We start from the raw sequence: 72,089 nt of genomic DNA on the forward strand, positions 1-72,089 counted from the left end.
TATTATATAATATAAACTTAACATATTTTTTAATATCTATAAAATATTTTTTCCTTGTCTTTTTGGTAGTCTGGTGATAAAGTATGCTTTTATGCAACAAAAAAAAAAAAAAAAAAAAAAAAAAAAAAAAAAAAAAGACCAAGTTTATGTCTGTAACAACTTAATCCTACTGATTACGGGATTTAAATCCTCTTAGGGAAAAAAATATATAAATATAACCTTCTCACTTTGCCAAAATATTAAATGTGTTAGAAATGGAACTAGAAGCATTTTTTGACACATTTACAACATGCAGATAAACTTTCATCATTTTTCCTACTTAAAAGTTGCATGTAAGAAATAGAGTACTTGGAGACTATTAGGTATCTGGTAATCAGGTGATCTTAAAAGCTTCTGGAATTATGGAACCTAGGCCAGCTGACTATAAGTAACAGGACTAGTGTACACTATATACACTAATATACTACAGGATATTACCAGCCCAAATACAGAAGACAGGCTCCACAAGTTAAATTTTAATTCATATAAACTTAATTACATATTGTTTCATATTTGATTAACAAAATCAGGCAAAAATAAAGTGAAAACATTTATTATTTTCAGAATAATATTTCTGCTGTTTGCTATAAATACAGCAACTTCCTTTAAATATGACTCATTCAAGGGAAGCACAGAGACTGCCTTTAAAATATTAACCATGGTGGCATATAATTTTTCTTGGTTTGAAGGACTGTGTTCCTTCTAAAAAAAGAATGTTATAAATTTAGAAAAACACTCTATTGACTTAAGAAAAGGATGACATAAAGAGTATGTTGTTGACTCACTGTCAGCTACATCTAGAGACTAATCAACATATTTCCATGGAGAACGTCTCGTGCTTGCAGTTTACAATCAATAAGGAGGAGGACAGAAGTGATAATATATGACACTTTCTGCTTACATATTCATTTTGTATCCTAATATACCTCTGAGACAAGTTACAAATAGTTTAAAGCAGAAATACTAAAGGAAGAGATTTCTTTTTCCATCACAGGTCATGGAAAAAAGTAATATACATGAAATCTAAGTAACTGACACTTGCCTTAGTACCAAATTCTGAAAGATTTTTTAATATTTGACTGTGTGACTAGATTTTGTAGCATGTCAATCATTACATAGATGTGCTCATTTTGTTGTATTTACGAGCAACATTTGGTGAAGCACTTGGCAGTGACTACAGACCACTGGAATCCTTCTGTTTCTGCATCCTCAGGCTTGTTCTTAACAGAGAAACAAAACAGGAAGGCACACACAAGAAGCTGGAAGAGTAATATGAAGGCCAAACAGCTGATCATGAGAAACACATCCTTAAGACCAATGTCTATAGCAATAGATTCCATTTAATTTCTTTCTTTATTTTATGCAATCCTTTTCATCCTTAAGTTAAAATATGGGTTTGTTTTGGTATTTTTCTTTTTCTAGTATGTGCTTTCAATGTCTTAAAATCTGAACCAAGCTCAGCTTATGCTCTGACAGCTAAGATACTTCTAGTGCCATGCTCTACCCACTGCCAGAAAGCTCTCCCAAAAACTGCTCCAGAGGAGCTGAGAGTGCTAATACCACCCTAGCAGATTTCATGGCAAGGAGAAAAAGCCTCATGCACCATCCTAACATGTGGTATGCAGGAATATCACTTTTGAAGATCATCACTGTTATTCCTGCCTAGTTGAAGCATCAAGAGAAGATGTTTTTGCTACCACTGTATCACATTTCTTTTAACAAGCTGATAAAAAATGTGACCACTTAAATGGGGTGTGAGAGGTGGGATGCACAGATAAGATTACTGGCATCCCAAACAAATATATGTAACTCAAACCCCCAACACATTTTATTTGGTGTGATTCAGAGTAGTATGATTGTGATGCATAGCATTAAAAACATTGTTAAATTGCTCAATGCAATTCATATTTGCAAAAAGTGCATTTTAAACTTTACAACAATAAAAATCCCTATCCATAAAAACTCAAAATGCCTTAGCAAGTTACAGTAACTGCCTCCCTGAAGGGGGCTAGAGAGGAGAAAGGATGTGCCGGTCTCAAAGAAAAAGTGGCAAGTCTTAAAGTCCAGCAGGAATACTCAACGAAGGAATCTGGCACATAGACAAGGCCTGTAGTTGAGGTAGATTTACTCCTTTTAAAGGCATTCTTTTCAATGACCTAGCTCTAGAGCTTTGGGAAACATTGTTCTGATCTAAAACTTGATTAGCATACAATCACTTTTATCTAAGACAGTAATGCTGGGTTTGTTTACCCAAACTGCAGATTAACAAGGTCAAAGATGCAGAGACACTATATACTATGAATGTAGATCTTACCAAGGTGAAATCTTTCAAGTCTCACCTGTCAAAGCAACATTGTACAAATGTGACTAAACCGCTTTCAGAGCCAAGACACACCTCAAAGAAGTGCAGCTTCACAGCTGCTGCCTCCAGAGGCCCACATCAACAGTGGATGATGGTTTGCCAGGCTGGTGTCTGGCCCTCATGAGGACTGCAGGTTACACTCTGACCAGTCCATCACAGCTTAGCTATGGGTGTGTTCATCGTGTACATGCCACCTGAAGGGACTCAGCTTGGGCTTGGCACTCCCTGGAGGATGACCTAGTTCCATTCCTGGGAATTTGAACATTACTTACCACAAATCTTTGGAAATGGCATGATGAGTGCTGGGATACAGATGAGAGCCACAGAAGCTACATTGGAACATCTGGGAGCAAAAAATGCAAAAACAGAACATTTAAAAATATGAAAGGTAGGCCAAAAATTCAGGACAAATTAAACTGCTTTTTCAGAAGTGATTTCAATTTTTTCCCCTTTGCATTGCTTGTGCTGTTTTCAGCAACCCAGTAATTTTACTCTCTGAGATAAAGACTGCAAGACAGGGGAAGCCACTGCATCATTTCTCCATTTCAGACCCTATTCCTGAAACAAGCTACACCAATAGAATGTGTGACACAGCGTGAAGTATGCGCTCACTGTATCCAACTGCCTGGAGTGGTATCTGTTGTAGAGAGCAGAGGGCAACGTCTGAAAACTGGAGCTGCTACTTCTGTAGCACCTCTTTTTTGTTCTACACCTGTAAAACCAACTGTCAGGAAGAAAATCTACCAAAAATAAAGGAAAAGAAAGAAGGCAATCAAAGGAACAATTTAAAAAGGACAAAGAAAGAGCTCAGAGGATTAAAGGTAAGTGTCAGGAAGTTATCAATATGAGAAAGTATATAAAATAGATATAGGAAATCAACTGTAATTTTAAAATGTGTGATAACTAATGATGAAACAAAGTACAGAATGAAATTAGTCTGGGGAAAGGAAATCTAATAAGATTGTGGAAACTAGAGAAAAAAAAGAGAATGCAAAATGAGAAAAAAAAGAATCAGAAAACAGTTGCTTCGAAATGACACTGAGTTATAAATATTTTCTAAAAAACTGTGTCAACACACAAATGTAAGCACCACAGTGTGAAATAACTAATTACAAATAGACATAAACTCTAATATCCTTATCCTTGCATTGACTTTCCAGAGCTAAACAACAAAGTAATGAAGTTCTTTGCTTGGTAGGAATAATCCAAACCTTAAGAAATCCTACAAAACATTATACTGTCACAACTTTATTAAAATTAGATTGCATTGCAGAACACAAAAAAATATTTTAAACAGTATCAGTTTAAGCTCCACCAAAAATTTTACTAATTTAAGTTTTATTAGTTTAAGAAAATGGCATATATGTCTAAAAATATATGTTAAAGAAAAATACTTTAATACCTGTTTTCTATGGTTTCTGTAGCATTAAAAATATTTTAAAATGTTTATTCAATAACAGAACATAAAGTTGAAACTGATTCAAATCAAAGTACTTTAAATGCAATGACATATGAACGGTTTTCATTAATTAGAGACATGAAAAAATGATGCATTATTTGTCAGTTTTATGCCAAGAGGACTGTATTCAGGGAATGTAATTTTCACCACTCTGCTTTTACTTGCCATTGTTAGGAACACCAATATACCTAAAGGACAACGTTTTTTCTACATAAATAAGAAATTAAATATGCCTACTCAGTATTTATGACATGATCTTTATTTGAAACAGTTTTCATTATAAATTGATCTGCATATCCAATTTTCTGTCCATTATAGTAACAGTTAAGTCTAAATACTTAGCCTTAATGACCCCTGTAGCAAATTTCAAATTTATCAAAAAAATGGCAGTCTTGAGTACTTAGATATTTGAATGTTAGAACCTTCACCAGAAGCACAGAATAAAGATTCATCAGAGTCTTCCACATAGTTCAGACTTTATCTGCATAATCATGAAAAAACCAACTAAGCAGGACAAAACACTGAAAAAGTAAAATATGCTTAAATCTGCAGATACAATAAAATAACCCCAAACTTGCACAGAATTATGATATTTAGGGGAACTTTAGCCTAGCCCATTGCTTTATGAGGGTGAAATGATGTTCATTGTGCTTCAGTTAGGAAGTGGGTTTTGTTATTTCAATATAATTCAGTTAAGAAATGAAAAAATGTGGGGTTTGAATTCAGCAAGCTTATACAGGGCTTTGATGGACCTGTCACATAATACTTTAGCTTTTTTTGAGACTATTAACTTACCTTCAAATGAAAACAAAAGTTGCCCAAATGATGTACATCTCAAATGTAAAATAATGTAACAATAAGTATCTTTCACATCAAGATACAGAAGTTATATATTGCATCAGAAAATACACACCTTACTTCTTTTTAACAATGGATGGACAGGAGTTAGATTTAGAAACTATAATGCTTGAGTAGAATTTTCTGCTAGGCTTGAATGCTGAAGCTTCTTGTCAGCTCTGAAAGAAGATGGCAGAATGGCCTTCCTAATTGTATGTCCGTGTTCACTGCAAATGAAAAAAATAGTATCAGTTCAAGCATGATAATTTACAGAGGAAAAAAAAAGCTATCTGAAAAATTCTCTTAAAATTGAATGAGCAAAACATAGCCATAACATCTGTCCTGACTGAATACTGATTAAGTGCACCTTGTCTGACAGGTAATAACTACATGCTGCTCAAGCACAAGAATATCTAGGATGTGATGGAAAGAGAAGAAATCAAAACCAGGAAACTCTCACACATACAATAAGCAAGGAATTATATACACTCTTATTACATTTAATTAAGAATTCTTAACAGAAACAAACTTGCAATACTCAAAGCCAGTAAAAATTAGTTTACTGATGCAAGGCATATTTTAATGTAAAAATTAAATTTATGTGTTTATTCTTCCTTCTATTTCTCTTATTCAAGGAGCCATCAGTTAAATAAAAGAGTGGCAATTTGTAGCACTATTTGCATCACTCACTGGCAGGAGACTTATTTCTGAGTCCTAGCCTAACAGAAACTCTCCCTCTTATTATCAATTATCTTCACCTCAGTTGTTGCCATCGACAACCATTGTGTGCTCCCCATATTAACTAATCCTGCCCCCCAACAGAGTAATACTCCTACCAGCTACACTATTATGTCCTTCAATTTTCAGGACTTTTAGTTAGAAATCCTGTTCCACCACTACTCAAACTTTGGCTAAAGCTCAAAACTTTATGCCTCTCAGCTGCATTTCACAAAACACTCTGTGCTTACAACACACCACATTAAATTATCATTGTAAATGTCTATAAGTTATCTAAATTAGTTTTATTATTACATCCACTCTACATCTTCAGGTTTTTCTATCGATTAGCCTGAAAACCTTAAATACTACACCTTTTGCCTGATCGTTTGGTGAATATGAACTTACTGTTCCTGAAGTGTGAATGTCATCCTTTTTCTGATACTGACCTCAGGTGTTTCTCATTCCTTTCCTCAAAGAAAACAGATTAGTCAAGTTGCTACAAGTCCTGACACCTTAATTCTCCCAAATACTCACTGACTCTCCAAATCCCACAAATCCAATTCCTCCTTACCAAATCAAACGAGAGACAATGCCCCAGAAACATCACTTGAGACCAGGGCTCAGAATGACCCAAAATTCTACATTACCTTGGGCTTCGAGTTTGCAGTGGGGCCCAACGCTTCCCTGACTTTCCACTTTTTTATGTCTATTTCCTTCTTCCTTTCCCAAATCCATAGAATCACAGAGTATCCTGAGCTGAAGGGGTTATACATGGATTACCAAAGTTAAACTCCTGGCCCTGCAAAGGACCACACCAAGAATTACACCATGGGCTTGAGAGTGTTGTCTAAACACTTATGTCAGACTTAGTGCCCTAACCACTTCCCTGAGGAGCCTGTGTTAGGTGTCAGCGACCCTCAGGGTGAGGAAACTTTCTCTAATATCCAACCAAAACCTCCACAACATCTTTACGCTCATCCCGCAGGCCCTTCGCTGGTCTCCAGGAGGAAATCAAGGGCTCCCCCTCCACTTCCATGGAAGCTGCTGCGAAGTCTCACCCCAGTCTCTTCAGGCTGAACAAGCCAAGCGACCTCAGCCCTTCTTCATGTGACATCCCCTCTAGATATTTTACCAACAGACCCCCTTTAGACGTTTTCTGACATTTCTAATGATTCCTCTGGGCTTTCCCCGTGATCCCTCTTGCTTCCTGTAGGTTTTCCAACTGTCTGTCAGAGCTTCGACAACACAGCCCGAGGGCCCTTCCCTTGCGAGAGGCCCTACGGAAAGGTCCTGCAGAGCCGCCGCATCCCCTGAGAAAGGCGAGAAGGGAATCCCGGGGAAAGCGGAGCTATGTCGGACGGGCACCGGGGGCACCTTGCGCATGTTTTTAGATCCGGGCCTCCACCGTGACCCCGCCACCCACCCGCTGTGCCACCGCCGCCGCTCCTCCCTTCCGCAGGTCCCGCTGTCCATCCTGGGCGGCCCACGGGACACAAGAGGGCCGGGGACACAGGCCCGGCCCGGGTTCCCGCCCGGCGGGGAGGGGAGGGGAGGGCGAGTGAGGGGGAGGCACCGCGCGCCCTCCGCGACCCCCGGGCGACTGGTGACGAGCGCCGCGAGCGCCGGCCGCCCATTGGCTGTCGCGCGGGGGAGAGCGGCCAATCAGGGCCGGTCGCGGAGCGGCGCAGCGCTCGCCCTCGCCTCGCCCGGCGGCACCGCGCGCGGGGGGCGGGGTCACGTGACGCTCTGTTTACATCCTCTCAGCTGTCGGGCCCCGCCTCCCCCGTCCCGTCCCGGCCCTCGCACCGGCACCGGCACCGGCACCGGCCGCCGAACCGACCCGCGCATCTCCGGCCCGCGGCCGCTCAGCGCCGCCCTCCGCTCGCTCGGCCGTGCGCCCGTGCCCGGCCGGAGCGCTCTCCTGTCTGCAGTTCTCACCCCCCACCCCCCAGGCGGGTCTCGCCGGTGACCGCCCAGGGCAGGGTCTGGGGCCCGCTGCGGAACGTGTGAGTATCCGGCACTGTGGGGGGGTGGGCAGCACTGCGCTCGCCGCGCTGTGCGGCGCGGAGGCCCCGTCGGGCGGCCGGGACGGCTGGGTTGCGACGGGGGAGGGGGAGAACGCGGCTCTCCGGCCCCTGCCCTTCGCCGGCTCCCCAGGCGCTCCGATGCCCATTGTCCGCGGGCCCCGCACGCAGGCGCGGGGGAAGGGGGATGGGGGGGGCGGTTGTTTTCGCGCAGCCGGGACAGGGCGAGGGCTCGCCCTGGGGAGGGACAGGACGGGCTCTGTGCGTACGCCGTTGGCAGCCCCTTCTCCTTCCTCCTCCTCCTTTGCCCGACACTTGTCACCCCTCACGCCGTCTGCGTAATAAATAATCTCTGGCCCAAAAGGGGTTGGTGCAGCTGGCGCGGGCCCGGGCAGCTGTGACAGGACGGGGACAAGAGAGAAGGTTCCAGCCTCGGGATCCCGGCGGGGGAGGTGGTGGTGCAGGCAAGGTGAGGGCAGCGCTGTCCCCCGCTGCGGCTCAGCGCCCTGCCTCCCCCCTGTGACGGCTGTGCGTTTGCTTTCTGCCTTTGAGGAAATGCAGCGAGAAGGGGAGCCTGCGTTTGGGGGGATTTGTTCGTGCTTGGTTTGTTTGGTTTTTTTTCCCTGTCGAGTCTTTACAACCTCAGGGCGGGTGGGGGCTGCGTCTTCTAGGCCGTGGCATTGTTGAGGGGTGCGTGAGCCAACATGTTGTTTTGTTTCCAAAACCCGTGGGCTAATGAAGGGTATTTATCTTCCTGCGAGTGGAGGAGGCGGTGCGGCTGCAGCGGGCGGAAGATACTTTGTTTACATAAATAAAGTGTGTGAAGTGTGCGATAACTTGGCTTTGCCCGCAGAGCCAGGGTGGGTCGGTCGGTGAGCATTCCTGGCCGCAGCCGCCGGGGGAAAAGGAGAAAGCTACCTCTGCCCCTTGCTTTGCCATAAACGCACATTTTGTCTCTGTTTATATTGTGGTCTGTGTTTTGGCTGGGAGAAGAGTAAGGGGAGGAGCAGGAGCTGGCTCCGGGGCTGCCACCTCCTCCCGGCTGTTTTCTTTGTTGTTATCTGCTCGAGGAGGCGTCCTGGGGTCACATCTGCAGCTGAGCTGCGGTCTGCGGTGTTAACGGGATTCCTCTGGGGCCGAAAGCTCGGGCCACCTGCGGTGCATGTGCGGGTCTGTCTGCCCTCCTCCCCCCGCCTCGGCAGTTGTCGGCGGCTCGCTCTGAAGTTGCAGGAAGGGGAAGGGAGGGCAGAGGGGGAAGGAATCTTGGCATTTATTTGATACCCGGTCAGCAGCCTGGGCCTGCTTTGTGAAGCTCTGTCAAAAAAAAAAAAAAAAAACAAAAAAAAAAAAGGCCAAACCCCAACAAAACAACAAAAATGAAAACAAATATCTAAGGTGGAAGGGTGAGGGGGTTTCTGTTTGAAAACAAATTCTTTATGAAAGTACTGAACTGCTCCAGTGTGTGGAAAATGCTTGTGTCCTTGCAGTACTTACCAGTGCCAACTTACTTAGTCTTCTCCTAGGGGGTATTTTTTTTACTCCTGTCAAGTAATAAGTCAAGCACAGTTGAACAGCAGGCTTTAGCAAGAAGGTGAGGTTTTCTCTCATAAAAAGCAGCAAACGTTGAGACATAGACAAAAATACCCAGAATAAGACTAGTCAGCACTTCAGCAAATTAATGAAGGTACCCAATTCCTCTTGACCTTATGACCTCTGTGTTAAAGAGAATGCTTTTTAAGATACAAGACACAAAAAATCCAGTGCTTAGAGTTAGTAAATTACAATAATTTGTGGTGCAAATGTCTTTGCAACCTTAATCCATTATGCTTGCAAATGAATTATAATGTGTGATACACTTTTTTTTTTTTTTTTTTCCCTCAACAGGACTATTACCTTACTCTGGGCAGACAATCTCTGGAAGGAATCAGGCTTGGATAAATGGAGCTGTCTTCTCCAGAACTCCTGCCTGATTTGTTGGGAAAGTTTGAAAAATATTTTGGATGTGTAGGTGGAAAAATGTGTGGCAGATCTATTGGTATTTTAACTGACTTTGGGTGAATAAATATAATGATAGGAATGTTAGAAGTATGTGAGTGAGGTCAGAGAGCCACAATGAGGGCTTTGGAGATGGACACTTAGCCAGATGTTCTTTACAACAGTCAGTGTCTCTCAGAAATGCTAGAAAATACAATTGGATCTTGTTGGGAAGTCTGCAGTGAGGAAAATATAATGCAATTGCAGAAACAGAAAAAAGTATGTAATACTGAACAATCCTGGATGGCCAGATTTTATCACTGTGTCTGTGCAGGGTTAGGTTAGCTCCCTGCATAATCTCTGATCTTCATTCTAGAATTCTTGTAAAAATCTTTCTGCTTCTCTAATTGGCCTTTCCTCTGGATTTTATTCATCTAACCTCTGTCATGTTGTGCTTTAGATGTGTGACTGGCCAGTTTCAATTTTGCAATATTCTATTTATAAATTATGAAATCTTGCCATTTTTATAATCATAATCTTGGCAGTTTGGTGGTTTTTATTGTTTAGTGTTCTGTTTGCCTGTCAGTGACTGCCCCAACCTGCAGCTCCTTTTGAAGAGGCTTCTGCCTAAGAATAGGACCTCAGTTTCCATGCCTGTAAACTTGAAGCACTTTGAGATGGGAAGTGTGTATTCTGAAGCTAAAGGTAGGCTTCTTAGGCATGATACCATGCCTTAGGTGGAAGTCTTAAGGCAAACTTAAAAGACATTAGCACAAAATTCCTACTGCAAGGCATTGTAGTCCATGATTCTTGTTTTTCCCTCCAGAACCAGGTAATAAAATGTCCCCATGCAGTGTCTCAGAAAGGTTTATGTCAGGTGATTCAGAAGTTCCCCAAAACAAATACATTAAAAGCAATTCTGAAATATTAGGCATTAAGGTAATGCTCATGATGGTCTTAGTGCATGGAGAGAAACACCTGAGAATACAGTATGTTTTTTCTGGATGAGAGGTGTTTTTACATATACCTGTTCTTGTCATTTCCTTCTTTGTTCCCATTTTCAGCAGGAATGTCACAGATCTGCTATTCTACCCTGCTGAACTGAAAGTGATGTTCTGTAGCTGATGATTAATTAGTTCTCTGTGTAATAAAAGTGCCTTAAAGTCTCCAGTGCTTGGCACCCTTGAATGCAGACATCATTTAATATAATCTCATTTATTTTACCTACTCAAAATGTGAACTCCTCAAAGCAAAAGTGGGTAGAATGTATGTGCAATTGTGTTTTGCAGATGAATAATCAGGTATGTGACTAGCCTAAGGCACTCCAGGAATCTTCAGGTAGGGTCAGAAGTTGATCTGCATGCTGCATCCTCTTCAACCAACAGGTGTGGATTTTCTGGATGGAGAATTGTTTTGATATATCTGCTTTGCAGAACTGTGTTCACACTGTTCTGCTTCATCATTTATGGAGTTATAGGGACTGAAGTGTGGTAGTTATATCAAATATTATGGGTATAATTACAGGAGAACATCAGGAAATAAATACTGTGCTCCAATTCCTTTGGGACTTATTTGTGTTCTCTGGATGTTAATGAAAGCCTTCAGGCCTCCCTCATGCAGACTCTTAAAGTGGTTTCTGCTGATGTGTTATTTAAGAAATTTGGGCTGGACTTCTGGTTCTTGAAGAAAGGATAGAATTTATAGCAGCTCAGGATGCTGAATATAACTTTTTGCAGAACTGAAAGATAGCTGGCTGGCATTCAGGAGGGTGGTGTTGGTTTTCTGTCCTTTTTGTCCTGGTTTGTCATGCCTACTTCATGTTTCAGAGAAAGTGATGCAGTCTACAGTGCTGTTAACCTCAAGGAACTTGGAATAATTACAGAATGTGTGTGTGTGGATTCTTGCTGAATCTACTTCTGATCAGAACCTTATTGGAAATGTTGGAAGTAAGAAGTAAAAGTAGACTATGAGCAAAGATATGTTTAAAACTGGCAGTTAGTCCAAATAAGCTTATTTTTGGAAAGAAGAAAAGGATTGGAACCTGTAGGATTTGAAATGGGTCTGGAGAACAGCTGTAAGGTCTTTATCACTTGTACATTATGATTACAATTGGTATGAGACATATTTCTCAATTAATTTTATCAGTCCTTTAAATTGAAGCACAAAAGTATAAATTGTCCTTTATTGTGAAGAAAAGACACTGGTTTAGAGGTTATTACAGAACACTTAAAATGAACAAAAAAAGACAAACTCCACAGCCCTAAAAGAGATTAGGAGTCACATCAAGAGTCAGCATGGGAACTCACAGGCTACAGATTCTGGTGTATTCTCCTATGGTGAAGTTCTAGAGTGGGGAATGACTGTGAAACTTTTCTTAGAGGGGCTGCCTTGAGGCAGAATAATACTTGGAGCCTGCTGCTTAGAAAATGCATTTAATGAAGGCTAATTTTGGAGCTCTGGCTTTGTTTTGTTAAGATTTAGTGAAGGAAGGATGCAGAGATGTTGCTTTTGCAAGTGTTGAGTATTGAGCTCTATAAATTGCATGCAATTGGAGATTTTAAGATACTCTAAGTGTTGTTAAGGTGACATAACAGGTGAGGTTTGGAAAGCCTCTCAAGTATTGCGTTTTACTTGATTTTCTCAAAGTAGTATTTGCTCAGCTTACAGTTGTAAAACAAAGTTGGATTTGCTGTATTTCTAAGGTGTAAAAGAGTACAATTTGAATTAATGTTGAAAAACTTGTTCAAAGAAACAATTCAGAATTTGACAACAAAACCTTAAAATCAGGTTTAAAAGGCAACAGGCTTACATCAAGTGGTTTGAGAGCCACATGAAATATTTTTAATCTTGAGTGAAATACATTTATATGGAGGTGCTGCAGGGCATCAGAGTTGTCAGCATGGAGCTGCTAGATACAGGAGGGTTTACTGAAGGTCTACATTATTTGAAATATTAAAAAAAAAAGATGGCAGACAGAATAAATCTGAAGTAGAAGTAGCTGAGCAGTTAGAGAAGAGAGCTCTTGTCTTGGTAGATGACATACATGCTTTACTGGAGATGATGTGTTTAGAGAGACTTGCACAAAGAACACGTGGACGACCAACCAATTCTGTGGCAGTGTAGAGAATGCAAACAGGATCTCTGTTCTGCATGTTTTTAGAACCTGGTGATGGCAGACTGGTTGCAAGTCACTGTCTCCAGGTTTGCTCTTTTGGTCTCGCCTGGCCAATGGTGCCTTTTATCTGGTTGCTTCTCCAGTCCCAACTGTTGGGTTCCTTTCAAAGCAATCCTAAGTCGCACAGAAAGAGCAGCTCCTCTGACTTACTTGCAGAGAAGCAAAGACAGGATGTGGGCAGAAGGGTTTTCTGTTTTATTTAGCACTAATTGTTGCTGTGGCACCGGCCAAGTAGCCAATAGCTAGCATGAGCACCTAAAATAGCACTAGAGGTCTGTGTTTGAGCACTCAAGTCACATCACAAGTAGCAGAAGCTTGATGTTTTTATTACAAAACCTTTTCTTTGCATAATTTCTAAATAGATAAGTCTTATTAAAGCTGTCAGTAATCATAATTATTTCTTCCTTTTTTTTTAACAATTGGCTTGTTAAAGTCTTAAGTGATAGGTGCATATTTCTAATGGCAAATTAAGCAATCTTGAAAACTATTTTCAGGATGAATACTGACAACTTTGTAATACTGGATAATGTTCCTCCAGGAGGCATCTGTCACTGGGAAGAATTTCTTCTTTCCAGCTGATGTCTACAAATGTCTTCTTAGATTTAATGGTAAGAGTTAGAGTCAAATCAGAGTTTTCTAAAATACTAGTTTAAGATGTAGTGAAAGGCAGTATGCAGTAATATTGTAGCACAAAGGGAGTGTGACAATAAAAGCATGTATTGGTACCATTTTCAAGCAAAACAAGTAGAATTTGTTACGAGTTGTCTTCAGGAGTGAAAGGGAGCTGGATTTCAAAGAGATCATCTCAGAGGTGATATCTTAGTTATTTGTTCATATTTTACAAAAAGATAAATCTGCCTCTCCAAAAAGAGATTGCTGTATCAATGTGTAGTTTTTGTAAGTGAAGTGATAGTAATTGGAATTGTTTATAGTAATAACTAGTGAATCACTAGCTAGTGAACAGTCAGCAATTGATATGTCTGTGGCATTCGCTGTCCCAGACGAAAGGCTTGATTCCTATAAGTGGTTGTTTTAACATTGGAAGAAGAATTGGGACTATGTGGTTAGCAGAAAATGAGAAGTGATTACTATTTTTAGAATTTTTTATTTCTATAGCAAGTATTTTTAGCAGATATTTGGGAATTACCATGCAGTTTTCTTGACAAATAAAAGAAAGCCAAGTAATACTATTCAACCCAATCGGGATGACTGTGCTGTTATATCATGGTCTGTATATCAAAGTCAAAAAAAAGAGGTGATTGTGAGAGCTGCTATCCTCTTAATCATGTTTTCAGAACAGTTGTTTTTGCTTGATAGGACTGAAATGAATGCATGTCAGCATTGCTGAAAGACTGAACTCCAGAGCAGTTGCTAAAGGAGATGCATAATTTTGACAAATGGTTGATATTTCTGCAGTGCTAATAAGTAATCAGGAATGCTGTATTTCTACTGGTACATCAGTTTGCCATTACAGGATTTAATTTTTGTTTGAAAATCTTTGCCTGAGACTCAAGAAGTTCTTGTTTATTCTTGTTGCTCTCGTTGGATCCTGGTGGATGGGGTTTTGCTGGCTCTTCTGCTGGGCATGTGATTCTGCTCTTTTATTTGCAAAACTGTTTCCTCTACCCTTTTGAGACTGAACTGCGGTTTTCCTTCCATTCAGTTTAGTCCAGTTTGTTAAGCTTTGCTTTGTTCTTCCTTCAAGAAACTCTAAATTTGACATTATTGAGGTCAGAAGGTCAGTGAAAGTGGAAGGACACAGAAGAGTCAAGCTGCTGAGTTTCTTTGACTTCTGCTGAGCTAACATCTGCAGTATTATAAAATCCCATAGGCCTTAGTCTCTTGTTATTTGCTTCAGTTAATTATGCATTCATCATGACTAAGACTCATTACTGCCAAGTTTCCTGAGATTCTGTGATGTTTTTTGAAGTAATTCAGTTGTCAGAAAAAGTCAGTGTAAAATTTGACTTCTCCATTCTGGCATGCTCTGGATAAACTGGAGTTGTCCATGATATAACTACATCAGGTTGCATGAGTGTAGCAGCCTCTTGTGTTCCATCTGTAAACTACACTTCTGTCAGGTGAAAACCATGTGCTTTGTATGACTGCAAAAACCTGATACAGTAATATTCTAGGAATGATGATTATCTTGAGCTGTGCAAGTGCACAGCTGCTATATAGGCAATGATGAAAGCTTCTCAACTTCCATTTTTTGCTGAAGTATTTGCATAAATATCTTGGAATGGTTACTGGAGCTTTCAGAAATGCTCCAAATCCTTTCCAGACGACATCTGCCATTGTAAGGAAGTTATAACTTTGGAGCAACATTTACAGTAGTACTTGATTCATACATGAAGACAAAGAAAACCAGTAATTCAGAAACATTTTCAAGTTTAAAATGTGCTTATGTACTTTAGCTTGCTTCTAGAGAAGGCCAAGTATTTCTGGTTTTCAGTTGAGGTGTCTGTGGCCTCAGGTGCAGTGAGTTGTGAGGCTAAGCACGTATTCTCAGTAGCAAACAAACACGTATTCAGCATGTATGTATATAATTTGCCACCACACCAACACAGGAGATGGCACTAAGGCAAGCATAAACAGCACCAATGGCCTCATGCTGTTACTCTTTCTGGATGGCCAAGCTGAATTTCTGCAAACCTGTGTGTATATTACGAATCTTTCCAAGGCACTGGATTTAGGCTCTCATTCTACCCTGGAGCTCTTCAGTCTGTTTATGCTCCATTGCCTTTTACACACGTGCACATGCTCAGCTGCCAATCCCAAATACCACAGGTTGTCTAGCAGCTCGCCTTGGGCCCCACTTTGTTCCTCCAGCAGGCAACTCCCTCAGCTGCTTCACTCAGCCAGTGTTCCATCCCAGTTCCAAGGCCACACCACAGGTTTGCTGGCCAGTCCAGGTTGGTACTCTGTGTGATTGCACCTGCACCTACAGAAACCCACGCCCTGCTTTGCTGGCACCAGGGACCCACCAGCCCTTGTAACCTGTGATCTGACTCCATGTCTTGTAGATGCACGTGGGTAGCGAACAGAGGCTCAAGGAAGAGTTGCAGAAAGAGATGAATAGTCTCATAGGATAGGCAGGGCACAGCTGGACGCACATACTCACCTGCAGCCTGCTCACAGGTGACTTGTCCCTCTTGTCACCATAGCTCTGGCTTTCCCAGGCTTGTTTCTACCCTAATCACTGATTTTTTTTTTTTTTTTTTTTTTCCCCACCTCTGGTTCTTCCCCCAAGCACCCCCTTAAAGGACTTGTGCTATCTCCAAGTCCCTTTCCCTGCACTCCGTGGTAACTTTCATAGCTCTGGAAGAGTCACACCTTTGGATCTGAGAAATGCCTTGGAGAGGCACGGTGGTGGTGGGAGTGTGGAGAGAGCTGATGGTAGCCTGGGTCAGGGTATTGCCCCGTGAGTTTCCCCCACTTGTAAGTTCATCTCCGCTCCTTTGTGTGCAGAACAGCTTTCTATCACATAACCCAACAAGGTTAACTTTAATATGTGCGGGCAAATAATTTGTTTAATCATTTGCAATCCCTGTGGAAAATTTAAGGTAGAAGGTACTGACTGGCCACAGAGGCATAAATTAAAGTGGTACTGTTACAAAATCAATACTTTGGAACATTACCTCAAAGTCGGGGGAACAATAAAACATGTGCATGAAGCTTTGTGAAACAGACTTTGATAAGAGTATTAATGCTGTAACCTTTTACATTGTAAACTAAAGTGTTGAAATCTATTTTTCCCCCCCGGATGACTAGTCTTTTTGTTAGAATTTTAATGCAGATTTAGTTCAGACTTTATTCATATGTTTTGAAAGTTTTGATAAATCTTCACTTTCTTTTGGTTAGAACCATGACAGGGAAGTTGATCTTTGTTTTATATAAAGTAAGCATTGAAAATCTTTAAGTAATAGAGATTTATGGACAAAGTCACATCATTTTAGGTTGTACTGTTCATGGAGTTATGGTATGTGTGGAGACTGAGGCAAATTATAGTAGCATCCCTAAAGCCTAAAGCTTTTGGACATGCAGGGTTTGAGGATTAAAAAGAAGTGGATGGATATCCAGTGATTTCTTTGACAAGATAAAACTAACTCAGTGAGCAATTGTTAGTAAACAAGTTACATTTGAAAAAAAAAACAAACAACGTAATTCCAGTGTGATGCTTCTGAAAGATTGCATCAACGAAAGAATTTTGTTTCGTGGTTCCGAGGAAAAGAAGCAGGAAACAGGAGTAGGCTTTCAGGGAAGTACTTTTACAGGGAAGTACTCATTCTTCCCTCTTGAGAATTACAGGACTAAGTAATAAAGTAACTTCTCAAAACATGCTGTTGTATTGTACTGTTTTATGAATCAACCAAAAAAGAATTGGGATTTATTTTTTCCTTAAATTGTATTTATTTAGCATCTCATAAGAAGAGGATGCATAAATGAAAGTTGAGATTCTCAGGCTGTGAAAGTAAACATCATGGTAATAAAGTATTTATTTATTCTGTGATTATTGTGTGCTGTTTTAAAGCTCTTAGATACATTTCTGAAGATCAGAAACAAAAAATTTTAGTGTACTTGGAGGTTGGTAAAGTTGATTGATATCTTTGCTTTTTTATTGGGCCTGTTTTGGGTTTTGCTTTTCTGTTTTTTTTTGTAGAGATTGAAGTAAATGCATACCTCCAAGATGAAGTTTCAAGTGTCAGGAATGCAACTATCTTCTATTTTTACACTTGACCTCATTTCTATTTTCTTTTGCTAAAGGCAACAGGCATATGTTGTTCTGTTGCTGCTGGAAATGAGTTATTTAAATAACTTAAAATGTTTATTTGCAATAAGTTTTTGAACTTTCGTACTGGCTGAAGTAGTGAAAATTTTGTCATGGGCCACATTTTGCCTAGTCAAAGTTATATGAAGTGTGACTTGATCTGCTTAAGAACTATAACTTTTATGGTAAAAGGTTAGGAAAATATGTTTTGGTTCTTGTAAAAAACCCAGTTTGTATTTCAGTATAAAAGAGAATTTTCCCTTCCCATTCCCCAGTTGTTAACTGGTTACTCTCTGAAGGTTACTCCCATCATTTTTATGTTCTGGTCACCTGTTCAAAATTATTAACCATGTTCTTTCATTTAGAGACACAAATTTTGTTTTAAAAATGTTGACTGTTTCACTTGTTATATATATATATATATATATATATATATATCAAGGTATCTTAGATGGAAAGTGATCACAATATTGCAATTTGCAGAAATGTTTGTGTCACTCTTATGCCTTTCAGGCTAAACAGAGTTAGATATACCAGAACCAGTTCTTTTTACACATCACTCTACAGCTCTTCTGATTCTTAACATTTGTCTATTATGGCTTATATGAATCTGCTTGAAGTGAATACTCTGTTGAATATCTTTCTACAAAGCTGTGTATTGTGGCAGTGGGTTTTACAGCCTGGTCACTCTGTAGCTCACTAATTTGTGAACTATGTGCACAGACAGCAGTTTCTGATATGCAAAACAGGTGCCTGAGGGAGGCGCAGTGAGTATCAGACATCTGTATATATTAATCATCATCAATCCATACCTCCCACAAAGTCTTTGATATTTTAGGCAGTGAACAAGCTGCTATTACCTGGTACCTCCTGTTTCTCTGGGTCTGTTAGGCCCTTGAGAGAAGCTTTTCAACTTTCCCCTTTCTCCCAGCCAGTCTGTGATAAAGCTCTTTGGCTAGTTTATACTGGACAAACTAAAAATAGTTGTGGCCTGGGAATAGACAGAGCTGTAGGCACACCTCTCAAGAGCTGAGACCTTTACAAAATGTGCTGACTGCCAGGTTCTGTCATGGACACTGGTATTAGAGGAAGGATAGGGGATCTTCTGCATGTTAGACATTGGGTTAAACTGATATCCTTTGCTTAGGAGATCTTTAATGGAAGTTTGAAAGGTCACTAAATCACATTAGGCTCCCCATTGATGAGAGCATTTTGCACAATGTCTTACAGCTAAGCAACAGGAAATGTTTTGGATGTTGTGGGTAGAGAAGCAATATTCATTATTTTGAAGTCTGCAGTTGATGGTGCACTGTATGGTACTCAGAATCAGGGCAGAGCTAGTGTTCATTCAGTCATAAAGGTATACATGTAACCTGTTGAGAGGTAATCATGGATATGCCTCTAGCAATTAATGAGCCTGTGTTTGTAGAAGAAACTGTTCCTAAAGCCTGAGAGGCTCAGCTTTGCAGAAGTTTTTTGGCTGCCTGGGATTTTAAGCAGTAAGGAGAGCCAAGTTAGGATGTCGGGTTAAGCTGCACATTAAAATTTTAGTCCAAGAAGTATGTAGGATTCTTTGCATTACTTTGTAGTAAAATGTAATGAATTTTCAAGACTTTATCAGCATACCTGAGAACAGGTCTGGCATACGGAGCTATGTATAGAAAAGTGTTCTTTCAGCATTCAGTCCTTGGTATGGTAGGAAGAGGGTAGGCAGAATGTCAGATGAGAACAAGTAAAGTACAAGAGACAGCGTAGACTGAGAAAGGAATATCTCCTAGTTCAAAGAAGAGAGAAAAAACAAACACAAAAGCAACTAACAAAATTCTATGTTGTTTTACTGTTTTTTAACTCAATTTTCCTGTGAACTGTCTCAATATTAAAAAAAAAGTTCAGTAGCTACTCAGCAAGTTAGTCCAAAATTATGCCCTTGTGTAGCTACCAAGGTTAAATTTATTTGATCATGTGCTTATATGCTTGTCACTGCTCATACATTTGTGGAGTTCCATAAGTTTCAGACCCTCTTTTGAGAGAAATGCAGTACCGTGTCTGCTGTTCAGCATGTTCAGGTGACTGGAAGTGGAGGAAGAGTGAAAGCAGGCACATACCTGGAATCTTGTGTAAACAGCTGTTGAAAGCTCAAACAGGAAGATCAGGGCTTAGGCTTACATCAGTCTTGACAAACATTTTCTGCCCAAGTAGGTCAATGCAATTCAGGTTAAGTCAATAGTTGTAGCTGTTTACATTCATTTGACTTAACACTAATCCCGTGGTCTATTTTTTGTTCCATTGCTATATTGCAAAGAGCCTTGAAGAATGCTCTGTGGATTGCACTGCATTGGAGAGCTGACTCTACTTGGTTTTGTACTTATTTCTGTTTAACTTGAAGAGCTTCTTGAAGTGACCCACTGAACAGCAGTTTAGGAGTGAATGTTTTAAAGTAAGATTAGTCTAGAATATAAACTTCAAAAATGTGTAGTGTTCTTGACAGAGTTTTCCTTAATGCACCAAGTATCATCATATATCCTGAAAACAACTGGTTTTCTTCTTTCATAGGTGCTTGGAATGACAAAACTAATAGCTGTGGAAGAGAAGGCAGTTCTAGTAGTTGGGTTTCTTAAGCACTTATACTTTTTGCTGCCTTTAGTATCAGTTTAGCAGCGAGGTATAGGTGTAAAAATTTTTAAAAAAAGTTTAGGAAGACTTCATTCCAAAATACCTCTGTGTCCCACATTTTATTCTTAATTCTGTAGTCACCTACTACAGTTACTGCCAGCACATACTTCATATTTTAGCTTTCTCCAATCTTTGCTGGATGAATGTAATATTAGAATTTTCCTTTCAGATCATAATCAATCATACTGTTTGTTTGAAAGCTCCTGCTGAAATCTTAAGCTCAGGTCTGCAGCTTGAAGTTGAATTTCCTTGTGTGAGTCACTATTATAATACTTGGGAGGAAAAGGGCAGCTAAACTGAAAATGGAGTCCTGTGGTTATAGGAGTCATTGGATGGGATGAGGACAGACTAAGTATTATCTTGAGTTCATAACAGCTGCAGGGGTGTCATGTATTGAGTCTGGACAGAAAGTAGGTCTTATAATAGACTGGTAGCCTGGGGAATTTCAAATCTCTGCTGATTAGAGTTGATTTTTGCCATGAGTAAGCCAAAACTATTAACTTGGCTGAAGTGTTTCAGGCCTGTGTGTGCATTCATGGTTAATTCCCTTCTATTGCCAGTCACAGAATATTCCTTTTTGGAGAAACTGAACAGATGAATCCTAATATTAATGTGCAGCTCAGTGGTTTGTTGCTGTCTCCTCCCTCTCACAGGAAAGAGGGAGGATTGACTAAGCAAAGTTGTACTCTGTGACTTGATATTGTACTCCTGATTCAGTGTCATGTTTCTCCAAGCTGTGTTAGTGAAAATAGTTGTGAGGAGGAGACTTCAGATATGGCTGATTCCATTTATTTTTCTATTTTCAATTTAAAACAAAGTAAGGATCAAGTTAGTTGGCTTAAGTAGCTTGTATTTCTGAGTCGTTACCTATAAGGAGTCAGGTTGTGTCAATATTACATGGTACTGAATTTTAAGATACTTGACATCGTATGGATTTAGCAATATCTATGAGGTTTTGTCTCGCAAATTAACTGGATACATTGCTAGCATGGTATTTAAACTGTATTTAAGAGAGTATGCAAGTCCTTAGTGGCCCGGGAAATTAACTTAACGTACAAATATATTTGTGGAAATTCTAAAACATGCAAAACTTGGAAAAAAATTTGGTTAACCTTATACCTCGTTACTAACTTCTCAGCTAAGAGTTTTGCATATCTTATAAAATAGTGAAGAATTAAAATGCACTCAAATTGTCATCACCTCTTAGCCACATAGCCAATGTGATGTCTCACAATTAATGTGAGAATATTAAAAAAAAAACAAACAAAAAAAACCCCAAAATAATAAAAAAACCACTCAGAAATTATTTAAGATGTTTCACTGAGATTGGTTACGAGTTAGGTCAGAAACAGGTCAGAGGTGGTGTTATACAGTAGTGTGCATTGTACAGAAATTGGAAAGTGTGTTACTATTTCATTTTTATTGTGAATATGAGAAACTTCAGAACAGGGTTCCAACTTCTGAAAATAAATTCATGAGTAGTGTGGAAATGAGAAATGAAGATTGTTTTAATTGCAGTGGGTTTTACTAAGTGAATTAACTTTTTTATCAAGACGATATTAAAATTTTAACTCCTACACTATAATTTCTGTTGTCTTCTGTATTCCAGAGATTCCTAAGGTTAAAAGCAATAGCTGTATTTTGTTAATTGTCAAACCTTCATCTTTCTTGTGAAGTTGTTATACTTCACAGTGTAATAGGCAGCAGAATGCTGCTTGCGCTCTTTGTGAGCTGTGTATGTTTCAGTTTTAATATCAGGGAGATTAACAGGATGTTTTCTGGTGAGCATTCAGCTGTGTAGAAAGTTTCATCATAGTATGCTCTGCTGTTTTTATCTGGATTCTGGGTCAGCTGTCACAAGGAAGATTTGGCTAACTTGCCTTTTTTCTCCAGCTGTGCTAAAATGGCTTTTGGGATGTTTTCTTTTGTGTGTTTAAAATAGCTATCATCTCTGCTAGTAGTAGTAGTTTTACTTAATAAGCAGAAGTTTATGAACATAAAATAATTGGAGGAAAGTGAGCTATCAAAAAGTATTTCTTTGCAGCAGAAGAGGCCACTTCTCATGAAAACATCTATCTCTCTCACTTCCTAGGGCATTCTTTGTTTTTGAACAAAAATACTTTCCATTTGAGCAGCATTTTTGCCTACCTGTAGCTGTGAAGTGGAGAGTAGAGCACTGTGGATGACTTAATGAAAGCAAACCCAAACAAGATGCCTAAAAAGCAAACGCCGTCACTGTCATCTACCTAATGTCACCTGCTTCGGATAGGGGCCATGTATCCAGAATGAGATGTAGCCTTGAACTGCACTGCCAGACAGCCACGCTGTTCTGCTGTGTCTCATTCTTGAGAGGAGACTCCATTTCTCTTCTCCTCTATTTCCCTCAATGTTGTGGTGTCGACTGCACCTTTTCTGTTCTTGCCTTTGAGATTTTGTGTTATTATTCAAGCTGAGACACTTGGTGGGTGTCATCAGTAGAAAGTCTTGTGATACTGCAGTAACTTGAGCCATCATATGATGCCGAGAATGCAAAATTGCCAAATACCTAAAATAATTCTGTTTCATGCTGTGAGTGTTGAAAATTAGAAAACTGTTATTTACGTGGAATAGATGCTGTGTGAAAGGAGTGAAGACTCTTGATGGAAATGCTGAAGCTCTAGGTTTTCCCATCCCCGGGCTCTGCATGTTTGCTGGTGCACTGCTGATGGCTAGCCGAGTTCTCCATCTGCTGGTGTGAGGTGGTAGATGCACCCCGTAGGAAGAGCTGAAAGCAGCATTCCCATTTCTCAAATGTAGCAGCTGAAATAAGTCTTTAGGAAACTCAGTTCTTATTTTTGTGGTTTTAGTTAAATTTATTTATGAACGTATCTCAAGATAATAAACATTTTAGTATGAAAGAAGGCCAAAACTATTGCTTTGTTCACTGTAGATTATTTAACTTAAGTATCATCATTTGATTCATTGAACTTTCAGGTGTAGTGCAAGTGCAGACAAACAAGTAGGGCTGAAATATTTTTATAAACTTTTAAAAACTTTTATAAACCTTTTATAAACTTTTTATAAACTGTACTCTCTCAGGATTTGTGTTATCTAAGTTGTCCTGTAGTTTTTTCACAAGTAGAAAGAAATATTCCCATGCAGTTGGACACACACTAAGGTGTTCAGAAGTCTGGTTTTTCTACTTTAATCAAATAATAATTACATGCAGTGACTTATTACCTCTTTTCACTCCTGAGTGTTAGCGGGAATTGGTTTTGCTTCAGAGGGAAGCACACAGCTGAATGGTGAACAGCCATCGTTTAGCCTCTGTTTTACCAGAGCTTTAACAGCCCTGAACATTCCACCCCCCTCCCCAGTAAACTGCCTCCAGTTTATATGCTGGTCATAATGCCCTGTGCTATGGAATAACCCTTTGGCCAGTTCAGGTCAGCTGTCCTGGCCATGCTCCCTCCTGGCTTCTTGTGTGTCTGCACACTGCAGAGTGAAGGAAATGAAAAAGTCCTTGGCTTAGGTTAAACACTACTGAACAACAACTAGAATTTCAGTGTGTTATCAGTGTTATTATGATACTCACTCTGTACTCTGTTCACCTAGAAATGGTATGTTAAACTTCTGTTTTCCGGTCTCCTAGTCTTCTGTTGCTATTTTACTGGTAATTAATGCAACATTAAAAATGTTAGCATCTGGATTTTGAGTTTAGTAATTCATAATGAAATAACTGTAGATAAAATACAGATCTGAAGGAATTTTTTTGAAGTTAATATGACTTATTGCAGTGTTCTGTATAGTACTTACGAGCTGTTAAAAATTTCTAGGTACTTAAGGACTTTTTATTCCTCCGGTGAATATGGCAGGCATTAGGAAGCACTCAGATACTTTCTGGGCTTTCCTGTTTTGATTACAGAAGAGACCAGTGTGCCATTGTATCTGCACTAATATTTAGTTTTGTCTCAAAAGTAAACCATCTGAAAAGCATCTCCTGGACATCATCCCTTACTGGGACTTGTTTCTCCCCATGGGGTGATCTTAGACCATGGAAACCAATTTTCTTTCAAAATTAGCTAAGTTGGTACACGCTTCAGCTGCTATTGGACACTTAGTTCTCAGGATGGGACTAGAACTTACCCAAGGGCAGCTGCTGTCCCATCCATGTCCCCTCAAATATATAAGCATGAATTGTTCTTAGCACTGTAGTGTTTGCAGTGCCTAGCTAGGAGTGCAGCACAAGGGTTTGCATAATGTAGACAGCCTGTGTTGACATACTAAGACAATGTTTCTCATTTCTGAGTTAAAATCTGAGGGGCAGAATTTTGATTGAATACTAGCTGTCCTGACGCTTAGTTTTACTTCGTAAAATTACCCAGTACTAACAATATTTCATTAGCTGCTAATAATTGTTAATTTCTTTGTCTTTCGAAACTCAAGTTATGTAAATGTATCTGTTTTGCAGGATTAACTTGTGATGTCCTTCTGAACAGCTGAGACTCCATTACATACATATAGTTTTGGGAAAACTCTCCTCCTAATGTATTCTGCAAACTAATTGAATTACCACAGAAGTTCAGCATGGGAGGAGCTGTGAGTGCTGGAGAAGACAACGATGACTTAATTGATAACTTGAAAGAAGCTCAGTACATTCGCACCGAGAGTGTGGAGCAAGCCTTCAGAGCAATTGATCGTGGTGATTATTATCTGGAAGGATACAGGGACAATGCTTACAAAGACTTGGCCTGGAAGCATGGAAATATACACCTGTCAGCACCTTGCATTTATTCTGAAGTCATGGAAGCACTGAAACTTCAGCCTGGATTGTCTTTTTTAAATCTGGGTAGTGGAACCGGATACTTGAGTACAATGGTGGGATTAATATTAGGTAATTATTAATATTAGGCAACCTGAATATTTTTGTTCAAGTACAGTGGGTTTGCATATTTCAAAAGATTATGCAAGCCCTGTAAAACCTTACTATTACTTCTTTAACACTGAAAGTACCATATGTAAGGCTGTCTGTTTGGGATGTGTTGTTAAAATATAGTTTGTTATTTACAAGCAGTTCTCTGATGCTGTAGTTTGGTGACATTTCATAGATGTTTTGGAAGAGGCAGTTTTTCATGCATTCTGTAGAGTAAAATTCTCACTTGAAAGGGAACAATCCTTATTGTTGTTTAAAAGAGAAAGGTAGAGTGGAACAACTTTTTGAAGACTAAAATTTTCATCTGCATTTGCACTCTCTTTGTGCCTTTACTGTAGGTTACTGTTTTGATCTTCAGTTTATGGAGAGGAAAATCTGAATTGTAGAGGCTGATTCTCTTGAAGAAACTTAACTGAGGAAAAAATCTGTGTCTGTATGCAAACGGTTACTTTAAAATAAATTTCATCAGGTTTTAGTGAGAAAATTTTGGGATGTTGACTGATGAGACTTTTTAATTAGGTCCGTTGGTTTTCTAAAGAATTTTACCATACTAGCACTGTGTTTTTTCTTGTTCTCAAATACATTTTCTATATGAAAAAAGATGGAACTAAATATAGTTGCCTAAATTGAATTTTAAAATCTGGAGAGAAAAATGCATTAAATCTGCTCATGCCCAACATATAGATTACAGAGCAAATTCACCAACAACTAATTTTTTTACAAATAATTTTATTGCATAAAACTGCTGTAGTTATTTTAATGTGAATTTATCATAGATACCATATTATATTGACCATATTACATGCAGTTTTTCATTGGTTGCAGAAATCTTGCTGACAGGTAATACACAGATCTTGCTTACGTTTATTTATATACAAAACTAAGGTGTTAAGAGTCGGTTTATTTTCAATTAATTTATTTACTTTCTATCATGAGCTCTTATTTATTGGAAGGAACAAATTATGGCTAAATAGTGCATAAAAACGTCATTTGCTGGTATCTGCAGTATCATTTGTTCTAATAAATACTAATAAATAAGAGATTCCACTGTTTTGTGGAAACAGGAATTATGGTCATTCAGAGGTAAAAATAAGGTAAAGCTGTCTACTCTCTTAGAGGGTTGCTTTTCTCTGTTTGGAGGCGTTTCTAATTGAGAGTAGATATTTTAAATTGCATTGTAATATTTTAAGTTCAGTATTAAAATAATTAGTAAATATTGCATAATTTTTTCTTTAAAATGTTTCTTCAGGGTAGCAACTAATGGTACTTTTTTATTTGTCTTGTGGAAAGCTTTGTTACTTCGTTATTCTTTCTTAACTACTATGTTAAAAAAAAAAAAAAAGAAATTTATATTTATTGCACTTGATTCTGTATATTGCATTTGTATCTCTACTTAACCACGTTTGAGTGGCTGTTCAGTGTTCCTGGGTTTGACCTCTTCGTATCAAGCAGAATTTGTATCCTTCAGAGTAGTGTATGCAGAGTTGAGGGAATTAAACAGGAAAAGACTTGTCTTCTACAAAGGATGAGATTGGCTCTTGAGGAGCACAGTTACCCTACAGTTGTTCCCAGAAAGGCAGCTCAGGTGCTGGTAGTCCTTTGCAGGGCTTGAGCAGCAGCTGCCCAACTACTTAGAGAAGCAGATTTCCCTTGTTTTGGAAACTGTAACCTGTCACCAAAGTCTTAGTGTTGTAATGTGTTTTGAGTTCTAGGCAGAGGCACAGAACATATAAATGCAATTTATGTGCCTTTATTTTCTTACTATACTCCTGATAAAATTAGTTACATATAATAATTCTGCTTTAGTGTTTGTTTTAAACCAGGGAGCAGTTGCTTTAACAAAGAAAAATAAACAGATGTAGTTTTCTGACAAATAAGCCACATTCATTTTTAAAAGCTCACTTTTTTTTTTCAAACCATTTTTAGCATACACTGCAGTGAGGAGCAGAACCATGAGGGTTTTGACAGGAATTGGGTATCTTTCAATTTGACAATGTAGTGAGTAATGCTTCTGCCACATTGGCAGTGTCAAAATGACTAGGTTAAATTATCAAATAATTTGAAACTATGATCACTTCTAAGTATAGCAACATACTAAAAAGAGCGCACACCAATGCACAGAGATTAAATTAACTGTTGCTGGTACTGTTAAAACGTAAATGAAGTTTTGACTAGGTGGTGGAATTGCTGTCTCACTATGCTGAAAGAGGCCAGTTGATTAAGAGAGTGGTGGTGAAGTTGGTTTCACATTTTTAGAATAGCTGACTGCTTACATGTCCAGCTGTGACTTTCCCAGTGAAAGAAGAGAACACGTTTCTCATCTTTCCATTTAAATTACAGATACTGTGGTGTATGATGATGTGGTAGTGTTCTGCATTCATAGTTACAATTTCAGGTTGTCGGATCAACTAACACTTGAAAGATGTTTTAGTTGTTTTCAAAGTTAGGGACTCGAAGGAATGTACATGTGAAGTTTTGGACAGATGATGTTTATGCATTTTTAATTTACTTCAAATTTTGAGATTAAAGGAATTTTGGTTAGTTTTTAGATAAAGAAAACATACCTTGAATGCTGCTATGTGCTGTAGAGCTGTTAGAAACATCATAGGCTATTATGGTGCAAGAGAATATTAGGCAAACAGCTGGAAAGGGGTTGCCTGTGCCAATGGTTTTCTTAAAGTGATGAATAATAAAATGAATTTACAGTAAAAATGAATGTCAGCAGGAGGTAAATGTTATCACAAGTTCTAAGAACATCCCTTGGATGATAGCTAGCTCTTGCCTATAAGCACTGCCAGTGGTAACCTAGTGGATAGCTTTTATTTCATCCAGCAGAAAATGTTCTAAATTATGTTAAGAGATGCAGTTATTGATCAGGTTAATGGTACAAAGCTATATGCTATATTTTTGTTGCAGTAAAACAAAACCTCTCTTATCTGTGTCCTAGAAAAGACAAATACAATTCTGTTTCACTGGAGTAACATCATGGAATTAAATATTTAGGAAAGATTTAGAATGCAGTAGAGGATATAAATATAAGTTTTGTCTAATCTTATCGATGTTTACTTTCCCTGTTCCCCTTCGCTCTCTCTTTTCCAATTCTATGCTCCAATGACTAAAGACCCTGGGCTATGAGTGCATGTTAAATTTAGAATCCTTACGGCAAATGCGACTGTCTGATTTAGATTCCTTCCTGATATGGATAATCCTCATAATACTGTCTCATGATTTCTTCTTGTTCCTGAAATATAGCATTAACTTTTGACACACAATTTGACTTGAAATTATTCTTGGGTTTGATCACAGGAAGGCAATACAGTTGTGATGGGATTGTGATGACTGAACATGATGTATGGGCAATTTCACTGTTTTAGGTGGAAATTAATTATTATTAATAACTGAATCAGGAACAAATTTCAGATTTTGCAACCTGCAAAATAGAAGAGCATATGTGGCTAAGGGATATAATCCCCAATCTCTAAATTGTCAAAAGATAAAGTTGGCCATAAGAAAGCTTCAAAATCGAAGTATCAAAACACAGACTAAATTATAATTTTTATTTGTTGTATTCCAAGAAGGCAGTATTTTGAAAAAGAATTTGCTCAGACTGACTTCAGTGTAGTCAGCTTATTTTCTGCATGCTTATAAATTATAAAGAACATTTGTTCTGTAATTGTTTTGTTATATTTGTCCTGGTTCTTTTATCGAACCTTTGGCCTTTTACCTTCCTCTTTAAGCACTGGTAATGCAGATGCAAAAAATAATTTTGTCTAGCAGTGTTTGGAGACTTCTGTTTTATGTGTTTTTAATGTTTTCACACTTTAGTGCTGTTCCATGCAGTTTTTCTGTGCTTAGAAAAGAAGCATCACAAAAACATACCATGCTATTTTTATTTACAGGACCTTTCGGGATAAATCATGGAATAGAGCTTCATTCAGATGTGGTAGAATATGCCAAGGAAAAGTTGGAGAGCTTCATAAAATACAGTGATAGCTTTGATAAGTAAGTATATAATTTGTCTGGCTTGCTTTGCAATAACATTTTTGGTTTTAAACTCAGTGTGTCATTGCTTATGAGATTAGGGATGGGAGGAGAATGGCATCACACAACCAAAACCTAGAACTTCCAGTTTGTGGCTGTACGTCATGTGGTAAGTTGAGACTTAAGAAAGCACTCTCTGGAAGTATGGGAGTATTTCTCCTGTGCAGTGCTTAGCAAAGTGGATTTTTCTGCATTTTGGCGACGGGTATAGGTGCACAGACTTGTGTGTATGTGCACATACATGCATATATACACTTGGGAGAGTGACATGACCTGTGGTTGTCTTTGCATGTGTAGACCAATTTTATCCATTAAATGAGTTTTTGTTATGTAATTTTACATAGTCTCTCTGTACAGTATTAGCTTTTTTCTAATCTGCTCCTGTTGATCTCTACATGAGTGATTTTTTTCTGATTGCCTTTGTTTTCTTCCTGAAGAGATGGACTTAAGAGTATTCATCTGTGCTTGTAGCGCTGCTCATTTTTACTTCTGGGTATAACTCTGTGTTCCAGGGCTTTGAACCTGATTGCTTCTGCTTACTCAAAAATTTTTTTATTATTATAAGTTGACCTGAGAGAGTATTGGGGGTGTCTGCCTCAGTGGAAGGGAAAGCGAGGTTCTGGCTAGGGCTGCCTTTCGTTAAGACTTTTTCCTTGCAGGCAATAAATTCTCCAACAGTGACTATAAGATAACTTCTGGAAATGCAGAAAAGCTTTTGAATTGTAGGAGTAGCCTAAAAATTGCACATCTACACCTCTTTCTTCCCCTATGGGCAGCAAAGAAAATTCTTGCTATCCTTTTACCTGTGTAATGTGCTGCCATGTTCTTAATTATGTTGTCTGGAGCTCAATCCACTTTTTTCCCAAACCCCAAACTTCAGGAGCTCGTGTCTGACCACTAGCCTTTTTCTTCATGCTCCTAAGTAACAGAAGAGTATCATCCTGTGTCTGAAGTCAATTCTGAAAATCTGATAACTGGCTAGGTTATTTTAGTACTGTGTTAGCCCAATAAAATAGCACAGGAAAATATGCATATCTTTCATTACTATTGTCTTAATACAGGCATTTCTGTTGGCTGAGGTTAATCTATAACGCAAGCTAGAACAAACAGAAATGGATTCCATGAGCGGCTTTATGATGCAATTTATGTGTCTTAACAAAATGTGTGTGACATAGGGTCATTTGTGATCACTACTAATACTGCATTAATGGCTCTGTTACCTTAGATGTACCTGCTAGCCAGTGAATTCCTGCACATACACTTGTGCATTACTGTAGGTGTCTGTACAAGACATGCTAAAGCTGGTTTTGATTGGATTGTCTTTCCAATCAGGAGATAGGTTTATGTACAGAAATTAAAAGAAATTGGGGTAGCAATGAAGTTTTGTCATTATTGAAACAAAATTTGATTAGGATAGTTTAGTAAATGAATAGCAGAACACTGTGGGTGTTGGTTATACTTTAAAACATGTAAAAACTTGAAATAAAACTGTTAAATATGATGTAAGCAAATATCAGTGGTGTATGTTTTTGATACAAATGATACATCACTCATGAAAGTGCTTTTTGATAAAATCTGCGTGTAAAGCTGCAGTGCAGCTAAGATAATGGTTGCCTGGTTGGATTTTGTTTTGGGGGGAATTTCCAAGTTGTCTGTACAGCTGATTCTGGCTGACTACTTTCTTTGTAAATATTATGGATTTTAATGTAGTTAATGGAGATGTGTGTTTTTTCCTCTTGTAGGGTTCTTTTGTATTCATTTTTAGTATCGTAATCTTGAAATCATTGTTAATATTGTATCTTGAATTTTAAGCTGACTCTCAAAGTAATGTTTTTTGGCTCAGTGATTCTGGTTTTGCTTCTTGTTTCAGTAACTTTTTCCTGCATCTTCATTTATAAGTGATATTTATCTGAAGTTACAGGACTGCAGCATCTGAACTTAACTGCTACTTTGGTCAGCTTAATATTTGGCTGAAAGACAACCCAGGGAAGAGGTGTGCAGTGTCTGTCTGCTGCTGATCACTGGTGTATTCCAAGCAGGAGTCCTCACTGTTTGACAATAGTTTACATCGCAGACTGTTATGAATGAAGTTAATTAATTGTCTCAGTGAATGTGTGTATGAAAAATAATTTTTGCTTCACCGACAGCCTCTAACAGGGTACCCACAAGGCATAAAAAGCACAGAGATCATGGTGTGTGTTCCTGGCAATAATGGACTTATGCAAATAGGAAATTCAGTAAAGCTTTAGTTTGCCACTTCCCTGCATTCTTTCTTTAGTGTATTAAGTTCTGCAGTCTGATCTGAATGTTCTAAGCATTCTGCTTTTGAAACAAAAACCAGAACTTTAAACATACGGGTAGGTACTTGGAGAGCTTCAGCGTGGATCATAATTAAACCTTTTGTAGCTTTGTTCCTTTGCTTGGAGTAATAGGCCATTGGTTTTGCACCTGACTTTTTTTGTAAAGCTTGGATCATCATGATCTAGATGGATTCTTGCCTAAAAACAAGATGGAATATTGTTTTGATGCCATTTGTATGGGGGGATGTTCCAGTGCTGTGTGATAGTTTAACTTGCTTTTTTGATTTCTGATAATAATGTTGAAGTACAATTAAAAGTTTATTTTCCTATGATTCAGGTAAGGTACTTCACCAGAGACCTGACAGTGTATAAAATTAGCATGTCCAGAAGGATTTGAGGCTCTTTCTCAGCCTGAAGAAAGGGCTGTCTATCTCTGATAGCTGATCTTAGCCCAGTTTTGGCCTTCATCAGAAGAAGAGTTCTCAGTTACCTATTTCAAATAATATCAGCAATTACATGTATCTGTATCCATATTCCACCAATCTATAAAAACAGTTCTCCTCTAAATGGAGGTGGAGTTGTGCATTCTGAAAGATAAAATGCTGCCTTGATTTACTTGATGATGTATGTTTGCCAGTAAAGCAAAGGAGAAGTTCTTTCTTGAAAACATCTGAAACTTTCATGACGGTAGAGGAACAAAGATTTTAGGTATAGACTAAGGAAAGTTCTTTGAGTCTGAAATATACGTAAGGCTCTCTTTCATTCTTGAAACCTTCAGAGAATGCATGCCAATTAAGGGGAAAAGAATCATTCCTTAAGAAGGCTCTATCTAAAACACATATGTTCAAGTACCAGGCCCCGCTTCACCTGTTTATTGAAGGGGAATGTGTTGTCTTTTCTGCTCCCATTCAACTTCTAGACATAGAATATCCTGCTCGAAGAGAGAGCCACAGGGCAAGGCTAGGTTGCCCATCTTCTAGCACCCTATCAAAGCCCAAACCTGGGTAAGCTGGTGAAGTCCCTGCTGTGAAAGAGAATCACCAACCCTTCTCAGGAGCAAAAGAATCCACTTCAATGGTAAGTGACAAGAACCCCTAGTACTAATTCTGGGATAACTGTTATGGGTGGAACTTCTTCCTGAAATCCTGTAGTAGATTGTGTTGGCATTAAAGAACAGTAAAGAACATCTTCCAGCACAGTATATTTCTACATTGAAATGTAAGGCTACTGGTAGGATTCTAAAGGCTCACTTTTTAAATTAAATTAGGTTTGAAAGGCGAATCCCTAGTGTATGCACGAAGAAAAATAGAGCTTCTTCTTGCTGGTCAGCTGGCTAGTGATTTCAGTAAAAATCTATGGAGGAAAGGCAAAATGTCTACAAAACTTACTGTTGGCTTTCTCAGTTTAAATCTTACTGATAACTTAATTTCAGGTAGTGTAAATAATGCTTTTTTAGAGGGCAGTGAATTCTTGTTGAGATTTAATCTAATCAGAGCAACACAGGCAGTGGGATTCTTTGATGCCAAAGGTTATGTTAGACAAAAAGGGAAGGAAAATAGGGGTTTGAAACATAGTCTTTTTTTAATTTATTTAGATGTACGAGGGAAGTAATACTTCTCATTCTTCACCTTGTAAACCAGAAGGCTCCACAGACAATTGAGTATACTCTTACCTGGGAGGAACTATACCTGCCTTTTCCAAGTATTTGATAGTAACAAAAAATGAATATTCTTCCTTTTAGAACAACAAGTAAAATACCTTTTATAAATAAGTCCAGTCTTGTACACTGCCTTTGGAAATCTCTTATGTCTACAAGTTTTGATAGTACTTAAAATTCTTCTTACCTCAAAACATGTGATGACAGTACTTGGTGTATGGCTCCTATAAAAACTGTTGTTTCACATAAAAACAGAGTAGAAAATACGACTTTTTAAACATATAAAATCATTTTCTGCTTCAGTAAAAATAGGAAATACTTTTCTAGTTTTTGTTAACAGACAAATCTTTCTCTAGACTTTTTCTATGGATATCATAGGGCCTTGACAATAAACTGAACTGACAGATTTTTTTTCTTGCTTCCCTATGCCCATTCACTTTTCTCAAGATTCTCTGTGGAATTGCCTAAAAGTATTCCTTCAGTATTAATTTGCATTTTGCTACCAAAGTTTTGATATAATATAATGAAGTTATATTATTAAATTGTTATTAACTAAATTATTAAATTATTATATTATTAAATTTTGTAAATCTGTGTTGAAGGAAGAGTGTCATGAGTCATAAGTATTTTTAAGAACCGGTGTTTGACTTTTTCTTCAGAAGTGATTAAATAATGTGCTTTGGTCCATCCACTCAATAAAACTGCTGAGAATATCAGAAATCGTGAACAAGATAGCTAAGAAGTAAGACAGATTTATTTAGATATGGAAAACTGACAAGTACAAGTGAGGTAGAGATACAGATTTCCCACTATGCCTGTAGCATTGCCTGGAAGCTGAAAAAGTGTCCAGGATAAAAGTATTCAATAGAAATTTTACCAGCGTCACTTTTGGCTATTTCTGTAATGCTGATTAAAGTTGCTGTTGTAATTGGATGTAAGGGACTTAAAATGAGATCTGTGATGAGAGCTTTTCAAAGATTAAATTTTTAAATTTGTTTTTTTTCTAGTATTTCTAGTGTACATGCAAGAGGTATCAACAACACTGATGGATGAAAGGTGTGCAACTTCTCAGCAAAACCTCCTAGAAATACATAAATGTGCATTTCTACAAAAACCAAAGACTAGTTCAGAGAGGTTGGAAAAATACTTAAATGAAATGGAATGAACAATGGAGAAGGAACTAGAGGAAAGGTGGGAAGAGCTTGCCATCTTGCTTGCTCTGATACTGCCTCACTTTACAGGAAAAGAATTAATACTCTAAAAATTGTTACCTTTGTATCTGACTGGTGTTAGCTCTAAAGCATTTTCACAGTCAAGTGAAATGAGAGAGACTGAGTCATAGAAATAAAAAAGTATTTCATTAATCTTTTGTATGTTCTTGTGGCATATTATATCACATAAAGCCATATGAATGTTCACCTTCATCTGTTGTCTTCAAAGAAGAAAAGGTTTGAAACCTGAAAAATTTACTAAATTATTTGAAAACTTGTTCAAAGTTTCTTTCAGTGAATACATCAGTGTTTAAAAACTAGGTTCTAGAAATGCTTGGAGTATGATTACTGGTTTAGGAAGTTCTTGGATATAAAGGAAGCTCTGACATTTTATTCTTAATGAAACTGCACAAGGAAGCCACACCTTTCTAGGTTAAGTGATATGTAGCTTTTCAGTCTGTATCTTCAAGTCAGCACAGGATGTCACTTTGCAGCTGCTGTAGCTTTATACACCAGTTTTTGGGTTTGTTTCTCTTCACCAACAAATGTGCCAGAACTGGTGAGGGTTTTTTCCTTCTTTCCTTTCTTCTGCCATCCTGAGGAGTCCATTTTTGGAAAGTATGGCCAGCAGTATATTAGAGCTAGGACAAAAATGTGTTGGTATGATTAGATCACTCATCACAGTAAGGAAAATTGTTTAATGTTTTATCACATTTTCAGACTCTGCATATTTTGCAGATTCTTTTCAATGTCTGGTTATTAATGTATTTGATGGTTTAAGGGTAGTTTGATATAAAGCTAATTCCATGAGTTCTTATGCTGGATTTACTATTCTGTTTTGAAATATTTATTAAGATAAGTTATGTTTTAGAATATTTTTCCCACAAAGACTTGTGTGAAATTCTTTCTTCTAATGTAGTGTCACTGTAGTTCACATGACAAATGTTAACAACTTGCCAACCTTTTCTTATACATTATTAAAGTTGAAAGTAGTCCTTTATGCCCTAAATTTAAATAAATTTAAATAAATTTCCCATTGGAAGGGAATTACTTAAAGCAGTTTGATGGTACTGAATGTGAAGTTGGGCTTTTTAGAGTTTTGAGTTGACCAGCCAAGGGAAACGTGTGTGCATGGGCAAAAAGCATACTAAATTCATCCTGATACGGGTTTTCTTTCTATAAGGGCTGTGAACAGTAAGCTGAGAGATGCGAGTGTGGTTAGTGATTATGGGGATAGGCAGAAGTGTACTGCCAGCTGATATTTTGATTTGAGTGTTGTAGTTGAGAGGTGTAAAATGTAGCTGGAGTGGTGCTGGTTTTAAGAACTAAATGATTCTTCTCTTAGCAAAAACAGTTTTAAGTGGTTCCCCAGTATTGCATCTTTTAATCTCATAACCTGTTTTAACATTTCCTTCAGATACAAATCTGTGGATGCTGACAGGTTTTTTTGTTCCCTTCAGATTACTTGATATTTTTCTCCTCATTGATCTTGTTCTTTTTTTGAAGAATCAAGTGTTTACCACTTAAGACAATAAAAAAGGAGACAATCCATACCTCCTTGCACCTAATTTTGTCTTCACAATATATCAGCATAACATCCTGCATTCATGGAGGTTGTATAGGTAGAAGAGCTTAGCCCGTGTCCTGTACATATTCAGAGCTGGAAGTAATTAAAGGTAGGGTTCATGGGTGAGTATTATATTAGGACCAAGCAGTGAATCCCTTTGTAAAAAATCCCTGGCTACTAGGGAAGTTTAGTGCTATACTCTCCTGTTTCTTTGTTTAGTATTTTGCTATGACAGATACACTAGATTGGTGGATATGGATACAAGAGCAACAAACTTAACCTTAGATCTTTGCTGTAAGGGTTTTAAATGGTTGTTTATTTTATTACAGTAGTAATACTTTGTGTTGCTATTTATAGGGAATCTTAAAGACATGGGCAGTTACAATCTATTACTTGAAAATTTTCTTAAGTTTCTTCAGCAAAGGCAAAAACTCAGGTGTGTTTCTTTGTTTTTTTTTTTTTAAATTTATCTGGAAGAAATGTATCTTGGCCATGTTGAGTACAAATGTGAAATGCCCATTCCATGCAAAAGTCTTACATGCTTGAAGCTGCTTGGTTGTCTTGGGCCATTGCTACATGTGATCTGTGTGTGCATAAATTTATGCTGTGGGAAGTGTTTGTTTAAACAGAGATTTTCTGTTGCCATGTTCTTGGTAATGGGAATTCTTACTAATTTTCTGTATTCTTGGTCTCTTGTAATCAAGATAGCAGATTCAACTGAAGAACCTGAAGTGACTAAACTTTTCCAGATAGTTCCAGCACTTTTTCCCCTTCCTTTTGTTATCTGATGTGTGAAATAGGTTTTTTTTTCATGTTACCAATGTAATACTTTGTAAAACCACTCTGGTCTCATAGTAGAGGTGAACACACATTAAAGAATACTTGGCAATTCCTAGTTGCATTTCAGCTTAGAAATAAAAAAAATATTTAAGTGAAATAGTAGCTCTTCTTTATAGTTACATGACATGTTTGTCAATACTGCATGTTAGTGGAATAAATGATTTTATTTTCATCAATATTAATAAAAGATAGCTCAGTTTAACACAGAATGAAGAATACTATCTGGTCGGCTTTGATACCCCAGATGCAATAGGAACAAAATAAACTTTTTGGATGTAGCGACAATTAGTACTAAAGAACTGGAGTTTGATTGGTTTGAAATGGAACTTGACCTAATATGGTTGATACTACTTTCCTACTGTCAGACTAATATGCTTGCAATGCACCTGGTAGGTATTCTTAATATGAAATACTTCCTTGTATTTGTAGGACCTTTGTATTTAAATTTTAAATAATTTCCTGATCAATTGGTGGGGTCTCATACACTTGAGTAAAACCAATCTAAACTTTACTTTTTTTGAAAATTACTTAGGCATGTTTGCAGAAGAACTTTTCAGAATTATACATCAGTCTGTGTTTGAAGGTCGTCTCTTATTATTGGACTGGATAAATACAAGAAAATGGTACATACCTTTATCAGCTCTTTCTGCTTCAGAGGTGTGTGTATAATCAAAATCATTTTAACATTCAGAGATCTGGGCAAGAGTCTTGCTGCATCACTAAGTAAGAGTGTTTCGTAGGAGTGTGGAGGAGCAAGATCCACTATTCTACAATTTAACTAGTCCATGAAAAGTCCATGGTGCTTTACTAAATAGGAAAGTGGTATGCTTTTCTTGTACTTCTGGTATATCTGGTATGAGTCACTGTTCATACCCTAACACATGAAACAGTTATTTCTGAATAATTATGTGAGAAGCACAAATGAAGAGGGATTGGCTTTTAAACAGGCATGTTGTTGTTATAAGAGACACTTTATCACCATTTCCTCCCTTTTCTTCTACCTTTTTTTACCTTCTGAATAACAGGGTACATTTGGCAGTTTCTGAACTAGCATCATACCAGCATCTAGCATACCAGTTCAGGCCAGCTGGGGGTGAGCATTGCATGGCCAGGTGAGCTGATTAGAAGTAATTTTTCATCTGAGATGGATTAAAGAGGTGTCTTCAGAAATTACATGTAACCTAGTCCATAAAGTGTTGAGTTTGGCTATGGGAAATGAGTATGTCAGGAAGATCACCTGTTAATAGACTGGGTTGAAACTGGCTGAAAAACTACATGTAAGAAGGTATTCTTTGAAGTAAATGGAATCATAAATGAACAGCTGTTTTAGTCATGAGCTTTGTGTCTTCACAAAACTCTACTAATAGTGTGGAGGGATTAGAGTCCAAACAAAGTGCCTATAGTCAGAGTTGGTCTCTAGTGCTTAAGCCATCTTACTCTTGCAGGTGTATTGGGAAGTTGCTTCTGTCTTTATTTGCACTTTGTGCCCTTCTGGTTGCATGCTGCAGAGCTAAGTGACAAATTATCTTCAGCTTTTACTATATTAGTAAAGACTACTGTGGATTTTTTTCCCCTGAGCTCATGTATAGAGTATTTTGTGTCTTTTGTTTTGTTGTGTCTTGGACGGTTTATTGTTCCTCCTTGTTTGAAGAGACAGTAACCAGTATTCATGAGATATTTAAGGTGGTTTCTAGTAGAGAAAACAGGATTGTCTGGTAATAAATCTGGTAGGTTTTAGAGAAGCATTATGAGAAGACAGGTTGTGAAAGCTGTGGGAGGTAAGCAGGGAGGGAAGCCATCTTCATTTTTCTAAAACTAAGGGACTGTGTCAAGATTTAAAACTGCATTTTGGAAAAGTACCATATTCGTCCTCTCCCTCCCCCTTCCCCCTTCCTCTTTTACTTTTTAAGCCCACAAAAGTACTTTGCTCAAACTTTCAAATTAAGTCGGTGTGATAATGCTTGATTTAAACGGTAGGCAATCTGAAAGGAAAAATAAATTACCTGATCGACCTGTATGTAGAATATAGAAAATGTAGGAAAGAACATGGTAGCTCAAGTGCTTGTGAAATGAGATCTACTTCTTCAGCAGATTGATAAGTGTCTTGGATTTCATTTTCTTCCCAGCATTTAGCCTTGTCTAATGTATTTCTAGATCTTTCTGTGTTAATCTGGAATTATTTCAATCACCATTCAGGCCGGTCTAGCTTCACCTTCTCAGTTTTGTGCAACAAGGCAATTTATCCCTACTCCACTTCCATCTCCCTTTTTTCTTTTCAACTGACCAGTGTTGTTTGTAGCTTTTTTTTTTTTTTTCCCTCCTCTCTGGATTTGGAAGAGAAAAAACATGGACTGTTAACCACAAGAAGTGCATGAGAGAGAACCATGCAGTAGTTTTTAAAAGATTCTGAGGTCTATCTGGACTACTGAAAGAAAGAAGCATTGGAGCATTTTCAAGGTCAAGCATCCCATCTAGCAGGGAAAAATACACTTCCAGCAAAAACTTAAATTTCCTATTTTGTTAATGGCAGCACTCTAGATCAGAAAGTCAGCCAAGCCTTACAGGCTTCATCCCTAAGCAGTGAAAGCTGCCAACTTTACTGTAGCTGAAAAAATATTGATTTGGGTGTTGTCAGGTATTGTACTGGGATTTGCTAATGCTAGCCAAGCAAACAGAAGAATTACTTTAGATTGACAGTCAGCCATAAAGTTCATAAAATGCCTACATGTATTTGAAGTTCTTAGGAAAATTCATTCCTTCTGGATGCTCTTTGAGATGTGTTGGACTTTAATGCTGCCAGATGAAGTTTATGAACTTCTTCATGCAACAACAAGGATGTTAGGTTTTATGTAATACTTTTTTTGAAGAGAACTATAAATCCTTTCTATGAGCTACTTTGTAACCTCTCTTCTTATAGATAAAGTGCTTGGGGAAGATGTACAGTTATTCACTCAAGGAATTTTTTACAAAATGGTAAATTTTATTGTGTTAACAGCTGAAGAAGAAACATGCTTCAGAGATTTAAAAAATGTCAAAAAATAACAGTATTGTGGAGAATTTATGCAGCTTTAGCAATAAAGTACTGCCCTTTATGTTTTTTCCTTTGGTATTTTATGCAGTGGCAGAGAACACTTACAATCCTTGCAACTTGTCCACTAAGCTAAAGTCCACTAAAATGCAATTGTATAACTTCCATTTGCTGATGAAAATGAGATGTTTCTGAGATAACAATTTTTTGTTTATTTGTTTTGTTTTGGTTTTTTTTTTTTGCTTTGCATGTGGCGAAAAAAAAAGTCAGACTTTTCCATTGAATTCTTTTTGGGGAAAAGTGGATTGGGCTCAAGGTGGAAAATTGGGAGGTAGAGGAAAATGAGTCTTTAAAAAGACCCTAACTGATAGAAAATGGAGGGAAGTAATAGGAAATGAGACTTTTCAATGTTTATTCAACAGCCTATTCAACATTGTTAATAAATATACTGTTTTAATGGCACTTGTACCATAGGGCTTAAGATTTCTTTGTATGAATCTACTTGCTTGTAGAAGCTTTCTCTGTTTTGTATAGTACATAACTGTAACTGCTTAAGAGTTTTTCTTCAGTGGTCCTTGATGTGGCAGAAAAAGACCAGATTACTTTGAAAGTAATGTCTTAATATAAACTTTTAAATTATGTATGCTTATCATTCTTCATGATATGAGATATTTTTCTGTCTTTATCTGGACTGGCTTTTCTTAAAAATTCTCATTTGAAATGTGTCCCCTCTTTCTTTTTTTCTTCTTCCCCTTAGATTTGAGTTCTGTGAACCTGCCTTTGTGGTTGGTAATTGTTTGGAAATAGCCTCAGACAGTCATCAATATGACCGGATTTACTGTGGAGCTGGAGTCCAGAAAGACCATGAAAACTACATGAAAATTTTATTGAAAGTTGGAGGCATTTTAGTAATGCCTATAGAAGATCAGGTGACTTAGTGAAAATTTCCCCTTTTTTTTCTTGTAGTATGAGAAATATGTAATTTAAAGAATGCTTTTGAGTATATATTTGACTAAGTTAATGTTCAACTAATGATACCTTGATTCGGTGTATTGTTGCAGTTAAGCAGATACTAATCTCTTTAATGAAGTCTTGAACTGTTTTCCCTTAAATTTGTAGGAGAGTATCAATATCCTTGTTGGTTTTAAAAAAGTCTGTTTCATACTATTTCCTGTGTGTTATACCAGAACTGCTTTGAAATCTCCCTGCCACACAAACATTTTCAGTCAGTACTTCAAAACAAAGAAACCACCTCTAAACCAGGGGAATTGATTTCAAAGAAGACAAAATAAATGTGATGAGTGGGAAGTTGCGAGGGGAGGAAAAAAATAAAACCGAATGAAAAATATGTCTATATTCGTAGAAGTTTTCTGTGTTGCTTTTCCATGTTAGATTTAAAGCTTTTCAGACAGGGACATATTATTTTAATAATACTTCGCACTTTTATCACTTTTCATCCTTAGACCTCAAAAGGCTTCTCAATGGTAAGTATTATTCTCCCTGTTTTACTAAGAGGGAAATTGAGAAAGGCACATCATGTGATTAAAGTTGATGTCTTCCTAAATACAGATAATTACTAAAATGCTTGTTGATAAGCATGTTAGTTACTTTCAAAAAAGAATTCTCACATTATCTATCTGCTTTCTTAAAATACCAAAGGGATTTAAGCATAGCCTGCATGATTGTTTCATAAATAATTTAATTATCAGTTGAAATTGATGGAATCCAGCTTAAAAGTAATCACAATTTAAGAGAAATTAAAATTGTGACTATTTTTTTTCCCTTAAATACAAATGGATAGGGACTTAGAGCGTGTAAAGCGTGAGGAGCAGCTACAAGATCTGAGATAATCTAGCTTGCTGAAAAACGCCAAGGAAATGTTTAATTGCTGTTGTCTTCCTGGAGGAGTGGAGAATTTACTTGGTAGACAGGAGTCCAGCTCTCCTCCCAGTTGCACAGCATACTGAAAGAGCATTACAAATTGGCAACATGGGAGGTTTCTGCCTTAATTTCTACAAATAAGGAAAAGAGGTTTTCATAGTAAGAATGGTTGAATACTACAGTAGGCTGTCTAGACAGGTGAGGAATTTCAGTCCTCAGTCTTTTTTCACTTAATCAAAAATGCTTCTGATTTAACTTGGAAGTTGGTCCTGTTCAAGAGGTTGCTCCCAATCAAAAGTATTCTTTGATCTTTTAGAAAAATAAAAAACAAAACTTACCTTAGTTTTAACCTTAGAGCCTTAGTTTTCCAGCTGCATCTCTTCCCATTACTGAAGAGCCTCATTCAGTACTCTAGTGACCAAGTGATATTTCAAGGATTACCAAAGTCCTTTCTGTTCATAAACCAATTTTAATTCATTAATCTTGAAGCAAAACAAAATGTGTGTTTGAAACCAACCTGAATAGTATTGACTATGACAAAATTGTAACCACTGATTTATATTGATTTTGTTTTGCAGCTAACACAGATCTTAAGAACAGGACAGAACACATGGGAAAGTAAGAATATCCTTGCTGTTTCATTTGCCCCACTAGTGCAACCAAACAGAAATGACAACGGCAAACATGACACTGTAGGACTGCGTAAGTTTGTGCTCGCTCCCTTTGGCTTGTAGGGATGTTATGGTGCCTGATGTTGGAGGTCTGGAAGTTGAGAGGCTGTGCTGTAGAAACATTGCATTTAGCAAAGCAGTATCTCACTGATAGGTTTTTGTGTTCCTGTGCATGGTCTGTGTTGCTTCACATTTACTATTTTGAATTCAAGTGATAGAATTTTTCTGGTTTGTTTTTCCAGGCATCTTGTTATTTTAAGTTCAGCTTCTCTATTACAGCAATATAGACAAAATAGCCAGCTAATATTAGATTCCTCATAGTGCTAACTTTCTCGTGGTCTACCAGAGAAATTTTTTTTCCCCTCTTCTCCCTGAAATGGAAGGAAGAGGTCTAAACTGGTGCTGTGATATGATAGGATATTAGTAAGCCCAAATGTGCTTTATGGGTGTCTGCAGTGGACATAGTCATACCTAGCTGTTTGTTATTAGTCATTGGGATTGGCTTTCTAGCTGCAATGCTTTGAGCAGAGGTAGAAAGTGGCCTGGTTTCGGAACCAGCACATAAAGATATTTAGAAAGTCTTTTGAAGTACACCTGTTGCCAGATGGTAAGATAGGATGATAACGGGGAAGGAGAAAAAGCTGACAAAGAAAAGCATAGGGTTAAAATTTTCTGTCGGTGTTGTCAGGGCTAGGAGTAGAACACAGAGCTGTTGTAGCATGTGGGAAATTAAGTAAACACAGAGAGCCTAAAAGATAACACGCTTTAACTATGAGACTGGTATAAGCCCTTAAGGAGTTCAGAACGTTTTGCCTGTAACTGCTGATCTGGCTACTACTTTTGAGTGTGTGTGAGCTTGCTGTGATAGTTACTTTTACATTTTTTATGCAAAGTATAGAAGATAATTTCATTTATGTAATCTGTTTCCATGCAGAAATAATTTTTGTTGTCAAAATATTTGTTTTGAGCCCTCAGAAGTAATTTCCTGAAATTAATTTAATAATTCAAGATTTATTTTTTCTGTCCATCCATGATACATAGCTTGTGTCATATCTAACAATGAAATACAGAAGTGACTAGTCAAACTTTATAGTGATTTTATACAGTCTAATTTCCTAGAACAAAAGATGTTTTTCTAAAAATATTTCTAAATTTTCGGAATGAGGAGTGCAGACCATGGACGTTCAGAGCTGAACGGTAGTACAAGAAAGGTGTTTCTGTGTTATAATTTCAAAATTAATTTTTAGTGAGAAGAGGAAAAAATAACCAAATGCGGTATTGTTCACACTTAAAAGAAGAAAGTGCTAGAGGCTTGAAGTTGCACTGTAAACTGAGATCAGAGAGGCTTCTTTCCACTGCTCAGGCGGATCTGGTTTTATTTAAAAACTTCAGAATAAAGGACAAGTGTTCTTGTGGATGTGTTCAGTGTATATGGTAGGGTGTAAAAAGGTGAAGGGTGTAAAAAGGAGTGTGCTGAATCTCAGTAAATAAAATTTTTAGCTATTTTCTTTTTTTATAGTAGCTTTGTCTATTTGTTTCAAATCCGCAGACCTATAATTTATCTTAAAAGTTCAAAGTTGTTTAGTGGACATGCTTCTTCTATAAACTTTTGCCAGAGGTTGCAGATGTCATTACTTAGTAAAAATAGTCTGTGCCATAGTTTGGACAACCCTTGAATGCTTTCTGACACATATGTGCTGTTATATAGATAGACTAAAATAACTCTCATATGTAAAATATGGTCAGCCATGCTCAAAGTAGTCTTTTTTTTTTTTTTTGTAGAAAATTACAGAGATGGTGTTAAAATGTTCATTTTTTCAATGCAGTGATTTGTTAGGATGCAGTTCATTGATAGCAGACAAATGGAAATACATGGACAGTAAATATCCAAAATTTTGCATCCTGTCCCTCTCATTAAAAAATGCTTGCATTTGTTACAATTAGCATACAATCTGCAATCATGGTTTGTTTCACCTGAACTTATGTGTTCTGGGCGGCTAGATAGCATTTTGTTCTTGACTTTTGAGCTGATTGTATACTGAGGAAATGGGACTTTTTTTTACCTGTGTTAGTCTTAATTTCCTTTCTGTCTCAGATAAATAATTAGTCGGCAAGTGAAGTCATTGTATGTAACTATAGATCTTGTTTAAACTACATTGGGAGGTTTTATAGCTGAATGGATTTTCTGGAAGTGTAATTTTTTAAAATTACTTATTCAGTAACTTCTTCTTTGCTATTGTCCCTTTTAATTTTATGATGTTTTGTACAGCAAGGAAATTGACAAGTAAGAAACATTCAACATTGACTGGTGTACTTTTTGGTTTTGTTTTCCTTGAAATTAGCCACCCATAGCTCATCTAGAGCAGGTGTCCAGCAGCCAAGCAGTATTTTTCATCACCTGGTTATCATTGGAAAACACAGAGTTTTGGCTTTTTTCTTACTTGTTGGTTTGGGGTTTTTCTCCCTTTAGGACTTAACTAATTTTTGGTTCCTTTTCTGCTGCAAAGATACAGGGGGCTTATGTGGTTTGTTACCTGTGAATTAAACATGTCCCTCCCTCCCTATCAGTTAAATTAACAGGAAGTGAGCAGGAGAAGGAGGCAGAAGAAAGGCACTTGCCTAAACAAATGTGGCACAGGGGTAGAAATTGTTTTCCCACAACAGGATCAGTAAGTGGCAAGACATGCTAGGTGCTAAAAAGTGACAGTACTTGTTTTATAATTTCTTTAGTGATCTGTTCTTGCTTTCTCCTTCTCTTGCCCATCTGTCAAAAGACCTCTTTGTTTCCTGGACTGTGCCACAGGGTTTTTCAAGGTGACACTAACTAACCTCATGTCATTTGCATATTTTATCATTTACTAAAATTTCAACTGAATTGTTTTTGAACATTAGTCTGACTGCCTTGCAGCTAGTTTGGGATTGTTTTGCTAGAGGGAAATTTCACGTAGTATAACTTACTTTTCTTTCCTTTTAGCTCCATGTGCTGTTAGGAATCTCCAGGACCTAGCTCGAATATATATCAGACGCACTCTTAGAAACTTCATAAACGAGGAGATGAAAGCCAAGGGTATTGCTCAGAAGGCTCCTCCGAAACGCAAACGCCGGAGATGTCGGAGGCGTAGGATTAACACCTACGTGTTTGTTGGTAATCAGCTCATTCCTCAGCCTCTAGATAGTGAAGAAGATGAAAGAATGGAAGATGATAACAAAGAGGAGGAAGATAAAGATCACAGTGAGGCCTTGAAGCCAGAAGAGCCTCCTCGAAATCTGTTGAGAGAGAAAATTATGAGTCTACCATTACCTGAATCTTTAAAAGCATACTTGACCTATTACAGAGAAAAATAACTTGTTTTAAGTAGAAATAATTCCTACTGATAGTTCCTTTATTCTTGAAAATGTAGCATTTATTAAGAAGTAGGTGGACAAATTATTACTAGTCTTTCATCAAGACTGAAGTACAGCTATAAATGGTAACTTGTCTCTATCTTGTCTTTGCTACAAGGAAGACTTGCATTCGACAGTAGAATCCCTTTTTAAAAGTCTATTTTTCTTTAAATTTTCGAAATGCTGTTTTAACTCTGATAGAAATATATATTCCATTATGCAGCACTAATCAATATTTTGCATGGTAAGTCTTTTTTGGATCCCTTACAGATTTGTATTGATAAAAGGATGAGTAAAATTTTATATATGCTAAATAATTGGTTAAAAATGTGCATCTGACTTGATGAGCAATTTGTCTGTATTTATTACTATTAGGGAAACATTTTAAACATGCAGACACTTACCCTCTAATGTCCAAATCAGACCCTTTTAAAGTTTATTTTACTATGGCTTTGTTGCAATCATTATTACTATGTTGGTATAGATGTATTCCAACAACACAAGTGCAATAAATGTATACAGACACTGAATGAGCTGGCTTTAGTAAAATATGAAAATGCAAGTTCTGAAATGTCAGATGACCCTGCTACTTCTGCATTTATCTTTTGCCAAAAGATCTTGCAACAACTAACAACTAAGCTTCTCTCAGAGCCTTAAAGAAACACCATATTGAATAAGAAGAATGCTTACTTCAGCTCTGCTTATATTTAACTCCATTCTACACTGTCAGTATTTCTAACTAGAGGCAATTCCTCCTTTGTGGGAAGTATAGGACAGTATATTTTGTTTATTTCTAAAGCTCACAGCATTGAGTCAAAAAGTTTGGTAATTCAAGATTGTAATTTAGATTTCAGTCATCTATATTTACTGCTTTTAAGTAGAGGTAGAATTTCAACAAAGTTTAGTTTGTATTGCTTATTGGGATAGCTATAATAGTAGAAGTTAGAATTTGTTCAGCAAATGCACTTTAGTAAGTGAATTTTATACTTAACATGCATCTCCAAGAAGGTAGACTTGTGCCAGCCTATATTTTGTTTCTGAGCATGGCTCTTAGCACAAAAATATTTATAAAATCATATGCATCTTTTGGAAACCTAAGAGTAACAGTGCAACTGTGGGGACCCACAATAGTGCTGATTTAAATCCTTCAATGATTTTTCCTCTTCTAGTTGTGAAGTTATTTGCAGTTCTCATTTTTAACTTTGCTTTTACCATCTTAAATTCTGCATTCTATTGTAACATAACCATGAGGGTAAACAGTTTATTAAGAACTTGACATGATAGGTATTAAAAACCACAATCATTGGAAATGTGGAAATGTATGCTTGTTAAACCCACTGAAAAACATTCCCATTGAAATATCCCCCATGATGCATATTATAATACTGTTGACACTTCCTTTTGTGTAAAAAAAAAAAAAATGAACAAAATAATCACATATTTCTAAAGCAGTAAATGTTCCTATTCCAAATGTTTATAACCAACTAGTATTCATATGGTCTAGGAGTCCAATATTTACTTCAAAATGCATTAGCATTTTGTTGCATCTGAGAAGGAAGGTCAGGCACAATCCAGTAACACTGACTCTCTTTGGTGCATTTCATGCTGTAGTCCCTGTTTTCAAGGTACATCATAGTAATGTTTAAATGGAATTTCATGAAGGCCTGTTGTACCAGCATGTGGAGTTACTTTCCGCAATATATTTACCATATAACTAAGCAAAGGTATTTGAAATAAATATTCTGACTTTATTTTAAAACCAGGAAAACCTTATAGGAAGTAGTTTTCCAGAATAATGATACTAATAAAGTAATTGTGATGCTTCAGCTATAAGAATTGAACATAATCTTGTTTTAAATGGATTATTTTAGATGGAGGCAAAATAATCTGAAGTTTGAGATGTTTGTCTCTTCTTGGAATCTACATCCATGAGCTCAAGAATGAGATTACTAAATATTACTTAAGTACTTCAAGGACATTATACAGGATGCTTTTTGAGAATAAATTTCTGCATTCTTTCTTGCCTGTATACTTGGAAAAATGGACAGTGGATGACTTGTCATGAATCTTCAGTATGTAAGCTTTTTTTGGAGTCACTGAAAGAGAATGTTTCCTCTGTGTTTTATATGTGGATTTATTTTACACTCTTGAATTTATATTTACATAAATAAAAAGGTAGAAACGCAAATTAATTAAAATTTAATTTTTGCCATCTCACTTGATGATGGGGACATTGTTGCAATAAAATGGTTTTTTGTGGTTTCTGCTTGCTTGAATTTGTGTTTCTGTGGAAGTATTTTCAGTTATCTGGAAATTCAGGTACCAATTGTTTCATAATTAGGTCAGTAATCTCTTAATAAAGGCTATTCTTGAATTTCAGAAGTATATATTCTTGCTAAATTGTGAATTTTTGCAAAGATTGAAAGATGAGATTTTACTCATGACACAGGGAAAGCTATTTTGGTCCCAGCACTACTTTTGAAGTACTTGTGTGGAGAGTTTCCTCTGGAGAGCCCAGAAGCTAAACTTGAGCTATATAATGAAGAACATTTCCATATTTTGGGTTTTTTTTTCCTACATAGTGAAATTTCTGGTGGTTTTTTTTTTTTTTTTTTTCCTAATCCTCAGCTGAGCGGCTATCTGGGTCAAAACAAATAAGGAAAACTTGGAGGTAAGATCTGCAAGGGTGGTGAGCAACCAGTGAGTCACACTTCCTACTGCAACTCCTTCTTGATGAAGGTTTTTGTATTGCCAGTTAGAGGAAAGATTCAGGGTGGGTCAGGTAGGCTGATGAGCAGTGATCACTGTGAGGAAGGGTGTGATGAATTGGAACTTCAGGGGGGGTAATCTTTGGTCTGGATGAGGACCCAAGATCAGTGCAGTCTTTTCAAAAGATGTGAATTTTTAATCCCACATCATTGAGGAAAAACTGAGCAGCTGCCTCCCAAAAACTTGAAAAGAGCAATTTTCATTGCGGTGAGGCTGAACAGCTGTGCTTGGCTGAGCACCCTGTTGCTTGTTCAGGTGCTGGCAACTTAAGTCTAGTTTTGTTTTTTGGTTGTGGTTTGTTTGTTTTTGGTTTTTTTTTTTTAATCCTGTACTTTTTTCCTCTAAACTACTTTTAAAAACACATCTTTGCCTGTCAGTTTGAAAACAAATAGGGAATGCAATCAAATGTCCTGTGTTCTGATTAAAACTGTTTTAGCTCATTAAATATTTATCCATATGTCCTCAAGAGTGTCTCCTTCCATCATTCATGTAATTGAGTAAAACTGAAGGCTTTGTGATTTACTAACCAATTATGAAAGGTAAAGGGTTGGTGGTCTATGATCTTCTTAGAGGTGTATATACTTTAATGAGCTGCTACTTATTTTGACAACTCTTGAATCATGTATGAGGCATTTTCCATAAACTTGTTCTGAGAAGGTCATTGAAGTGTAACTGGAGCAGTGAAGCTTTAAAGGTGTGTGGGTTTTGAGATGTTCTAGTAAAACAGCTTCAGGAAAATTTAGATGACTGGCTTGATCAGTGCCTGTCTCAGTTCTGTAGCTTCACAGTGTACTTGTCAAGTTGTTGAATTACTCTGTTCAAGTAAAGCTGGCCTGTTTAGCTGCAAGGTCAATGTTTATGGTCAGTATGGAAGCAAGAATCTAATGCTAATTTAGCAGTGGTTATCAGCATGATGGTAACATTTTCTTTCTAGAGTTTTTTGTCATCCTTTTTATTCTGTGATGCTTAAAAGAGAATGGTCAGGGGAGTAGAGGGATCTGGGACATGCTCTGTCCTCAACTACTGCAAGCAAGGAATCTATGTAATACCTTGCTAGGGTATTTTGCAAAATACTTCCATGCTAGAAAGAAGCAAAGGCACTGCATTATTTTCTGCCACTTTTTTTTTCATGCATTCATGACTAGCCATGATTTTAGCATAAAGAGAAAACAGCAATACTAGAGGTGTCAGTACATGCTAAATGCTGGCAGTTTTTGTTTTATAAGCATTTTCTTTCCATTTTGATTGCTTTTTTTGTCCTGGCTGGAAAATAGTACACTAGGGTTTCCTGCTGTTCTTCTGCTTCCATGGATGAGTTCCACAGATCATCTCCACAAACTGAAAAATGTTCCTTGCAGGCAAATAGATACAAAGAGTTAAATTGCAGTCATATATATTACAGTAATACAGTTAAAACTGTAGCATATGCTCTTTGTCTCTAATCCTCCTCTTGGTTATGCTCAGTCTCTTTGTTTCCCTTGAGTTTTAGATCTGCAGCTAGGGAGGGTAACACAGCATTCTACACCTCTGCCATTTTTCATGGGCAGAATATTTTGTTCCTTCTTACCTTTCTGGGTTCACCTTGGGAGTAATTTGTATGTTGGATAATGTGCTTTTTGCATCGTCATTCGTTGTTCTACATCTCCAGCTTATATTCAAGTTATCTGTCTGTGATAATCTGCATATATTAGATACTGTATTTTGTTACAAGTTTTGGGTCTGCATATTTTTAAAACAACAACTGTTCTAGAGCTCTAGAGCATAGCTCTAGAATCTCTAGTTCCAAGGGTGGCCCACACCTTGATCCCCTTGCTGCTTCCTGTCTCTACACTTTTCTGCTCTCACACCAGGTCCGTTTTCTGCATTAGAGCATTGTGTGAGAATGATAAATTGTTTTTGTTTTGTTTTGTTTTTTACAACAGTAGTGGCATGTTACTCTTGCCTATATAAAACTAGGCTTGTGCCACACAAGCATGAATGAGTGGTTACCTATAGACAGCAGGTCAGCCAGAGAGACTGATGTGTTTGACCTGCCATGGGCGATGTCATGTATGACATATGAGACAGAGCTGCACAAGCATGAAAACAAGCTTTCATACCTCGACTCAGTGATCAGAAAGCATTTTTCCAGGATTGGAGCAGGAATGAAGAAGGAGAGATGGATAACTTGTATGAGGAAATTACTGGTAAATAAACAGTTATGTAAAATAACAGTAATAAACAGTGCAGTTTATATCATAAAATCAGCTGCAAATTTGGATTCCTCGTTAAAAATCTTTTCATTTCTGCCATTTCTCAGGTCTGTACAATCCATAGTCTTTATATATGTTAGCTTGTAAGGATATTCTGCTGTGTGTATTAACCACTTTAAATGCCTGGTTTAAATATTTCTAACCTATTTGTTTGCCTTGGCCTTCAGTTTTTCCCTTTAAAAAATGGCACAGTGTGATTTTGTGCTGTAGTCAGTAAAAGCAGCACTTGTAAAGCACTCCTTTTTGTACTCTGCTCCACATCTAACAAATTCTGTACAATTGACTTTCAGTAATCTCTTAACAGTAGAGCCCTTTTTAGATCAACAGCCTACAAAACTAAGTTTTTTATTTGTGGCACTTTGCTTGTTTTAGCTTGTTTTTCTCAAAACTTGACGTGTTTTTTTTTCTACACAGTCAAAAGTAGCACATCCTTTTAAAAATGCTTTTTTACCTTGCAGAAGAATTTTACCTAAAACGTTGTGTGTAATCAAGGATACCAGAAGAGGGCAGCATTGTCTTTCGGGAACAAAGGCTGGGTGCTGGCAACTGTTAGGAAAGACAAAAAAAATCTACATTGAAGTTTTTATAGTGAAATATTTATTTGAGTAACTTGCTTAGATACAAACACGTATTTGTAAAATGTGGAGTCAGTCTCAGAAGAGTCTTTATGATTTTACCAAGTAATTTTCTGAAATTCCTGTGTTAGGTGTATAGTAATAACAGGTTTTCTTCTGAGTTGTGCTTTAATGCAGTCGGAGACCTTTCCAGAACTGATGGTGTGGATAAAGCTTTTCATTCATAACCATTCAAGGTGCCACACTGTAAAAGGGTCAGTATGGTTTGACTAGCTGTGTAATTGGGCATTTGATGTCTTCAGCAGCCAGAGTTACTTTGAGCTTCATCCTAATGCTTACTTGAGACCTTGTGTTGAGAACTGGGCATCTGGGCACATGAGGAAAGCACAGCTGTGCAGAAAGCTGCCGTGGCTGACACACCCCATGCCTGTGCATGCCTTACAGATGTGTAATGCAGTAGCTGCTGTTCCTGCTGCACAGTGCCGCTGCTTGTTTGCTACCTGGAGCAGAGGCAAAGGCTGGGAGCCCTGAGTTGTGAAACAAGTACACATTATATGTTCTGAAGCCTGTGGCACTATAGCCTGGCCCCTGCAGGGCATTCTTGGAGAAACAAGTGTCACCTGAAGGAAGGTGCCTCAGAGCCATGCTTGCCACTCTGCTGCCCAGGGCCTCAGCAAGATTTTTGTGTCCATTCCAGATACTCAAGCTGTGCCACAAACAGATCCCATCCCTACCTTCAGTATTTGCAGAAGCAACTAACCTCACTGTCCAGCAAACTGGCAGGTTTTCAGTCCCGAGAGTTTACAGTCTCTGGCAGTTGTTGATCTGCTTTCTGAAAATTGGGCCAAATATAAAATGGTGGCCAAAAAAGCAAGTGTCATATTTAAGGCATAAACCAGATCTATCAATGTTTCCACAGCTTGATCTCAGCTTTGCCAATGATGCCAGTGCAGAGATGAGTACTGGCAACAATCTTGCTCAGATGTAGTTTCAACTTTTCTTGAAAAAAACAATAAAACCAGCACATTTCCAAACAATTGTAATAGCAGAGGAAGGACATACTGAATACTGAATATTCAAAGGCCGGAGTGGGAATTTGCATGGGCATAAATGTCAGGCTTGTTAGCCCAAATAACACAAAATGCCAGTAAACAACATGTGAGAGGTAGAAAATGGGTAATGAGCTATCTTCTTACAAAAACCTCTAGTGCTTCATTCCACGGCTCTTCTTTTCTACTCCCCAAAATATGGATTGTGTGAATGTGTTTGTAGAAAGGTATTACAGGATCATCATTTTAAGTACCTGTACTAATGACTTCTCTACTTCTAAGAACCAGGATTTTAGGTTTTGTTTAATTCTTACTAAAACTTTTTAATTATGGCATGCAACTCCAGGACCTTATCTCGCTCCAGAAATTTGGTTTAAAAATAAAGCAGACTATATTCCCCTTGGTCACAAAAATATATCTCATTTTTAATTTTTTGTTTTTGTGGGTAAGATAGTGATAATGATGTGATACTAACTTGAGATTTAAAAATAAATTAATCATATAGGCAAAGGTTCACAATGGTATCCAAGTGTCTAGTTGCCTTTAGGTACCTCAAGTAGAATACTGTATGTCCACATCTTCTCCAATTCCTACTTTTCTGCTTTGGGGTTTAATGTAACTTAATTGTCACCCAAGTCCCAACAAGGGATCATGAAGCAGCTGGTTTTGCTTTGTCCTGAAAGCAGAAAATGCTCTTGCTGAAAGCTCAAAATGCTTCTTCTGGATTACGCCTTGAAGGTAAATGAAGCTGTTGCAAACAACACAAGATATTGGTGCAAGTGCTCCCACAAAACCAGAAAGACAAAGGTGTTCAATGGAAGTTCCTTTGTGACAGCTAAGAAATCTAAATTCCACGCAGGGAAAATTTATGAAAGTGTATGACAGCTATCTTTTCTTCTCTTAGGCTTCAATATATGGGACTGGTTTTATTCGTTCCCATGCTGTCTGCACAAATTATCTTGGTTGTGTGGTGGACATGTAGCAGGACACCAGGTCTCAGTCCATCTATTTAACCCTTCTGGAGAAAAGAAGCCCCACTATGGTCTTGGTACCACAGAGGAAAGCTTAATTTGCTTGCAGGTACTGTGCGAGGTTCAAATTTTATCCTTTTTTTTTCTCTCTCCAGAGATTATAGTGTTTGTAAGTTAATTGCTTTTAATGATGCAGCCTTGATTTGCTGCTAAGCTGTTCAGAGATTTCAGGATCAATATTAAAAAAGAGAGATTGAAAAAGCTGTTAAAAGTGTTTAGTCACAAACAAGAATGGCAAGAACACCAACTTTGCTCCTCTGACAATTCTTAAAGCTCTGTGTCAAAGCCATTTCCTAATTAGAACTTGGGGATATGGCTAAGAACAGTTGATAAAATCTTTAATGAAAATAGCTGAACAGTAAGCTTTTCACTGTATTGTTCTCTGACATCCTAGAAGTAAATATTTTAGAAACTTTCCCTCAGAGTAGAATAGAAAGAATAGAAATTTCTGGCTTGTATTTTAACTATAACCTCAATGATACTAGAACAAAAAACAGCAGTATACTTAAGAGTACCTGAAAAAAATGAAGTCCTGATTCCCTTCAAGTCAATAATGAGTCTGCTGTTGCCTCCTGACTGCTAACAGGTAAAAGGTAGAAGATGCAGAGATGAGGGGACGGGCGGGCCGTGGATGCCCCCAAATGAGGACTGGGACAAACTCACAGCCACCAAGTGCTGATTTGGCCACCAGTTCCTACTTTTTTATGGGGTCTGGCCATCCCTTCCCTAGCTAGGGCTCACAGTGACCACACCATCTCACGCCAGTACAATATATTTCCCTCAGGGGAGCAGAGAAAATAATGGAAAATTGTTCCTGCAGTAATTCAACTACTGAGAAAAGAAAGTGCTGACATTTGCACTTTTTTCATGAGAAAAGGAGCAGTACAAGCCTCTATCAGGTGAATGCTCAGCCCTTTCAGTTTCAATGAAGATAAATTGTCAGACACAATGCAATACCCTGTTCCTAGAACTGTAATATTTCAGACTTGCCTTCCAGTCCCACCTTTTCTCCAGCATTTCCTTTTAGCTGAATATTCTCCCTAGCCTTTGCAGTTCCCCTGTCCCTTGGCCCCAGCCTCAATTTGAGGGCCTTACAGAGAGAGGGGGTCTACTTGAGGCATATGCCATGCAAAACCTAAAATCTGCTGTTTAAAGAGCTGACTGGAGGTGGCGAAAGTGCTGCACTTTGGTAGGGGGCACAACAGGAGTCTGTGAATAAATATAGATGCTCCACGCTGTAATCCAAGGGAACAATATTAATTTCCTCTGAAGATGCCAGTCTATTTCCATGAAAATGCAAAGCTGAAAACAAAGAGCTCGTCTTCAAAATTTTCTTCAAGCTTTAAATGCTGCCTGGCAATGGGAGCATTTATCATCTGTAGGCAAGGTGTCCAAAAGTTAGGGAGTACTATGCAATGCTTATGCTAAAACTGTGAGATCTAAGTTGTTTAGTGTCTATAACCACAAATTTCGAATTCTGACAGCAGATCTGACAAAACAGCCTATGTCAGTAAGATAGTAGTAAGGGGAATTGAAGATTCCTTTCCTGGTGTGTATGTTACCATACATGTCATTAGCCCATGCCTCAGTTTAACCATTAGAAAACATGCTTTGTGGCACTTAACCCCTTTGGCAAATGCCTTTACAAAGAGAACTCTATAAGAAGCATTTTATTAGTTAAATGAGACCTTACCCAGCTGGCCCTAGATCTTGGTGCAGGACAAACCAAGTCAGTGATCTGCTTTCCTCCTGATTTCTTATTGGGAAAAAACAGGATAAGGCAGCAGGTAAAAGACAGAAGAACGAGCAAGAGCAAATGAGAGGGGGGTTGCCTGCCCGTTCTACAGGGAATGTGATGTAGATTTTAGCCTCTGAATCCAGACAGCTTCTTGCTTATCGCAGCCTGAGACTGGCACTATCTCTGAGGAATTTTGGAAGCAGACCATGTTTGGCAGATTTCCTCTTACAAGACAGTTTGGCATCAGTAATATTTGCCCCCTTTTCCTGCAGGCATGTGCACAGCTGAGTTGTCCAGCCTGGCTTTCATTACTTTTCCTCAGAGGAGAAGCTCTACCTTTGTTTTCTCTTTCCATTTAAAAAGTCACAGCAGAACCTTGAAATGCTTGAATTTCTGGAAATATCAGAGGTGAAAGTGCAGCAGCTCCAAAGATCCTAGTGCTGGCAGGACTTCTGAGCAGAATAAAAAGCAGCAGCAAGAGGACAAAAAATTGCCTGCTTAACTGAGAAGTGCTTGTTTCCTGCACCATGTGGCTGAATAAAAAAGCTGCTGTATACTGTGCTAATATAAATAGTAGGTAATGTCTTCATGTCCGAGGAAGCTGAAGTGTAGTGGCTTTGGGCCACACAGTGCAGTTGGTGGTAGTGGAGGCTGATGTGCATTTGAAGGATTGGGATTCACTGGCTCTCCTTGCCAGGATACCTTTTTCTCTGCTCCCACACTGTAATTTTCAGAGCAAACTTCACTGTGCAGCCAGTAATGGCAGATGGTTTTCAGCTTGATTACTTCTACTGTCATTTAGTTAAGGTTCCCACATGTAATTTTTGTTCTCCTTATGTTTATACATTAGAAGGGGATGCTTGGAAATACTTGTTTTGTGGGAGTGTAATATGCACAAGGAACACTGGATAATGATTACAGCAGCATGGGATTATCAAATTACTATTATTTTAGACTGTGTGTTTGTAATTAATTAGACTTTTGAGCCTGCCACCTCCTTGTGAACTGTTTATAATCAAAATTAGTTTGATTGTAACTGATAAAAATGAGTGTGTTCAAATATGCCTTATTTTCCTGACCCATTTTGTGTGTGTGGATAGAATGGTTCAAATCAGTTGTTTGTCTTCAGGGAAGAGCTACAGCATCTCTGAGATCTTTGTCTGTCTGATGGTTTTTTTGTTTTGTTTTTTTTTTTTTTTTGAGCGTGGGAAGCAAGCAGTAGTTCATTAGAAGGGTGAAAAATGAAGGGCAGGAAATGATTGGGGAATGAAAGAACTTTGGGTTGGATTTGATCACAATTGAATTGAAGCTGTTAAGCAGTAAGTTTTATAACCACAACTCTTTGGGAAGTTCCTTCAAGTTCTCTGTCCTGAAGCTCAGATCACTGAAATGTTGTTTTCTCAGAGGATGCCTGTGAGCTCTTTTTTGGTCAAGAGTTGTCATTTGGGAGGGCACCAGCCCCCTCCAGGCTGCTGCACATGAGTAATCAACATTAGTTCATACCTTTCACAAGCAGGAATATGGTTTTATCTTGGCACTACTCTTGGTGCTGTACAATTAATCGGTGCTTTGCATGGTATTAGGTGGGACCTTAAAAGATAATTAAGGCTGTGTCCTCCATAGGAGGTGGAATACATATAGAAAATGGAAACCTCTGGGAGCAGAGAGATGCATTTTTAAATATTTGAATTAACTTAATGGTAACAAAGGTTTGTGATGTATGATAAGAAATGTGTTGAACTCCCACAGTGTGCCATTTTTCAGGCCTGTGACCTGAGAAAAAGAAGAAGCAAGTGGTAAAACCTCTGTTCTGGTACAGATTTACTTATCATAAATTTAAAAAAAAAAAAAAAATCACCAAGCCCTGAAAACTACTACACTACACTAGCACACTAGGTAAGGATTTGTATGCATGTAATTGACCCTGTTTACTTTACATATGAGTACAAGCTGTAACCTTATTCTATTCCAGTGTACAAATCTAGGGCTGTTTAAATATAAGCAGATAAACCAAATAAACTAAAATTAAATACAAAACTGCGTTTACTCAAAATTTTATCCTTTTTCTTTTGTATTAACTTGGTTACACATACAGACACATTGCATGCAGTAAAGTCCCAAACAGGGGTTGTAGATGCAAAATAGCTGCTTGCTAACAGAGAGTCTAACATTGTGTCAACTGTTTCAGCTGAGTGCTCTGCATTGCTCCGATATGTTGTTCAATTCTCTAGTGAACTGTATGGGAATCTGTACAGAAGATAAACAACAACGAAAGGAAAAGTATAAAAAATCAGTCCTTGGTTGTCATTTGAATCTAGGCAGTGCTTTGTCAGATACAAATTTTAAATACCTCTTTTAAAAGTTAGTGGGGTTTTTTTTCTATATTAGTATTCTGTTCATATATATTAAGAAGTATTTCTCTCACTTGGATTGCGTCAATATAATATTTGATCTATTCATGGCATGTTTTTCTTGCTGTAGAAATGAAGAGTTTACCTATTCCTGTAGCAATGATACAAATATTAAAAAGAGTAAGGATATCAAAAAGATACTTTCCATCCTGAAGAAATAATGTCTTCTGTCAGGGACAAAATCGATTTTGCTTGAGATTTGACAGTACTCAGTCCAGCTAGAAGTTATTTTTTTCCTTAGCAGGAATGAGCATCAAATGCAGCTTTGTTTTTCATGTTTCAGATGACATGCCTAAAGTTGTGATCATCTGTGGAGGGGAGTTCTTTCTTTCATTGTGGGTTGATATTCTTTGAGCTGGAAACCCTTTCAGTGTGGACAAACAATTTTTTGTGTGTATGAGATGAAAGCACCTGGCAGTAGAAATGCTGTGGGCTAGCACCCAATTTGATCCCTGCTTTCTTGCATGGAGTCTGCATTCTTCATCCATCCATTCCTCTCTACTTGATGTCTTGTCAAATGTGCCACTGTCTGATAGCCATTCAAGAATGTCTTGGGCATTTTTTAGTGTGCTAGTTATGTCTAATTGCGAATCTTCCTGCAGCTGAGCAATCTCTTGTCACAGGCTTATCTGAACTGGGTTTAGAGACAAAGGAAGTGTGGATAGTGTCTACCCAGCCTCAAGGGTTTTGCTTTGCAGTTTGTAGCTTGTTATTAAAACATTCCTGATGTTTTACCTCTCTAAATTGAAAGGAAGAAGCAAAGAAGACATGAGAATTTTACAGCAGGAGTGTCAGATGCTCTGGTTTGAGGTCCATCAGAAAGATCAAGTGATGTTTGGATTCCAGTTGTTTTCTCAGTGGAGCATGCTAATAAAAGAGGCACGCTCTTGTTCTTTCAATGTCTGTTTAGTTTTATTGTATCATGTTTTGTATGTTGTTTTGTATCATTGTATTTAGTTTTATTGTATCATGCACAAATTTGCTTTGGTACTGCCAGTGTCCTGGACTGTGAGATATCTTGTCAGACATCTCTCAGGAGATGTGGGATGCTATGGCAGTGCATGCAGAAACCAGTAATGTTTAGCTTAAATACTCTGTAGGTACCTGTTCACATCTTATTCTGTAGTTCTTAGCAGTGAGATTTGGCAGAGGAACAGTTTCCTCTCCCCTCCAAAATTCTATGCTAATTCTAAGGCTTTCTAAAAGTATTTGTGATGTCAGGTTTAAAATTAGCAATTTTGTTTTAGAGAACTTATTGAACATTTTGTTAAACGTTCCCCTGTACCTTTTTAAAATGTCTTTTTCTGGAGTTTTAGTTGATTAGTTTGGTTAGTTTGTTTTGGGGTTGGTTTGTTTGTTTGTTGATTTTGTTTATTTGTTTTTGTAAGGAATATCCTGTTCTTTAGTGTAAGTATAACTAAGCTTCAGAATGGTTCTAAATAAACAAGATCTAAGAAAGTCCTCCTGCCTTTCCCAATCAATACCTGAAAAATACTGTGGTGCATGCAAGATTTGAATCTAGTGTTTCAATTTCTGTTGATGAAAATCTAGTCATGCAGGAAAGCATTAGAGGAAATTGAGCTTCTTGTAATAATGAACCCACTCATACCATTCAAATTTGAAGTGCATAATATGAATACCTGTGAGAAAACTTGAAGTGTACTTCCTGCATGCAAATAGTCTCTGTGTACCCTTTCCAGGTATTGTGTGCTCCTGAGCCCATCTTAGATTTCCCTAAAAACCTCCACCAATTATAAATCAAAGCATCAAGGAAAAATAGAGATTTTTTTTTTTCCAGAACAAATTTCAGCTAACAGTTCCCCACTCTTCACTTTAGAGAAGTTTCTTATGAGTGCTTCCATGTTTCTTAGAAATCTATTTTTTGCTCTGCTTTTCCTGGGTTGACAACTTGTTTTCCTGAAAAAAAAAGCTGAAGGAATAATCTTTTCCTTCGTCAGTGAGAGCTGGCTGATTATCTCTGCCTTTGAAGAGCCCTGTGGAACAGTCATCTGGTTTGGTGCTGCTGTAGCACTAATGAACTGCAGCTGATGCCTGGGATGTGCAGCCTGTCATTCATGAAGAGCACAGAAAATACTTCCAACACACTCAGCAATGGCACTTTGAAAAGCATTTAATGACACATTTCCTTTTGCAATATATAGCCAGAAAAATTTCATGCACATATGCAGGGAGAGATGGATAGCAGAGGAATCTCAGGAAAAATCTCTTCTTTTTTGTGAGAAAATCCTTTCCATGGAAAAAGAAAAATATTTTAGCAAAACTTTCCAATTTAACTATGCTTGTAGGACAGTATATTGCATTTTTACACTCTGTTTGTTTTATGTGTGCTAAACTGAGAACAGATTTTTTTGTATAAAATAGGGAGAAGCACAGTTTATTTTAGTTTTTACACAATCCACTGAAATTATTTAAAAAACGTTATTTCAGAGCACCATTCAAAAATTGTCAGTTACAATGAGAGCTAGTAATGATCTATAAAATGATGAACTTCTCCATTTCTGGATACCAATGTTATGTTGTTATGAGCTAACTGTTTAGTAAGTTCCTCCTTGTCAGGACTTTTGTTTGTTCCTGGGTAGCAGTGAAACAGGTCCATGGAATATATAAATTGGAATGATTTTGGGCTGGCTGCTCTTTGGTATAAGGAGTGAAAAAACTTTACATCAGGCTATTATCCCGTTTTTAAAAACTGACAGATGGGTTATCACACTGGCCTTTCATTAGATTTTTTATTTTCTTTTTTTTTTCTAATATTGGTCCAATTTTACATAAATCCTGTCCTGATTGCATGGTCAGACTGATCCTACTGATCTTCCCATTTCATATTTCTAAGCCACCTGCAAGCCTTGGCTGATGACTGGGTAGTCATCATCCAGTACAGCTGACAGTGAATGACTATTTGCAAACCTCTTTATCTGCAAAAACTAAGATAAACTGGTTGAGTTTGAAGCTTTTTCTGGAAATTCACTGAATGGGAGGCACAGTAGAGGGTTCTGGTGCTGTCTTGGTGGCTGCAGGCATGTTGGGGAGTTGGGGTCCATGGTGCTGCAGACGAGTCCTGAGGTGGTTGATGGGAACATTCACCAGGGGATTGCCAGCAGCTGCATGGCCATGTCTTCCTCTGAGGCTCAACAGAAGACTAAATAAGTTATTTTGAGAATTGTCTCATTGCAAAAACATGGAGTTGGGCAGTAGTTGTGCAGGTTGAAGAAGGGTGCTGAAGGTTTTCTAATATAGTACATGCTTTTTATTTTTTTTGCATTTAAAGGCAAGATTTCTGAGAATGTGCAACAAGTATCAGTAAAGATTTTTCTCAGTTGAAATAGTGTTAATAAGTTCACTGTCATTTAGGAAAAAATAAAAAGGCTATAAAACTATGAGAAGAGTATGCTTTCAAATTTTAGTTGGTTTACCAGCTTGTAAAATATTTCCATAATTTTTAATCTTATTGAATAATAATGAAAAAAATAATGTAGAAATTTTCCTAGGTTCTCATATTTCCCTTAATGGGAGATGATCAAAACAGATTTAGTAAGTATAGGTCTCATAAACGTATGCTGCTGTAATAGTGTCAATGCCTGATAATTAATTCTAGCTTTGAGTAACATTGCAACTTACAGCCTGAGGTAATATCTAACATATTCAGAGATCACAGGAAGGTTTGAGTAGGGGAGTAGGGTTTTGGGTTTGGCATTTGCCTCCAATTTTTTATTTTTTTTTTTTTTTTAAAGAAAAGGTGGCTAATTTTAAGACTATTTAATGACTGCCATGCTTACAAATTTCTGTATTTGTCCAGGCTCACTTAACCCATATGGGTAAGTCCATGTGGAAGGAAATCCCTGGTTCTGAATGAAATTCATATGGTTAAAAGTGCAACATAGAGAAGAAGCAAAGAAAGAAATGCAAAGGATCCTGCTGGTTCTGTTTCCTTTGATTCCTGTAAAGGGTTGAGTCCCAAGGCCTGCCATATTGATGCTGCTCTCTACAGAGTGGCCTTGTACTTCAGAGCTTTTGTTTTTTAAATACATGGCCTTATTTCGTTGGAAGTGAGGAATGTTTTCCTACTGACTGTGCCTCCATTGCTTTTCAACAAGGCCAAATGCATCATGCCTTTGTCATTCTTCCTTTTTATTTATTCCTGGTGATGTTTCAATGATCTTTTAGAGTCCAATTCAGATTTTGGGACAGTAAATATGATGTCAGGATTCTAAAATCCATGTACCAAAGAGCAAATGACTGCTTTGCATAAGCACACAAAACAGAGGGCAAAAATCTCTGCATCTGCAACTGAAGTTAATTTTATCAGGCTTCACAGGTTCACCTCCTGAATACAAACTCCACCATCAGTTCTGTTGGAGAGAAATATGGGAGCAAAATAAGACAGACACTGAAGTTTACTGTGGAGAATTGAAGATCTCTTGGGCTGAAGCCTGTGTTTTCAGCAGTCAGGAGTGTAGACTGTAATTGTGTTTGGAGTAGCAATGGGAAATACTTAATGATAACTGTGTATAAAACCAGAAGGTTCCATTTTCTTGCATGTTCTTAGGAAAATTTGCTTCCCTAAGTTTCAGAAAGAAATGTTTGGATATATAAAAAAGTAAAGGAGAAGAAATGTATCAGTCCCCTAAATTTGAAGAGTTAAAAAGTCAAAGGCTTCATGAAAGTAGCACTGTGGCAGTATTTGCTTTCTTTGCTACTTGCAGTCCAACAGGGAGAAGATGAATTACTGGACTGAGTTGATGAATATGGACAGGAAATTAAAAAGTAGATTTGTAAGGTTTCAGCATGAACTGTTTTCTTGAATTATTTAGGAAAACCTTGTACATAGCACAATCCTAGCAACAAATGTGTCCCTTACACATTTGGCAAGAAAGATATTTCAGGATTATGACAGAAAAATTTGGTTTCTGTGATACAAGAAATTGTTACATTTCACTTCCATTTCCTTAACGGAAAGTTCTAATTTATTGTAGAGTGAGGAATTCCTTTTCCTTTCCACTCAATGTTTTCTTTTAAAAATGTTGAAGAATTCTGGCTTATTAGCTAGTTTGATAAATCAGTTTTCTTGCATGAGCCTTTGAAAAAGATACAGTCTCCTGAGGTGTTTAGAAGAATTGCCTCTCATTATTATACCAAAAGGAAAAATGTAAAGGAAAAAAAGCCACTAATCAGACACAAGTCTCTTCTGTTTTGTCAAATGGGAACTGTCAGAGGCTAGGAGAAGTCATGCTGGATCCCAAATAGAAATAAATATGGCAGCTTTTATCTGTTCTACATAAGCATAATCCTGCTAGTAAACGTGCTGTTAAAAATAAAATATTCACAATTGCTGAGGAGCTCTTACACCTTTTTTATGCTTCCTCTGTTGAAAGCAGCCATGAAAAACATGCCAAATACTGCTGGCAGGCCAGGTTCAGAGGAGGAAAGTGCTTGTATTCCACTGCAGCAAACACTGTCTCCAGTGTTGTCCCAGCAAAGGACCAGGTGCCTCACAGACAGCACCTGACCCATTGTGCTGTGGCAGCTCAGCTGAGCAAAGGGACATCTCTACACCTCACCTGCTGATGGGCCAGCAAAGCCCCTCCTTTGGAGCTGCTGAGGTCTAGCTGACCACCTCTGGCACAAACCACATCTGCTGAGTATTTGGAGAACATAAAATCTCAGACCACCAGGGTGATCATCCTCATCAGATTTGCTGCCAGAGCCTGAGTTCAGCCCTGTTATCGCAACCTGGCACACATATTATGCAAAACAGAGGGGGAATTGACGGCATTGCACCCCCCGGTTTTGGTTAAAAACTCAAAAACACCTCAAGAAAAAATTTGAATTTTATCGTTTTCGCAAATGCATGCTAATTTTCTTCCTTTGTTTTAGTTTTTATAGTGAAACCTTATCTGTAAATCAACCTAAGATAAATGCCTGGGTTGCTTTAGCCAAATCCGCAAGCTATGATATCATCTGTCTATTTAACACATATAAAAATTTTCACAAATTTGCTGCATAAATTTATAAAAACATTTTGCAGAATTTAAAAAATTTAGCTGACCAAATTATAAAAAGTTACTACCTAGCTAAACAGTTTGTTCAAAGTTAAGGCTTTGCCTCTTAGCTAAAGAAACTCTGTTTAACTCTAAAATAAGTTTGTGTATTCTAGTAGTATTAATTTTAGTTTTAATATTTGTACCCTGCAAATACTAATCAAAGCAATATCCAATGTATTAATTGTTGAACAAAACGGGGAGATGTTGGGGAAAATGAAACTGAGGAATCTTGCAAATATGAATGCTCATATTCTGGGAATTGTTGGGGAAGGTAGAACAGGAAAGCCCTAGTTATTAAATTACCATAAACACAATAGGATGGCTCACCGAAGCTAATCCACTCTTAATTAAACAATGCTTTTGGCCAGAGGGCAAGGCCAAAAGACACAAAAGACTGACCCGAACCCAAAGATTAGATCTTAGAGTTTAGAATGTCACATGCTATGCTAATGTAAGATTTCCTATAGGCTGCATGTAATTGCTATAGAATTAGTATTTTGTATTAGATTAGTTCTTAGGAATTAGAATATTCATGATGGAAGTGAATTTATTGTGTTACAAACGGGAAGTCACTCTCTCCTCTTCTCTTCTCTCTTTCTCTTCCTATCTTTACTCCTTGCTCTTCTTCTCCCACTTCTGCTCTCCTTTCCCTCTCCCTTTACCCCAATATCCTTTTAACCCATTACTCCTCTCCTCTTCTTCCTCTCTTCTCTCTTTTCTTTTCCTCTTCTCTTCCCCTCTTTACCTTCTTTACTCTCTCCCTATACCCTCCTTCTTCTCTCTTTCTCTCCCCCTTTTTATCTCTTTAATCTGCACGTGGCTGTGCCGGGCAGCTCCTAGCAGACTCTCTTATAATAAACTGCAACTGTAGCTTTTAGCATTTACAGAGCGTCTGAGTCTTGTTCCTCGCGTCCACCCTGATACAAGGAGTCCAGGAGTCTCCCGCAATCCAGGAATTAAGTGTTGCACTTGCTGGGTCCTACATGGTATTTGAGTGCTAGCTGCTGGTACCAGCATAATTCCTATGGAACTACATCTGTCCAACTTTTCTGGTAATTACCTGGAGGCAGCATGATATCAAAGCAAATAGAAAGAATAATTGGATTACTTCAGCAAAATTTGCTCTGCATGTAGTCACTGATATGGAAACAGACTCCATTATTATTTTCTATTTGAAATTATCTGACTGATTAGGAACTGAATTGCAATTTAAACTGCAAAAGAGCTAACTATGCTGCATTTATCTAATTTAAATACAATTTTTTTCCTAGACATGCTTTAATCTACCTCATGACATGCAGTTTGTGCAATTTCAATTGCTTCTGCTTTCTTAGGTGTATTTCTGCTACTTTTACAAAGGCTGTTAATGATAATTCTTCCTTCTTATTCATGAAATTCAACACCAAACAGAAAAGCACAGCTTATCTCCTGCCTTACTTAAATTGTCTCATTAAGTTTGTGGTCTCAAGTAGGATTAGCAGCATTAGTCCATATGGTAGTTCTATGCAATGTTGCAAAGAACTGAAAATGCATTTTAGGCAGATTACCTAACTGATAAGAAATGGGTTGTTCAAATTCTTGTTATTTTTGTTCATTGGGTTCTAAATGGGAAATTTAGATCAGTATCCATACATAACCCATTTCCACACGACAATTAAACAGTTGTTTATCTTCTTTTTCTGTTTCTGCTTTGCTGTTACTGTCAGTGTGAGAAATCCAGTCATTTCTTACACTACTCAAAAGGCTTACACTTGTTTAACCTTCTTTTAATCAACCAAATGATAGACATAGAAAATAGAAATAATAGCCTAGAAACCATACCTAAATACAGTAAATAAATAAATCTTCTATCAGGATATTATTATATGAGACTATGACATCATAGCCTTTATTCATATATTTAAAGGTCTTAATGAAGTGACTAGATTGGTTTATACTTTTAAAAGAAGCTTCCAAGCATAGGCTAAAACAGGGAATTTACTACTTATTAAAATTCTGTGTTGCTGATCACATTGCACTTGAAGGAAGAAGATTCTGCAGCTTTTCCTTCATTATTGCAGATTTTCCCTAGATGTATTTAGAGCAGTGGGTGAACCAGCATGCATTGTGCTCCTGGGTGCCAGGAAGAAACAACCTGAATGAAAGAATAAGGTGCTCAACAACATTAAAAATGTTTCCAGGATTATTATAATATTTTCTTTTTATTTAACTGGGCAAGAGAGACTTTATTAAACTGAATAAGAATTAAAAGCAACAATGAAAATACACTAGTAAATGACACTCCATTCACCACACCTGCCCCCAGCCTCAAAGTACAAAAAAAGTAAGTTTTATAAAGAATTATGGAAGGAAGTAGAAAGTAGAAGATATTGAAAGTGAGCCAAAGTTGTTGAAAGACAATTTTATGGTACTGGAAGAGAACAACATCTATAGAAGTGCAGCTGATCTATCATGGTAGATTCCTGTGTCATCCAGAGTTAAGGTTTGACAAAAAAGGTTAAGCTTTTTGTAAAAAAGCAGGTTAGGCTAAACTGAGGCATTTTTATGCTAGACACATTATAGTGAGTTGGAAGTACTATAGTCTAGAAGGTGAAGGCATGCACGAGGTGATTGCAATTAGAGGCCACAAAAGTAGTGTTTGTGGTTGCACATGGCAAACTTGCTTCAGAAATCACAGAATCACAGGATGGGTCAGGTTGGAAAGGACAGAGTGGTTCCTCTGGTCCAAACCTCTTTGCTCAGTTGGAGTATTCTCAAGCACATGGCACAGGATTGTGTCCAGGTGCTCCTTGGTTATCTCCAGTGAGGGAGACTCCACAACCTCTGTGGGCAATCTCTTCCAGGGCTCAGTACTGCACAGTAAAGTTCTTCCTCATGCTCAGGTGGAACTTCCTGAGCATCACTTTCTGCCTACTGCTTCTTGTCCTATTGCTTGGCACCACCAAGAAAAGCCTGGATCCATGCTCTGTTCACCCTCCCTTCAGATACTGATAGACATTGATGAGGTCCTCTCTCAGTTGTCTCTTCTGGAGGCTGAACAGATTCAACTCTCTTAGCCTATCTTTGTAAGAGAGAAGCTCCAGAAATTAATAGGGAAAAATAGAAAAATACAGTTCTGAATAGCTTTTGCTGCATTTGGCTTGTTTTATGATCATATAAATGTATTTGCCATGACTAATGCCACTGGACTATGATGCTAGGTCTGCGTCCCAAATTACTTGTACTTTGTTGTATCCTTTTTATACACATGATGGGAACACAACATTTAGAGAGATACAGAAAATATGTTTTCATGTACTCAACCAGAATTGCTGAATATAAACCAGATACATATATGAGAAAAAAAAAATATTTTCCTGCTATGCTTTCAAAGTTTTAAGCAATGCTGAGGAAGCACTGTGTTGTTACTTTTCCAAAAGACAGCATCTTAAATATTATAATTGTCACCAACTATTTGTTTAGGTATTACTGAATCCAGAAATCTTTCCAATCCACTTCATTTGTAATTCTATCCCTTAGTTTCTCTCCTACCACAAGTTTCAAATCATGTCATTTGTTTGAAAGCAACAAAACTGTTGCCACGGTTTAATTCCATGGAGTATCATTGTAGTTAGTGGAAATGCTTTAGCCCTTTTGCCTACGTCCTACTGGTGTTAGTAATTCAAACATCTCTCATTTGCACTTTCATAAGTTTTAAATTAGATTTGATTTTTTTCAGTTATTTGTCCTGTTTAGTCTAGGCACTTCTGATATTTCAAGTGCAGCCTTTAAAACTGTCTGCTATGATTTAAAACAAATAATTATTTTTGTTTTCTGTTTACTTATGTTTCTAGTTCCTATTTTCTTTCTTGTTGATGGAAAAATACCAGTACCTAACTCCTGTTGAGGAGCTGTGAAGCAAATTAATTTTTAATGTGTCACAGTAAGTGTGGCAAAGGCTTTTTTCTCTGGATGAAGGGATTTTTTTTGTTTGCTAAAAAGAATAGCATCTGTCAATCTGTGTGTTTGTTCTTTAATCTCCTTTTCTTGTCAAGATGGGTAATTGAGTTGATGAAAACATGAATGCAGAGTAAGTAGCTCTGCTCTGCTCATGAGTGGTTTATAGAATTAAGACAGGGTTATTTGAGCCCCTTTCCTTAATATACCAGCACAAGGTATGTTATGGGTCATTTCAGAGTAAAAATATAATTTCTGCTAAGCCAGGAGAGGACTTGCATTGTTTCCTGATTTCAGGTTTATTTGGGAGATCAGAGCTGCAGACCTGCTTCCCCGGAGAGAAGTTAGCAGCTCCAGCACTGGGGACCACGTGGCCTGGCATGGGAAGAGTTTCCTAACCAGGGGATATTAGGGGGAAGAAACAAAGACCTTGGTCATACTGGGAGATGACAGAGAAGAGTGTGTGAGATGGCCTAGAGCACTGTAGAAAAGCTTTCCTGATCCTGTTTCTGACAGCAACACATTTGGCACGGTTGGTAAAGTATACACTTAAACCACCATTTGTTTCTTCCAAATTTCAGAGAGGTAGAATGATAGAAATCAGATTTGTTATTGGTCTCTTTGACTTGACAGGGAGTTTCCAGAAACAGCACTCCTCCCAGGTGTGCTGGTGGCCAATTGCACTCTGTCTTAGAATCTACAGTTAAATCAAAATCTTGGTTTGGTAAATCTAATTGCTGTAATACAAAGGCTCTGGGCAGTGAGACCAGCTTGACATTTATGTATTTTCACCTCTGTTAACAAAGCAACGTGTGTTATCCTGCATCTATTCCACCATCCACAAATTTCTGGCTTGAATTCTTTGCTATTTTCTCCTAAAAAACTCTAAGTGTCTAAATATGTGTAGGGCTGTTTAAAAATGTGTTAATCACCTGTGTTATTCTCCTACCTACAATTAGCACAGTGATTTTTGTCTGCAGTGTGGAATTGAACCAATTGTGGTTGTGAAGTCTTGTCATGTTTTAAAAACTAAGGGAAGAAATACGGTCTTAAATAGCTCTGTTTCTAAGCATTCTAAGTTATTCTCAAATGTATTAGTTCTTCTTTAATTCCTTCTGTGTATGTGTGTGTTTGTATTTGAAACATCAGATGTAGGATGAAATATTGAGAGAGTTTAGCAATAATTCATTATCATCCCTGACTTTTTCATGCAGACGTTTAATCTTGTGCAAGCTTCAATTTTCCTGGCGTTTTTTATATTTTTATTTTCCTGTGCCAGATGGATACTCTGTATTAGATAACGTGGTTTTATTTCTATACATTTGACTGCTTTAAAGTTTCTTTGTTTATAAAAGCTCTGCCCAGGAGCAGAGCCTTTCCTCTTCTCACATACCCGAGCCCCCTCCCCTCCACCTGCTCATTTAGAGCGACATTAATGCGTGCTGCTGCACTGAGGCGTGGGAGAGCTCCCATCAGCAGTAATTGTTGACCTACTACAGTTACAGTCAGTGATCAATAGATACTACTTTGCTGCACAGCAACAGCGCAGAGAAATTGTGGACCCCACTGAGAATTTGTTTTCAACATGCAAACCCAGCTGATGGCCTTCAACTCCAACAGATGTCAGAGAGTGACAGGCACCCCAGGGCACCCTGAAAGTACTGCTGGAACCCGGCTGGGGAAAAAGGAACGCTCTCAAATTACTAAGTGTGTTCTAACAAATCACATCAAAGAGGGGAAAAAGCCTGAGCTGGAGAAAATTGCTGCTTTCATTTTGCTCCTTGTCTGGCGCTCGGGCACAGTGAGCAGTGCCATCAACCCGCGCTAATGAGCGGCTCAGCCCGGAGATGGAGCAGCTCCCACGCTGCTGCCAAGGGGCTGTGCCACGGGGCAGCTGGGCAGACTGGGAAGAGCACATGTCACCAACTTTGGTACTTCTATACGCAGTTGGTCAATAGATATTCGCTGGCTTTCTCTCCCTGCACGTGAATTCAGTGCAATCTAATTCAACACAGATGAAAGAAACTAAAATGTGATTTTTTTTTTTCTCCCCTTTTGATTACGTGTACAATATTTAGCCCATCTTTTTTGTTTATTTGCAATGCCTTCATTCCTGGAGATGCTAATTCAGAGGTAGGACTTGTCTTCTAGTGTATTTTTAACTCATTGGTAGATTCGGACATCTCTGCTCATGATCTGTAAAATTGATCAAAACTAAACATGCATGGAGTCTATCTTGTCCTAAAAAATACTTCAAGTTCAGTGAGCCAAAAGTATATTAATACTTAGAGAAACTGTCTCCAAAAAGAAAATAAAAAGGTAGCTGTCTCTGTATTTTTTTTTTCTGGGTCTTGAAATGGATTGCTAAAATTTCACCAAGTGGAATGTCATCTCATGTCACTGAGGGGTATCTTAAAGTTCTCTTATCTTTGAAATATCCCTTTGCTGCTTATACTTGTGCACAGTCTATGCACTCTTCTCACACATGAAGAGCCTCCTTATAGACAATGGAAATAGTTTTGTACTTCAAAGGAAAACTATAGTTCTGACAGTGAAATGAAAAATGTAGCTAGGAAGATGGCTCAGTCCTCTACATTTGCACCTTAATGAAGCCTGAGGACCATGGAAAAGACCTTTTCCCAAAAGCAGCTTTCTCAATGGACTTTTAAAATGGAGTTACATGGAGCCCACCTGATCCTTGTAGGCAGGTCTAGGACACACAGAGAGCTCACCATTGTCCTGGGACTGGAGTGGTCTTTCCTCTGAGCAAAATGAAGAGCACAAATTTTGTGTGTGCAATGTGCCTAAGGAGAGCATGAACTCACTGAGCTCCCCAAACCAGCAGGGCTGGCCTGTGTTTTTCTGCATGGGGCACTACAAAGTTCTTCGGAAACAGAGGCAAAACATGCAGCTGGACTGAAATCTGGAGGAGCAAGTTTCAATGTTCTTAGAAGAATACTAGCAGATAATGTAGTGTAAAAATATTTTAGACTATAGTCCCATACAAACTCACATAACACTATACCTAGATTTTCACTGTGATACAATGAGAAGACTGCTTGTGTTCTTTATGAAAATAGTCATATTCTCAGAGAAAATGGAATGCTGTCTGGCTCTTCAGAGAAGTTTTGTGAATTATTTCTGTGAATACTTTTGTTATAACTCTCCCAATATCTTTAAATATGATGTTACAAGAAACTGACAGTGCCAGTCTTGAGTAGCTCTGGCAAGCCCTCTCCTTCTGATGGCCATTACACTCTGTGTCCTTGGACTTTTTCAGAGCTCATAAGGACAAGACATACTTGTTGGATGGTCAGAGGGGCAGAATGTCCAACAGGGCAACCATAACAGAGATGCCACGTTGCTAAGAATTTGCTGATTTGAACTATCATGGGTTGTGTTGTGAAGCAACCAACTATCAGTAAGGAATTCACTCATTGTGTTTATCTAATAAACTGTGTAGTGTCATGCTCAAAACCTTGACCATGGGGAAGGCAAACATGCCTTATATAAATAAGCATTAAGAAAATATGGCATACGTATATTTTTATCTATCTGTAAAGCAAAGAATTTTGTGTAGATATAGCAGAAATATTAGGAGTTTAATTCAAGCATCATCATTAGCTTCTGTTTAATTGTGCAGTAAAAAAAAGGATAATGCAATCACAGTAGTGATGCAGAAAAATGTCAACGATAGTAATGATAATACTGAATTTGCAATAGATGCTTCTACCCCTTTTCCTGGGGTTATGCTCACCCTTCCCCTACTTCATTGGATCCAAAGGTTTGTAGCTTCACCCTGGGGTTTGGTGTGTGTTAGGAGGCATCACTGGTGTCTGGAGTCCTTTCCCAGGAGGAATATGGTGCTCATTTTACTGGTTTCTTCTCCCGTGACCTTCTTGGAATCCACCATTTGTGTGTTTGCTAACACTTCTGTCTTGTTCATTTTCTTCATTGCTCCTCATTGCCAGGTTATATTTGTATTTACTGTACATACAAAGTACTCCTTACATGTATTAGACACTATTTTTTAATTTGTTACCCCAAAAATCAGTTCTGTCCAGCTTCTTCCAGGTGTTCTTTTTCCTTTCCTGGCATATTTGAGGGTTTTTGACTGAAAACTATGAAGATCTGTGCACAGCTGTGGGGCTGTCTGTACCAAACACTGGACCCATCTCTTGCCACACCAGGTCAGTGTTTACCTATGCCACTTCCTGCAGCCCCATTTCACAGGGACTCTGCCCTCATACCAAGGCTGCATTTTCTGCACTACCACACTGTGTGTGTCATAAATATCTCATCCTGCCAACAGAGGCCTTTCAAACTCACTACAACAGTGGGACCTGGTGCTGGTAGTGGCAATTCTCTATTAACAGGGCTACACAGTTATAGAAATAAAAGGCCCTTTTGAATACACATAGGCCTTTTTAATATGGTGCTTATACATCTCAAAAGTTCTCCTTGTTATAAAATAACATTGCAGCAAAACCCCCCTGTTTCTGCCAATGAAGGACTAATTTTCAATACAGAGCAAGAACACTGCAACTCTATTTAGCTATCTTATGCTGTGGAAAGCTCTTCTGTTTGGAACACCCTCCACCCCCACACACATTCTGATAAACTTTAGCTTTTAAGATTCTCCAGCTGTGCCTCCAGCAATAATTGGGGTCATTAGTCTTTGCCTCCTCAGGCTAATTACCAGCACAATCCAAATGTCATCAGCTGAAAAAATGCAGCTTG

At 37.9% G+C, this 72,089-nt stretch overlaps 1 protein-coding gene and 1 long non-coding RNA gene across 5 annotated transcripts; one reads left to right on the forward strand and one right to left on the reverse strand.

The window, feature by feature from the left end:
- Window positions 1-504: 504 nt before the first annotated feature.
- On the reverse strand, window positions 505-6,658 carry LOC130248936 (uncharacterized). 2 transcript variants are annotated; one of them, XR_008839710.1, is made up of 5 exons: window positions 6,107-6,658; window positions 5,823-5,886; window positions 4,774-4,924; window positions 2,674-2,744; window positions 505-1,298 (listed from the first exon to the last, which is right to left on the reverse strand). It is a non-coding gene; the product is annotated as an uncharacterized LOC130248936 (long non-coding RNA). The 2 variants fall into 2 exon arrangements; XR_008839709.1 differs by having other exon boundaries at window positions 5,823-5,881; window positions 6,065-6,657.
- A 445-nt stretch (window positions 6,659-7,103) lies between these two features.
- Window positions 7,104-47,802, forward strand: PCMTD1 (protein-L-isoaspartate (D-aspartate) O-methyltransferase domain containing 1). Of its 3 annotated transcripts, none has more exons than XM_056483101.1 (6): window positions 7,104-7,423; window positions 24,485-24,907; window positions 28,846-28,948; window positions 40,348-40,519; window positions 42,050-42,173; window positions 45,117-47,802. In XM_056483101.1, exons 2-6 carry the CDS (start codon window positions 24,601-24,603, stop codon window positions 45,485-45,487), a joined length of 1,077 nt encoding a protein of 358 aa, XP_056339076.1. In that variant the 5' UTR covers window positions 7,104-7,423; window positions 24,485-24,600; the 3' UTR covers window positions 45,488-47,802. The 3 variants fall into 3 exon arrangements, with proteins under 3 accessions (XP_056339076.1, XP_056339077.1, XP_056339078.1); XM_056483102.1 differs by lacking the exon at window positions 7,104-7,423 and adding an exon at window positions 7,636-7,910; XM_056483103.1 differs by lacking the exons at window positions 7,104-7,423; window positions 24,485-24,907; window positions 28,846-28,948 and adding an exon at window positions 32,270-32,364.
- Window positions 47,803-72,089: the final 24,287 nt, after the last annotated feature.

The sequence above is a fragment of the Oenanthe melanoleuca genome, chromosome 2, assembly GCF_029582105.1.
Source record: "Oenanthe melanoleuca isolate GR-GAL-2019-014 chromosome 2, OMel1.0, whole genome shotgun sequence".
NCBI lineage: Eukaryota > Metazoa > Chordata > Aves > Passeriformes > Muscicapidae > Oenanthe > Oenanthe melanoleuca.

Excerpts from the sequence above, each read along its gene's own strand:
- PCMTD1 (XM_056483101.1), top strand. The coding sequence starts at position 24,601 with ATGGGAGGAGCTGTGAGTGCTGGAGAAGACAACGATGACTTAATTGAT. Across the intron at positions 24,908-28,845 it reads AATGGTGGGATTAATATTAG|GACCTTTCGGGATAAATCAT; the intron begins GTAATTATTAAT and ends TTTTATTTACAG. Across the intron at positions 28,949-40,347 it reads TACAGTGATAGCTTTGATAA|ATTTGAGTTCTGTGAACCTG; the intron begins GTAAGTATATAA and ends TCTTCCCCTTAG.